Genomic DNA, 72,089 nt, shown 5'->3' on the forward strand with positions numbered 1-72,089 from the left:
CATCAGCCTCACATAATCTGAACTTGCCTCTCCTCTTCCTGTGCTGTTCTGTGCCTGGCTCACTCTGCTCAGATCACCAGCACTCTTTCAAGTGTTAGGATTCACCAAACTCCTTTCCCTTTCAGGGACTCTGCACTGCTGTTCTTCTCTCTCCCTGCCAGGAATTTTATACTCCCAGCTATTTGTGTGGCTGGCTCCTTCCCCTCTTAGCACTTATTACAACTAGTAATTATTTTGCTTATTTGTTTATTTATTTTATTGTTTATCTCCCACTAGACTATAATAATAGTAGATAACTTTTATAGAGTACTTGCTACGTGACAGGCAATACTGTTTAACATGAATTAGCTTGTTCATTATAACAACCCAATGACGTAGGTACTATATTATCACCCGTTTATGGGTGGGGAAACTGAGGCATAGAGTGGTTAAAGTATTATGCTGAAGTCACACAAGCTAGAAGATGTCAGGGCCAGGACGTAAACCCAGGTGGTATAGCTCCAGCAGCTTGCCTTTCACCTCTACGCTCTGTTGCCTCCACGATGGCGCTTCTGCCTTGTTGATCATTTGTACCCAGTGCCAGCACGGTGTCTGACGCATGGTGCAGCGAGGACAGGCGTCCCTGTTTGGTGTAGGTGCGAATCAGCCACATCCAGTGCAGCACAGGGACGGGGCAGAGGGAGAGAGGAACCAGGCAGATGAACTTCCTCTGTAAAGAATGCCATAAGCTTTGGAGAGGAAAAGTGACTGAGTCAGCCTCGTGTCCAATACTCAGATTTCTCTCAGACAACAACCCCTACCGATGCTTCCTGGGGCCCCATGAAGAGCAGGAGTGTGCAAATTAGTGATAAAAAGATTACACTCACAGGTGTGTCATAAAATCATAGCACAAACTGTTTTGTTTGGGGCGCCTTTAATGGAGGAGATAGGCTTTCTCCGCTTACTTCCTACTGTCCTTCTTCACCAAGGACCACCATCATGAAGGCTTTAGGGCACCCGTGGGGGTGCCAGAAAAGGGCATCTGTGACCGATGGAGACCATGGTGAGGTCAGGTGGAACGGGGAGTTCTTCCAGGCAGAAGGAATCATGTGTCAGCAGCTTCTGAGCACTTTTCACTGTGTGTACATGATGTGTGTATGCATGTGTATTTGCAGGATCTGAAATCTAACATGAAAAGATGGGACCTAAATTCACTGGACTTTGAGCTAGTATCATTACCATGACTTCATTGGCACCATAGCTGGTGAGGCCAGGGGAAAGCTTTGTAATGCTTTTACTCTACCAACATTCAATCAGCATATACTTATTGAATACCTACTAAGTCTTACTAAGTACCTGTGATAGGTACTATTGATGCTGAATATTAATGACTCCTGGCCTTGGCGAGCTTACAATATAGCTTAAAACATAGGGGGTATGGCTATGTAAATGTAAATTATAAATGTGTGATAAATTGTATTGCAGAGGGAAGTACAGAGTGCTTTGGGATTCCCCAGCAAGCAGCGTCTATTTCAGACTGGGGGTGTGAGGGGGAAGGACAGAGAAATATTCTGCAGGAGAGGACAGTTGATCTGAGTCTGGGCATGAGAACCAACCTGGGCAGAAAGGAAGAGGTGAAGAAGATCTGAGTGGAGGTACCCGTGTGTACAGCCGCGGAGGCATGAGAGAACAGGGGAAACCACAGACACTGAATATAAGTAGGAGAGTGGGTGTCAAGATGTGATTGGGGGCAGGTTGGTGGGAGCCAGATCACTGGCACTTTGATGGGTTTGGATTTTATACTGAGGCAGTGAGATCCATTGAATTTTTTTAGACAGAGAAATGCTATTATTAGATCATGTTTTAGAAAGGCCCGTGCGGTGAACGGCTTGACAGGGACTAAAACGAACATGGGAGGCCACTGAAGAGGCTGCTGCAGGATTCAGCTGAGAAAGGATGAAGTGTGAATGGAAGCCAGCCAGGGCACTGGAGACAGTGGGAGGGATTCTAGAGAATTTAGAAGATAGAATCCACAGGACCTGGTGACTTTTTTGATGTGGGGTGGGTGAAAAGCAATTTTAACATTATTACTAGTTTCTTACTGGACTGACTTGGTGGATGGGTGGTGTCATTTACTTAAGGAGAAAGGAGAGAATGAAGAATAATTGTGTGTGTGTGTGTGGTTCCTTCCAATGGAGATGTCCAGTGGGGAGGATTATAGAACTGGTGTATAGTAGGAACTCATTATGTGTTTGTCAAATGAATGGAAATGGTGACGTTTTTGTGGAATTTGATAGAGTCACCCAATAAGAGTATACAGCCAAGAGATGAAGACTAAAAGTGGTCCTAATTTAAGGCATAGAGGGGGTAGGATCCTGCAAAGGAGACATAAGGGGTAGTAGAGGTAGGAGAAACTCCAGGAGAGAGAAGAGACCTGGAAGTAAATACAGTCGATTTCAGAAGGGGAGGCATCACTGATGGAGAAAAGCCAAGTACGGGAAGAACTGGCAGGCTCCCATCTAGTTTACAAATCAGGGGGAGACTGGCCAGAGAAGTTCATTATTGAGCTTTCACCCTATGCCAGGCACTGTGTGATGCACCCCACATACACTCACACACGTACTTCAGTCAGAGCTCAGTTCAGTGGTGGAGACTGAATCCAGATTGCACTCAGTAGATGAAAGGGTAGTTCATGAGAGAATGGAGACTCAAGTAGAGAGCACCCTTTTATTTTTTAAAGATTTATTTATTTATTAGAGAGAGAGAGAGAGAACAAGCAGGGGGAGTGGCAGGCAGAAGGAGATGGAGAAGCAGGCTCCCCCACCAAGCACAGAGCCCGACATGGGGCTTGATCCCAGGGATGATGACCCAAGCTGAAGGCAAATGCCTAATTGACTGAACCGCCCAGGTGCCCAAAATAAGTATATCTTTTTTTTTAAAATAAGATTTTATTTATTTATTTATTTATTTATTTGAGAGAGAGAGGGAGGGAGGAAGGAGAGAGACAGAAAGCGGGAGCAGGGGGAGGGGGAGGGGCAGAGGGATAAGGAGGCTCCCTTCCTTCCGAGCAGGAAGCCTGACACGGGGCTTGATCCCAGGACCCCAGGATCATGACCTGAGCCAAAGGCAGATGCTTAACCAACTGAGCCACCCAGGTGCCACAAGAGCACACTCTTTTTTTTTTTTTTAAAGATTTTATTTATTTATTTGACAGAGAGAGAGACAGCCAGTGAGAGAGGGAACACAAGTAGGGGGAGTGGGAGAGGAAGAAGTAGGCTCATAGCGGAGGAGCCTGATGTGGGGCTCGATCCCATAACACCGGATCACGCCCTGAGCCGAAGGCAGATGCTTAACGACTGCGCCACCCAGGCGCCCCCACAAGAGCACACTCTTAAGGGTAGTTGGTCTGTGTGGGAAGGAAAGAGATTGAGTAAAAATCAGAGGGATGTTGTCTTGAGGGAATTTTTCCTTCCTTTCCCTTCCCTTCCCTTTGTCTTCTGTTCCTTTTCTTTTCACCTCCCTCCTCCTCCTCTCTCTCTTTTCCTCCCTCCCTCCCTTCTTTCCTTCCTTCCTTCCTTCCTTCCTTCCTTCCTTCCTTCCTTCCTTCCTTCCTTCTTAGGGTAAAGTCTCTGAGGGAAAGGTTGGAATGGAAGCTCAGGTGAAAAGACTAGTCCTGAACAAGAGGAGGCACATCTGACAGGGACAGAGGTGTGGTTAGGAGTGGAGACAAAGAGGTGGAGATGGGAGAGCGAGAAATGAAAGGAGTTCATTCCTTGTGTCCCCATTTTTCTCTGTGCAGAAGGAGGGGAGATGATGAGATAAGAGGACTTAGGAAGGGAGATAAAATTTAGAAATTGTGAATGTGAGAAATGAGAATGGAACACATAGAAGGATTGCAAGGCACCACGGAAAGTGGGAGGCTTTCGATTTTATGCTTCCTCATCACACAAAAGTGTGTGTGTGTGTGTGTGTGTGTGTGTGAGATTCTCTTTGTAATGGTCCTGATGTGGAATGGAAAGGTGCTCAGCAGCACCAAGCCAAACAGGATTTGCTGAATATGTGTGACAGACTCTTCAAAGTCTAATCCTAGGTAGAAGTCCCGAAGATGAGTTAAGAAAAGTTGCTTGCAGACTGCCAGTCCATAGTACTAAAACTTTGCTGAAATAATAGAGAGCACTTCACTCTGTTGGAAATCCATAAAACCCAGCCACTATGTCGTTGCACTCTAAGACAGCCAGATGGTAGAATGCAACACAGATGGCTGGAAATCCAACAAATGGATGAGGGAAAGTATGAGTGGTGAGGTGACTCCTGGCTGGGCAGGAAGAATGAAATACAAAGCAATTAAAGGTGTGGAATGTGGCATTCTTATCATGACTTACTGTATACAATAACTTTCTTTGCAGTGGTATGGAGGTATTTTTTCCTACACCCTGAGTTTTCAGTTCTATGAAAAAGAGGATATAATGAGAGAAGTAACACAGCCAGGGAAAAGGTATAGACGCAAGGGCACCGCTGTTGAAGAAGAAGCTCCTCCAGCCTTTTGGGTGATAGGGTAGAAATTCATGCAGTATTAATAAAGGCTGAGGGCGCTCTGCTTTTCTACCCCCCAGCTTTATTGAGGTATCATTGACAAATAAAATTGTAATACATTTAAAGCGTGCAATGATTTGGTGTATGTACACATTGTGAAAAGATTCCCATAACTGAGTTAACACATCTGTCATTCCACATTGTTATAGTTTTTTTCTTTTGGTGGAAATGCTGAAGATCAGCTCTCTTAGCCAATGTCAGGTATACAACACGGTGTTATTGACTATAATCACCATGCTGTACACTGGGTCTTCAGAACTTATTTCCCTCGTAACTGGAAGTTTGTACCCTTTGACCAACTTCTCCCCATCCCCCCCCCACCTCTCAGCCAACCATTCTGCTCCCTATTTCTAGGAGTTTGACTTCTTGTGTTTTTTTTTTTTGAAGAGCCCACGCATAAGTGATGCCATACTGTGTTTGTTTTTTTTCTGTCTGACTTACTTCGCTTGGCATAATGCCTTCCAGGTTCATCTGTGTTGGCACAAATAGCAGGACTTCGTTCTTTTTTAAAGGCTGAATAATATTCCACTGTGTATATATACCATATTTTAAATCTATTCCTCTGTCTACAGACACTTAGGTTGGTTTCATATCTTGGCTCTTGTGAATAATGCTGCATGAATATAGCAGGGCAGATATTTCTCTGAGATAGTGATTTCACTTCCTTTGGATATGTACCCAGAAGCGAGATTGCCAGATCCTATGCTAGTTCTATTTTTAATTTTCCGAGGAATCTCCATACTGTTTTCCATAGTGGCTGCACCCATTTGCATTCCCACCGCAGTGCACCAGGGTTTCCTTTTCTGTACATCCTTGCCAGCATTTGTTATCTTTTGTCTTCTTGATAATAGATACCCTAGCAGGTGCGAGGTGATATCTCATTGTGGTTTTGATTTGCATTTCAGGGAACTCTGGTTTTGATGCTGCTCTGAGCTGTGTTTTATCACATAGTTTAATGTGGGTGTAAGTTGCCATAGAATTTCAGAGCTGGAAGGAATATATGTGCATTTGCATGCCAATCAGGGTTTGACTCATAGCCCAAAGACAGCCGCATTTGCATTTCATCTCGGAAGAGACTGACTGCTAGTCCCTTGTGAAGCTTTCTGTCAATGGTTGGTGGAATATTCTGTGAGCCTGTCTGACCCACCAAGTCCCATTGCTTGCTGCTCTCTAAGCTAAAGCCTGTTATTCTGCCCCGCTTGAGATGTACAAAAGTCTACTTTTTGCAGAAAATAGTATGACCATAGGCGATTGCCGTTCCTCTTCCTGTCTCCTTCACCTGCACGTGAATTTCTGTACAGATAAAGGACAAAAGTAGGATTTAGGTATTCTCTTCAGGGGTGGAGGTAGGGGTGTCAGGAAGCAATGGCTCCTGTTAAGGACTGAAAGCCTTCTAGCTGGCTCTACTAGCTTTTATATCCTTCTGCCGTCCTCACGAGACAATTGTGCAGATGATGTCATTTCTCATATAAACTCCAAGAAATTGACACTTGTATCTGACTGCCTAGTAAAATGACTTCTATCAATCATTATCCTTGCCTAATAGCACTATGATGTTAAGAACAAATAGTTCTCGCCAAAGACTTGAGATTTCTAATATAGTTAAGTGTTGGTCTGTGGCCATAGGTTCTCTTTCCTTCAACCCCCAACTGAAATCTTGTTAATTCTCATGAGCTAGTCTGAGCTGGAACAATCAACCAGATGAGGGAAAGCACAGTGAACCATTAGGCTGAGTGGCGTTGCAGTAGATGGCGCTCTTACCTCTGAATCCAGCCCAGTTGACGCAGGCAGTTGGAGCAGGGATGTGTCCCTTTTCAGGTAGCAACATTCTGCTAATCCATCAAAAGCCAGATGTCACCCAAAGCCTCAGCGTATGGATATTTGAGTTTCAAGCAATGATTAGCTATGTGGGTAGACGAATAAAAAAAAATCTAGCAAGCATTATACATTATAACGTCAAGCTTCAGTTTTGGCCAAAGTGAAGTTTCACCTGTTTCTTGAAGCATTCTAGAAAGAAATGAGATTTCATTGTTGTCTTTTTAAATACGTCATTGCCTCAGTTTTCATAGGACTTCTTGTTGCCTTCCACAGGCCTGGATCTCAGCTCCACAACCTGGCCCTGCCCTCCCTGGGAGATTATGTTTTACTGAGCTTAAGCAAGTCTCAGTATAACCCTATCTATACAAATTTCACTATTAATGAAACCATTGTTCAATACCTGGTTTGAATCCTGCCTCTTTCTTTCCTCCTCCTCCTCCTCCTCCTCCTCCTCCTCCTCCTCCTCCTCCTTCTTCTTCTTCTTTTTTCCAGCTGCATCATTTGTTTCTGTCTCTCACTCTGATATCCGCCAGGGAGTCAGGGTTAGGAGTGATGTCAGTCTAGTGGGGAATGAATTGATTAAGAATCCATATTTTCTATCATCTTTTAGCATTATTAAAAGATTGATGTTTTGCATCAGTGTATTCCATGTTCACTGTAGAAAAATGAGAAAAAGGAGCAATTAAAAAAAAAAAAGAACCCAAATCACTAAAATGATAGCATAGTGGTATATTTACTTCTAGGCTTTCTCTGTATTTTTCTCCCTTCTCTCTCCCTTCCACTTACAATGCACGTGCACTCACCTACTTGTAAAGGATATCAGGGTCTTGGCAGGAAGCAGTAACACACTGCCTGGGGACTGTTTACAAAGGTGGGGCAGGATTTAGGAACACTGATTAAGTACCTGGGGCTACAGTGAGGAGCTGTTACTAGCCTTTACTTGAAGACCCTGAACCGAGAAGGTTAGTGGGTGGGTAGATTGCATCTTCTCTTGTCCTTTCGCTTCCAGTAGAGTTCCATCAGTGTGAGGCAGGAGCAGAGGCTCTAAGGGCCAAGGAGAGTGTGGTCAGTGTATTTATTCCGTGGGCTCCCCCCATGCCATTTTACTAGGGGTTGGCTGCATCCCTCCACCGAAGGCACTGCTACTGTTCTGGGCAACCTCCTTCATGCAGCTCTTTCTCTGCATGAAGAGTTCTGGTCGCCTTGTCCTTGCAGACTCCTGGCTCTTACTAACTCCTGGGTGTTCCTTCTCTCCTTGTTTTGTTTTGTTTTGTTTTGTTTGTTTGTTTTTTTATTATGTTCAGTTAGCCACTGTATAGTACCTCATTAGCTTTTGATGTAGTGTTCAGTGATTCATTAGTTATGTATAACACCCAGTGCTCATCACAGCATGTGCCCTCCTTATTACCCATCACCCTGTTACCCCCTCCCTCATCTGCCTCTCCTCTGAAACCCTCAGTTTGTTTCCTGGGGTCCACAGTCTCTCATGGTTCATCTTCCTCTCTGATTTCTCCCCCAACGGATTTCCCTCCCTTCCCCTATGGTCCTCCATGCTATTGCTTATGTTCCACATATGAATGAAACCATATAATTGTCTTTTGCTACTATACTTACTTTACTTAGCATAATCCCCTTCAGTTCTATCCATTTCGATGCGAATGGTGGGTATTCATCGTTTCTGATAGCTGAGTAATATTCCATTGTATATATGTACCACATCTTCTTTACCCATTCATCTGTTGAAAGGCATCCTGGCTCCTTCCACAGTTTGGCTATTATGGATATTGCTGCTATGAACATGGGGGTACATGTGCCCCTTCTTTTCACTACATCTGTATCTTTGGGGTAAATACCTGTTATTGCAATTGCTGGGTCATAGGGTAGCTCTATTCTTAATATCTTGAGGAAACTCCATACTATTTTCCAGAGTGGCTGTACATTCCCACCAACAGTGTAAGAGGGTTCCCCTTTCTCCACATCCTCACCAGCATTTGGTTTCCTGTTTTGTTAATTTCTGCCATTCTAACTGGTGTAAGGTGGTATCTCATTGTGGTTTTGATTTGTATTTCCCTGATGGCTAGTGATCTATAAAGAACCTCTCAAACTCAACACTCAAAAAAAAAACCCAAATAACCCAGTCAAAAAATGGGCAGAAGACATGAACAGACACTTCTCCAAAGAAGACATACAAATGGCTAACAGACACATGAAGAAATGCTCAACCTCCACTCCTTGTTAATTTCCCTGAACCCCCGCTCTCACTCTTGTAAGCAGTTGCTTTATTAAACTTTTCTCAATGACCTCATTTGAGAATGCTGTTTTCTGCCTAGAAGTTGATACTCATATCTTTCATCAATTCTCACAATTTCTCAGCCATTGTGTTTTAGTTATTACTTCTGTATCATTCTCTGTCTCTTGGAATTCTAATGAGATAGATTTTTAACTTTCTCATCTCTCTTAACCTCTCTCTCATATTTTCCATCTCTTTATCTTTTGTTGCTGTATTTTGGATGTTTTCCTCACATCTATGTTCTCATCAGCCATCTCCAATCTGCTCTTCTACCTGTTGAATTTTACATTTTCACTTCTAGAAGTTCTGTTTGGTCGTTTTCAGATCTGCCAGTTCTTTTTACACAATGCCTATTCCTTCCTTAAGTTTTCAAGTCTTTTTATTTTATCAGTTGAAATGTAATTATTGAAACAGTGGCTTTCAGGTTGTCGTATTATTGACCACCCAGATCTTTCTGTTTGCAGTGACTGTTGACTGTTCTTCATGGTGGCCCCTTTTCTCCTGTTCTTTGGAATTTTTAATTTTGAGCTCATTTTCAGCCAGAATGTATTTATTTGTGTGTGTGTTTGTGCGCCTTAGAGTGTTCTGTATGTTTTAGGGTTTAGAAGGTTTGTTTCTTAATTTTTATTTATTTATTTGAGAGAGAGTGAGCTCGTGTATGAGCAGGGGGAAGGGCAGAGGGAGAAGCAGACTCCTCGCTGAACAGGGAGTCCGACGTGGAGCTTGATTCTAGGACCCCAGGATCATGACCTGAGCCGAAGGCAGATGTTTAAGAAGGTTTGTTTCCAAACAGCTTTGTGTTTGCTTTTGCTAGAAGTCCCAGGAGTTTCACCTACGTGGGGCCCATATTTACATTAATTTCTTTGCTGGAGATTCCCATACTGTGTGGTTTTTATGAATTCAGACCTCCACATATATGTGTGGAACAGGCCTGGGGCTGCTGTTTCTAATGGGAGGTCTTTTCCCCATATACAGAGCACAGACCAACTTTCTTCAACCTTCCCTGAGTGAGTGAATGGAGTTTATGTCTCATCGCACTTCACTAAGGGATAGCCCTTCATGAGTCCTGGCTTTAAAAGGAGGTTTCAATTCCTACTCCCTGTGTTGAACATTCTGAGACTAAGCTTCTTGCTCCTTTATGGATGTTATCCCCTGCCCTTACTCATACACTTATTGCTTTGGTTTTGTGGTCCTTCTTTTCTGGCTACTGGGGATTTTATTTTCTTTTGAGCTCAGCTTTGATATTTATTTCTTTTAGTTCTTTACCCAGCCTTTCTATGAACTTTTACTAGGGTAAGTTTCCATGCTTGCTTACCAAAGTACCCCTGTATATAGTTCTGGGCCTTCCTTTTCTACATAATCACGTTTTGATATGGAAAGATGGCTACTCCAGGTAGCTATTATCTTTAATGACTGTATGGCAGAAAGAGTTTGAAATAGAGGTTATAAAAGGCTATTTTTAGAATCACACTTACTGGGTTAACATTTACTATTAAATTATTGATTAGTTCTGGAACTTGAGCAAGTTATTTGAACTCTCTACGGCTCTATTGCCCTGTCTAAAAAGTGGAAATGATAGTACATCTACTTTGCAGGTTTCCTAGGGAGGTTGTGACAAATTATCACACATTTCGTGGCTTAAAACAGATGAAATGCTTTTCTTTCACAGATCTGGAGGCTTGAAGTCTGAGGGCAAGGTGTGGGCAGGGCCATGCTCCCTCTGGAGGTTCTATGGGAGACTCTGTTCCTTGTCTTTTCTAGCTTGCGGTGGCTGCAGGCGTTTCTTGGCCTGTGGCTGGCTGCATGCTCCAATCTCTCCTTTATCTTTACTTTGCCTTCTCCTCTGTCTCTCCGTCTGGAATTCCCTCTATCTCTTATTGTGTGTCTTGATTCCCATATGATGCTAGGCTTAGGGGAACAGCTCTTACCTGTGGCTGTTGGTGTGTGTCTCAAGCAGGCACTGGTCCTTGATTCCAACATCATACATTTACTTATCTGTTCAATCCTATAACACATTTAAAGCAATTTCAGAATTGCTGTGCCAATACCTGTATAAAAAACAAAGGTATTAAAAAAGTTCAGGGGGGCACCTGGGTGGCTCAGTTGGTTAGTCAGCTGACTTCGGCTGACTTTGATTTCGGCTCAGTTCATGATCTCAGGGTCCTGGGATAGAGCCCCGTTTCGGGCTCTATGCTCAGTGGGGAGTCTGCTTGAGGATTCTCTCCCCCTCTTTCTCTGCCCCTCCTCCTGCTCGCTTTCTCTCTCTCTCTAAAATAAATAAATCTTAAAAAAAAAAAAAAGAGTTCAGGATTTGTTTGTAACTCTCGTCATCACTCAATCTTACCCAAGACTGGGGGCTTACAAATCTTCCTTGACTTATGATGCAATTATATCCCGATAAACCCATTGTAATTTGAAAATACCGTACGTTGAAAATGTGTGAAATACACCTAATCTACCAAACATTATAGCTTAGCCTAGCCTATCTTAAACATGCTCAGAACACTTACATTAGCCTACAGTTGGGCAAAATCATCCAGCACAAAGCCGATTGTATTGTATTGTATTGTATTGTATTGTATTGTATTGTATTGTATGTAGGCTCCATGCCCAGCATGGAGCCCAATGCAGGGCTTGAACTCATCACCTGAGATCAAGACCTGAGCTGAAATCAAGAGTCAGTCGCTTAACCAACTGAGCCACCCAGTGCCCCCACTAGTCTATAATAAAAGGCTAATATCTCATGTAATTGAATACTGTACTGAAAGTGAAAAACAGAATAATTGCGCAGATACAGAATGGTTGTAAGTTTATATCTGTGATCACGTGGCTGACTGGGAGCTGTGGCTCACTGGCCCTGTCCAGCATCATGAGAAAGTATTGTGCTGCATATAGCTATCCCAGGAAAAAAATCAAAATTCAAAATTTGAAGTATAGTTTCTACTGAATATATTTTTCTTTTGCACCATTGTAAAATTGAAAAATTGCCAGCTGAATGATCATAATTTGGGGACCATCTGTACAGTCAAATACTTTGCTCATAAGTTACTTGGACTAGTTCTTCGTTTCATTTTTATCTTCTTCGCTGTGGTTATAGAATTCACTTGAAATACAATTAGTTTATTTGTTTTAGTTTGGTTTTAGGTTTTTCTTTCTGTCACTGTTGGTTTCATTTAATTTAATTAATGTATTTTTTAAAGATTACTTGTTTGTCAGAGAGAGAGAGAAAGAGAGAGAACAACAAGCAGGGGGAGCGGCAGGCAGAGGGACAAGCAGACTCCTCGCTGTGCAAGGAGCCCAGTCTAGGACTCGATCCAGGACCCTGGGATCATGACCTGAGCCCAAAGCAGACACTTAATCAACTGAGCCACTCAGGCATCCCTCATTTTTTTTGAATATGCAGAATATTAACATGTTCCCATAAATCAGAACTATACCAAAAGGTATACTCGGAGAGGTGTCACTCTCTTATATCCCTTCTACCCTGTTCCCTTTCCTCACATCTTGTAAGTAACGAGATTGTTTTTGTTTTATCTGTCCTGTGTTTCTTTTTTTTTGTGAATATAAACAGATACATATATATATATGTATATGTGTATATATATATGTATGTACTTTCTATTTCTCTTTCCTTCTTGCACAAAATATGCTCTTTTGCACTTTGGGAAGCTTTTCTTAATGGGAGAGGCAAGGAGGAAAGGATGAGACACCACCTTCACTATTTTCAGATTTTTAAAAAAGATTTTAAGGGATCCCAGCACTGGGTTTGATCCCAGGACCCTGTGATCATGACTTGAACAGAAGGCAGACACTTAAATGACTGAGCCACCCAGGCACCCCATTTTTTTTTTTTTAATTTAAGTTCTCCTTTTTGGCCTCTCTCAATACATTTGGAGGGTGAAGACTGACCATCTGAGCTGGGGTGAATTTTAATGTGCACCGGGCGGACATATTAGGTCTTGTGGGGCTAAAATTCTGCATTTCTATGAGGCTGCCAGGTGAGGCCGAGGCTCCCAGTTTGGGGGTTTGGGGCCACACGTTAGTAGCTGGCCCCCAGGCAATATGTAGGTGTTTCTGCATCATGGTATTTTCCCTTGACACTCAGTGACTTCAGACCTTAGTTCCTGAAGTGGCTTTCTGGAACCAGTATACGTACTTGTCTGAACTGGTCTGTTTAGTTCTGAAAGGGAGCTAGTTTCCATATGACTGATGCTTCATTTTGGGGGTGGTGGTGATAGTGTGCTGGAGGAGATAAACATGAAATGTGATTTCATATTTTGATGAAGTGTAAAATATCTTTCTTACTTATTTCCTCTTCCTGTTCCCCTGTTCCCTTTCTTCTCCCCTATCCAATGGCTTAATAAACTGCTTGTTTTGTTTTTACAGAGATTCAAGTTCTTTGGGCAGGGATGTTAATTACTGAGCAATATGCCAACTTTGCTCTAAAAGGATAAAGGTAGGGCATGACCCATGTTGTGCTGCACTATGACAAAGGGAATGCTGTTTAAACCCGGGTCCTTAGGGTACTCTGTATCCTCCAGCTTCCAGTCTTTGGGAACAAATATGGTAGTTTTTTAAAATGCACAGTTTTCAGACATTACACTTCTACTTTCTCATACAGGCACTTGGTTTCTCCTCATTTTGGGGAGTCCTTAGGGCCCATCTCAATTGTATCAGGTTCAAGTCTGTTCTTGCTCATCTGTTCCATTTCCTTGGGGTTCGACATCTGCATCCTTTCCATCGCTTTCCTCTCTCCTGGTCATCCTCCTACAAATCCCACCCTCCTACTTTATACAGGCAAAATAAAACAGAAAATCATGTGTATCAGTAAATAGCAGGAGCAGGTCATAGTCCACTAGTTCTAGCAAAGAGTCAAACTCCAAATGCCAATTTGGGCTAATTATACTCTAATTTGCTATTATGACATTGAAAAATTGAACATTTCATTTTTTCCTAGCTTTAAATTAGAGTAGAGTTGTGGTCAGAAATGTACCGAGCATGGCTACATTTCATTCTAGGAAAGCGTGGCAATGGCTGTTCTGGGCTTATAGCTTCTAATTAGTGAAACTACTCTGGTACTTACCACCTCCCTCGACAAACAGAAAGTCCAATTTATAATAAGAACCTCTGCCTTTTTCCTCTGGAATGAAGCTTAAGAAGATAACCAAACCGAGTCTCCTCTCACCGCATGGGGGTTCTTCAGTCCTTACTGGACAATAGTCATCATCTACAATCTATTACATGTAATTTCAACATCATTTAGCACAGCTGTCAATCTGTCAAGGCAGAGCCCACACGCTGAGCTTCCATGGAGACCAAATCGTCTTCCTTCTAAACAGGTCATCAGCACAGTCGGCTAGAGGTCACTCGGAAGACAGCACAGGGGAGCTTCGGTTTGTGTCCCTTTGTTCCCGGCTACTTACCTTCTCATAAAACTATGTATTCAATTTACAGACGTATCAGCATAAGCTCCTGCAGCAAGTGCAAATATTTACTTGGGAGAGGAAAACAAAATAATGTCTGAACCAGGGCTTTCATTTTCTGTTAGACTTTGATGTTACTTTTTTTATTTGAAGTCCACGGAGAATAAGAAATTGAATTCCTTTTGTAAAAGGGAGGCATGGGAAAGGTTGGATTAAAATTCAACTCAATTTGTAAATTATTCGCGGAGAAAACTGAAACCGTTCACTAACAGAATGTGTATGGTCTATACATTGTTTCTAAAGCATCATCTTTAAGGTTTTTTTTTTTTAGGCAGGGTATGAAAGAATTTTATGTATGTATGACTGAGTTGCTGATGGACAGAGCTCATGGATGGCGTTTTTGAAGTGAGAGCAATCTAATCCTGGAGCCACAGAGCCACTCACAGATGTCATACTAGATCTCAGCTGTCAATACGCCACCTTATTTTATTGCCGTTTTCTTTTGCTCCTGGCTTTCATCAGCCAGTGTTCTTCAAATAGCTAGACGAAGCCGTAGCATGTTGTGAACACATTTTTTTCTATGGGCACCACTGAGGACTGATGTTACATGTCCGTGAAGGTTACTTTTAGGGAACTGTCATTTAAGATTATATCTGGGGAAACTTTGTGTGCGCTGAAGTTACTCATACCATGTGGATCTTGGAGGGTAGGTCACGTGGAAGTACCTTTGTCGACCAAAAACCCATTTTTCTTTAAAGTGAAGTGATGTGAGGGAATGCCAGGAAAAAAAAAGCTCTTTAGGATATCTGGTGAGATTTCATTTTGTAGCTATAGGAAAAAAACAAACAAACCCACAAACCCCTTGGGAGTTTTTGGTGCCAAACTGTTTGCATCCATGGGACTCTAAGCCCCAGTGCACATAAGCACCGGTGTACAGAAGATATCAGAGAGTTGCCGTGATAGGGAGAGACGGCCTGGGCCGAGGCTGTGAACGCTGCTGGCATGCGGGCCTGCTGGGCATGTCCAGAGGACTGCAGCGGTGCGCTGCGAGCTGCTGGCTTTTTTTGAGTTTATTTGCATGAGGATGTGTATTTGTGTCTGAAGGAGGAAGGAGGTCATTCTCCGTGAGCTGTGTTGGTCGTGGTGGTGGAGTGTGGGGAAAGCGAGGATGAGGGAGAGAGGAGGATCAACCCTTGGACTAGAGCCGAAGCCGAGGGGGCTGCCTTCAGTGACTGAGCCTCTGGGTCCGAAGCAGCCTTGCTGGTAGCCTCCTGGCTCAAAGTACGACCTGGGGTCGAGAAAGATCTTCCCATTTCTGTATGAGCCATGACATGGCTCTGGCACAAGGACAGTGGGAAGAAATGTGTCATTTTGACATCTGGAGGAATTGGCAACATTGGGAACAAGAAAGGTTACACTCTCAATGGGGTCTCAATGTGACCATGGCAGCAGAGGTGGCAAGGAGCTGCTTGGGAAAGGCTCTACAGAAGGGTTCTCGAGCAGGAGGGTAAGAACATGGCCGATGTCACAGGGTGACCACAGCTGACAGATTGATCTCTAAGTATGTATCAAGCACCCTCAGCAGGCTCAGAGAAATAACTGGGGGAAGCTTGCAATAGCGGGAGAACTAGAGCTAGAAGCTAGAGCTGGTTAGAAGCTAGAAGGTTGGAGCCATTGAAATTTGGGTCTTTATCATGACTCTGTACCCACTGCCTGGGGAAGCTTGGGGAAATTCTAGCTATATCATGCAATGCTTATTTCTGCTAACAACTTAATAATGACTAATGCTAGGATTAGTGAGACTTATTCTCCAAGATGGATAGAACTCACAAAGGCCCAATAAGAATCATCACAACGCGTGTGTCTGATACTCCTTGTGGCCGCCTCACATCCTCTTAGCTCACATTTCACTCTAGTTGTTGTGGCAACCAGCTCTTCTCAGGTGTCATCTGACAGCACCTCGCCTCAAATGAACCATGTATCACTTGCTTTCCGTCCTGGGCCATCTCTGCTACCATCACCTGGGCCTCCTTCAAATATTTGCTCATTCTGACATAGCCACACACTCAAATTATGAGGTAGGTAAGATCCCATAGATAATCCTTGATCAATGGGTAAGGGGAGCATATGGATGTATCCTCCCATCCTCTTGGCCTTGGTGGGGTGCAGTTCTGAGGTACTTTCTACATAGCTCTTCAGAGTGTCCCAGTGGAAGGAAACCCCAGTCGCTCAAGAGGGGATTAGACTGATAACATCCCTTATTTTGACTTTTCCTCCTACCTTTTTTCATTCTTCCTGGCCCCTCTGTACCTACTTCTGTTCCCAGAAGTCCTTGCCTCAGGCTCCACTTTTTGTGGGAACCCAGGTGAAAGTCAGCTCTACCCGCATTGGAGGTTTCCTTACTTTCCCACCAAAGGCATAGCTGGAAAAAGATGAGAGTGAGGTGGGGGAAGGGAGGCTGTCCAATTTCTAATCGATAGCAAAAGTCTGTCATTGTCAAACTCACTGAACACTTAATATTCTTCCACTACCATCTAGGGACCGTTTTTATTCAGAAATCACTAAGACAGATCCTGCCATTAGCAAGCTCACAAATCATTTGGGGGAGGCAAACATGTTCATATCTTACAAAGTAAAAAATGCTAAAGAAAGGATTAGCATGCCTTAAGAATGTAGAGAAAAGAACAGTTAATTTTGACTGGGAGTGGGCGGGGTTGGGGTCAGGGAAGCCTCCACAAAAGAAAAGGCATTTGATCTGGACCTTGAGATATGAAAAGACTATTGAAGATAGTGAATTGAAGGGTTGGAGAAGCTTAAAAATAGTCTTACTAAAATGGAATTGGGGTGAGCATCACTGTCTTCCTAGCTTAAGGGGCAGAGGCCTGCAGCCCTCCTTGGCCCTAATTCCTCTCCCTTTTGTTCCCCTAAATAGTGTTGTGATTGCTCTCTCACAACCTGCCTTCTCAGAGAAATCCTGCATTACCTTTTTCCTTTGTATACTTTATCATCTTTTCCATAGCAGAGAGTCAGAGCTGTGCTTGCTATGGAGGCCAATCTCTGGATGATGGACACTGGCTTAGTGGTTCTGAGGGGTGTGTCTCCTACCAAGAACTGGGATCACCTTAGTCCACATGGGGATTTTCAGGTATGACTTCCTGTCAGTGTAGGTGAATCAGTGTGTGATTCACAAAATTGTTGGATGCAATATTCAGGGACAGCACCTTTCCCTTGAGGGTGGAGAGTTCACATGTGCGGTTTCACCTTCACTGTCCTGATTCTCTCTGCATTGCTGGTCATGAAATGTTGGTCCTTAGGTAGCTGAAGGGTGGGGAACAGGGACCTATTAGTTTCTTCTTTTTCTTTTTTTTGAATAAGGATCAGAGATACATTTATTTCTTCAAATGTAGAGCCCTAGAAAGAATTCCACAGCTTGGCCTCAGAAAGGGCAGGCTGGTGGGAAAGGCCGGTGACTAGCAGGCCAGGACCACATTGTCCTCCTCAGTCAGATTCACTGCTGATGACCTGACTCAGGCTCCCTCTATACGTCTGTACCTCTCCATCTCATTGGCAACCGGATGATGAATTTTTGAGTTTTAATTTTCCTCAAGGGAAACACAGTAGTCTAGGACATCTTGTGCCATCAGGTCAAATTAGAGATTGTTAATGGTAGGACTTAATTCTGCTCAGTCAGTTGACGCTTCTGTGCAAAGAAAGGTCCAGATCATTGGTGGGCAGTTTAAGGTAGGTGGAGAAGCGGGTATGGTAGGCGTCTGTATTGCTATCTCCAGTCTATCTCTGGCCACAGGACACATACCCTTTTTCTTAGATGTATAAGGATCCCCTACCTGGCATATTCTATCATATGCGTGTCTCTGCAGATCCTCACTTCACTTCCAACATAGAGGCAACCCAAAGGTGTAGTCTATCAGTCAGAGTTCCAAGGGAAGTGGGTGACCTTTTCAAAGTAATATAGTTTGATAGTATTCATTTATAAAGGGACTATTTAAAATAGTATAGGTGAGGAGAACCGTCAAGGATAGTGCAGTACCCTAGAGCTTGTAGCATTGAAGCCGTTATCACCTTTTGTTTTAAAGGGATGTGAAGAGGAGATGTTTTTTGAGACCTTAAAGCGTAAGAATCACATAAGAGTCACCTGCACTGAGAGGATCAATGACTTCATATTGGGGGACCATAGCTAGCCCGAAGCAGCCCTGCAGGCAAATCCAGGGAAATAATGACCTTGCTCTCTCTGTTTTCTCACACATATCTCCTGTTGGGGCTTTCCATTGGCCAGACCAACCAGAGCCAGTGGGCATACAACCCTGTTTATATACTGCATATAGGTCAGCTTCCAGGCAGGGAGCCAGCTGGAGGAGGGTGCAGAGTGGGTGTGGAGGGGAAATTAGCACACACACACAAAGTGACTATATCAAAAGATGTCTCAAGGTCAGTGTAAGAGTGTTCATCAGTCTCTCCACCTACAGTCTACCATCGCTGTCCATTCCCTCTGGTTTCATGGTGACCGTACCTAGCTGTAGTTATTCACTATTCTGCTACCTCTGGATTAAGATGAGGTGTGACAAGCCCTCACATGCTTGAGTGAGTGATTGTGACACCTCCTTGCAGATACTGCTAATCAATCATAGCTCTCTTTTTCACTAAGCTTCGGTTTGGCATCAACATCCCTCTTAATACAGTGGTCCTGGCAGCCAACCCCAAATAGGTGGCAGTGATTTGAGATGAAAAAAATTACCATTTCTTGTCTATTCAGTGTATCTACCTACTTCCTATATGATAGTAGAGGAAAAAATGGAAATATGGTTAAAACAAAATGAAATAATATATCTCATTTTTTAAAAAGGGAAAAGAAAAAAGAATAAAAAGACACTTTTTCAGTCCTGTGTATTCTGGCAAGAAATACAAATGGTGACCACAACTCTTGATTCTAGAATTAGTCATGCAGCCACGATTGGCATGAAGCCTTTCTCCATTGGTACTGTTGCTAAACTATGATTATTTAACATTTACAGCATCCAAGACACTGTGTTAAGTACACAATTATCTCATTTAATACTTACAGCAATACGTGTAGGAAGTTACTTATTTTCTCCATTTTATAGATGAGGAAGCTGAGGCTTAGTTGGTTAAGGAACTTGTGCCAAGTGATGAGTGACCAGTAGAAATGACATTCACACTCAGACTTCTCTGGCTCTAAAGCCCGTGCTCTTCACCTTTAGGTAATATGACTTATCCTTCAATGATTCTCTTGTCTTTGACCAACAGTTCTGCTCCCTGGAAAACCAGTGAGGTCACCGCCCCTCCATCCCTCACCCCACAACTTAATAAAAGCAGTTCACTTCTGCCTGGTTCTCCAGGAAGAATAAACACTACTGTGTTTATGCCTCTAATCCTTGTATCTTCGATAAACATGTGTGAAGGGCCTGGGGAAACTCGTTCTGTATCCTACTTCCACCAGATCCTGCTTCCACCCAGAAACTTGTGGAATTCTCTAGAGGGGAAAGTCAGGTACCAGGCTGGTATCATCTTACCCTACAGGATGGAGACTGGCAACAACATAGATAGATACAGTATTATTAAAGAAGCCAAGACTGTTTCTGGTTAGGCTTTATTCAACAGATATCCAGTGAATTCTTTGTGTCAAACACTGTGCTAGATGCTGGGAGCATTACAATGGATAAGGCATTCCTGCTGCTGTCAAGATACTTAAAGACATTGGAATAGTCTGGAGTTTCACAGTGCACATTTTCCAAGGTCATTTGCCATTGGACAAGGTTAAGTTCATTTAGGAACATGTTCGGTACCTTTGGGCTCAAGTGACCAGTTTCCCTATTGCCCTTTTCATCAGCGGTTTTGGTCTGGAATCTCTTTTGAACGAACTGCTCTAGCCACCTCTGTATCAAAGTGTTTAGCTGGGTCCTGCTAATGTTGATCGTGTCCTGCTTGATTGCTACTTCCCTAGTGTGATGGAGTCTTCAACGTCTCTTCCAGGCACTTAATCCACCGAATGGTCTAAGGCTGGGGAATCAAGTGTTCTGAGTTTAGAGCTCTGTCCTGCTGTTTGCTCTCTGTGATATTCTGGGCAAGTCACTTTCACTGTCTGGGCTTTACACCTTTAGGTGACAATAGCTTCTACAACCTTGCAGTTATCACAGATACTCATAAATTTTTCTAGAACCAGGCTATGTCAGGTGTTTTAGCAACATCTGTTTTCCTTGACAGGGAAAGTCTTTCTGTGGTTGCTTTGTCTACTTACAGCTTTATTGCCTCCGGATGGTCTGGCCAATGTCAAGAGTTTTTTCAGATCCTTACTACTCCAAGTGTGGTCTGTGGAACAATAGCATTGACATCACTTGAGAGTTTATTAACAATGTAGCATCTCAGACCCTAGCCAGACCTGCTGAATCAGAATCTTCATTTTTAAAAGCTCCCCAGGTGAGTGTTCCTTACATTAAAGTTTGAGAAGCATGAAGCCCAGTGCACATGGGAATCATATTGATTCCAAGAGCAATTAAATCAGAATCACAGTGGTTGAGTTCTGGGCACTCAGGTACTCCGGTGAATTTTAGCATGTAGCTAGAGTTGAGAATCTCTGAATTGCCTCACGAGAATGGAAACTTTTTGTGTAAAATGGGAAACAGAAGATGGCGTCTAAGGATTAGGATGGAGAAAACCCTTTGAAGGCTGTGCTTGAACTGCTTGGAGAATGTGTAAGGTGAGCTAGGCCCCTGGTGCCCTGACCACAGGGGAGGGAGCTGCCAGTCAGCATGGCTGGAGCGGGGTGGGGGATGGGGAGGCTAGGGGTGCTGCAGGAGATGGGGCAGGGGCCTCCTCTGCCATGTTTGGGAGTTTGAACTTATCTCAGGGACAATGGGTAGGGTGACGTGGAGTGTGTGGGGTGATGGCTGAAAAGGTGATTTTAAGCAGCATGATATGATTAGATTTGCATTTTAGGAAGCTCTCTTTCAGCAGATGTGGCAGATTGTTTGAAGGTGGAGGAAACTGAAAGCAGAGAGAACACTCTGGGGACTATTTCAAATAAGAAGCAATGTGAATGTCAGGAAGAATGGAAAGGAAGAGAGAGATTGAGAAATACTTGGTTGGTGGCTAATGAGGGAGTGGTTTAGAATGATCCAAGATTTCTGGTGTGGTATAGGGGAGGGTGGACAGTTCACCAAGAAAAGATCTAAAAACCAGGAGACAGTACAGGCTTGAGGTGGGAGTAAAGAAAAGGTTAAAGGAGAAGATGACCAAGGCTCTTACAGATGTTAAGTTGCCTATAAGATGAACCAATGTAGATACCAAGGCTCAGAAGAATGGTGTGACCTAGATTTGAGAATTCCTAGTAAATAAAAAAAATAGTCAAATATATGTAGCATTTTGTCTATTAGTGGTCTGAATTATCCTCTATTTGTTTCTAACATGTTTGTTTATGACTCCAGAAGCTCAGCTCTTTGTTCTCACAACCCATTATTGGTGCTGCTCTGTTTTTCTTGAGGACTTTGCTTAGAATTGTACTAATGTCATGTTGAAGCCAAAGACCACCAGGAACACACCTGGAGTAAAACCAAAAAGTTAAGTTTATTGAGCCTGCCACAGCAAGGGAAAAGGCACTGGAAAGGAACTGTGGGAGTCCCTTCTATAGGATTTGGGTTTCTGTTGGATGATTTGAGGGAGAATCAGGAAGACAGGGGCCAGTTCTGGAGTGGATGATGTCAAGAAGTAGGGGTGTTCAGTGGCTAAGTATCTTCTTCTTCTTCTTCTTTTTTTTTTTGAAAATTTTTAAATTTAAATTCAATTAGCCAACTTATAGTACATCATTACTTTCAGATGTAGTTATCTTCTTAATACATTTTATCAAAGAGCCTGGTTGATTGCAGGTAGGCCAGGAGTTCTTACTGGAAGAGAAATTGCAGTCTCTCATATGAGGTTAATCAGAAGAGGGGCTGTTTTGTCATTGTTGAAATTGTGGAGTGGCCTTGTCTCTGTCTTGTTCCAAACAAAGCAGCAGCGTGGCCTTGTCTGAGCACTGTTTATATTCATTGCTTATGTTCAGTTAGGAACAGCATTGTCTGGCTGCTTGCAGGGCCATTTTTCACTTTTTCAGTAGCTTCCTCATTTGTAAAATGAGATGATTGCACAAGATCAGTGGTTTCTGGCTGTGCTCACCAAAGATCTAAGGTTCTGGGGAAGACCCCTGGGGACAAAAACGGGTGCCTTGCGAAGGCTGAATGGGCAGGGCTCCTGGTGCTCTGACTTTTCTTTAACAAAGCAGCTGTACTTCTTCAGCTTTACATTTGGGGGTTATGTGTTAAGCCACATTTTAAACAAAAATTCCTTTGCTAAAGAAGAGCTTGAAAACCAGGACTAGATAAGCTGGAAGGTCTCTCAATTGTTTCATGGCATAGAGGAGTAAAACAATTTGTCCCAAATTTATAGAGCGAATTAGACTCAGCAGCCTAGGTTTAAACCTCAGCTGTGCCACTGATTTCAGGATTTTCTTATTTAACTTATATTTTCCCCACTTTGTTAGGATTCCAGTATTCCATGTCTGAATAGCTGGTCGGAAAGACACACTGGACATTTGTTTGCGTGAGAATCCCCAAAGTCTCATGAAGAAGAGTGCATTTAAAGAAAATGAGACTCTTAAAAGTTTGGCTCGACAGTGTTGGAGGACAAGCATGAGATTAAATTAGTAATGAAACTCAGTTTTACCATCTAGTAGGTGAGGTCTGGGGAATCATGGGCTTCATAGTATTCCATGATTGATCAACTGTGTAATAGGACAAATTTGGCACAGATTAAACTAGGTTCTTATTTACTGTACAATTCTTTTGGGATATGTATGCTTCCATTAATTTTATGAGACTCATATATTTATATTATTAGCTACTTGCTTATTAGAAGTGTATTTTCCACTCTATCTCTCCCATGGCAATGTGGCTGTTGGAATTTCCCCTTTGTCTTATAGGTACACTCTTGGCACATTTTGACTCTGTGTGCATATGAGATGTTTGAGATCCTAAAGTTTTATGGTTATAATTTATGTCTTTATAATCATCACTAATCAGACTAGCAATTGATTCAACTCATAACTTGTCTTCATTTGGACTCCCTTTGAGTTGCCAGTGATGTATTAGAATTTACAATAAAGATGTTGAGTGATTCTGCCTTGTCTGGGAATTTAATAGCTGCTGTTTACTTTCATATTACACTCTTTGCTCCTTTAATATGAGATCTGGAACTTTGAATGGTTGTGTAAACTTAGGGGAACAAAGGACAATTTATAAGACTAACTCAAATCTGGAAACCAACTTATTAACGCATCAGGAAAGAAAGCTCTGCTCCTAGAATCCCTTCTTTAGTTCTCTGACTGAACCATTTCACCAGAAGGAAGTACCACGTACAAACTGATCAGATTGCCAGTCAGGAGAAGGGTGCACAGTAAACAGAGCAAGGGTAGTTGGACACTTTTTTTTTTTTTTTGAGAGTTGAGTGTTACTAAGCTGTGTTTCTCATTGAGGCACTTTGAGAATCACTTCAGTTATTAGAAATGCTAGCCTGTTTCAGGGATTGGCAAACTATGGCACATAGGCCAAATCCAACCTGTTGCCTGTTTTGTATGTCCTCTGAGCTAAAAATAGTTTTTAGATTTTTACATCATTGACCTCATTGATAAAAATCAAAAGAAGAAAAACCTTTCATGGGATATTAAAATGATATAAAATTCAAATTCCAATGTCTATAGATAAAGTTTTATTAGAACACAGCCACACTTATTCATTTTCATATCATCTATGGCTTTTGTGCTACAATGACAAAGCTGAGTAGTTGGAAAAGAAACATTATGACCTGCAAAGGCTAAAATATGTATTATCTGGCCCTTTATAAAAATGGTTTGGTTACCCTTGGTCCATATGATAGTGTAACATGAAGAAACGGTTAAGAACTGCTGTTAATAAATAACCTCATTGAATGATGAATGCTTGCTGGTGAAAACTTATTCTAATTTTTTGAAGGGGTATTTTTTGGAATCAGCATATTTTGTCTTATACATAGGCCTCGGGAGGGTTTTTATTATTTATTTATTTATTTATTTTCAGTGTAAATATGTAATTTTATATTTCTTTTTTTTAAGGTTCTACAAATGTTTATTTTTATTTTTATTTATTTATTTAAATGATTCTTTTATTATATTATGTTAGTCACCATACAGTACATCCCCGGTTTCCGATGTAAGGCTCGATGATTCATTAGTTGTGTATAACACCCAGTGCACCATGCAGTACATGCCCTCCTTACTACCCATCTCTGGTCTATCCCATTCGCCCACCCCCCTCCCCTCTGAAGCCCTCAGTTTGTTTCTCAGAGTCCATAGTCTCTCATGTTTCATTCCCCCTTCTGATTACCCCCCTTTCTTTTTTTTTTTTTTAAATGATTTTTTATTATATTATGTTAGTCACCATACAGTACATCCCCGGTTTCCGATGTAAGGCTCAATGATTCATTAGTTGTGTATAACACCCAGTGCACCATGCAATGCGTGCCCTCCTTACTACCCATCACCGGTCTATCCCATTCCCCCACCCCCCTCCCCTCTGAAGTCCTCAGTTTGTTTCTCATAGTCCATAGTCTCTCATGTTTCATTCCCCCTTCTGATTACCCCCCCTTTCTTTATCCCTTTCTTCCCCTACCGATCATCCTAGTTCTTATGTTCCATAGATGAGAGAAATCATATGATAGTTGTCTTTCTCTGCTTGACTTATTTCACTTAGCATTATCTCCTCCAGTGCTGTCCATGTTGTAGCAAATGTTGAGAACTCGTTCTTTCTGATAGCTGAGTAATATTCCATTGTATATATGGACCACAACTTCTTAATCCAGTCATCTGTTGAAGGGCATCTCGGCTCCTTCCACAATTTAGCTATTGTGGACATTGCTGCTATGAACATTGGGGTGCATATGGCCCTTCTCTTCACTACGTCTGTATCTTTGGGGTAAATACCCAGTAGTGCAATGGCTGGGTCATAGGGTAGCTCAATTTTTAACTTTTTAAGGGACCTCCACACTGTTTTCCAGAGTGGCTGTACCAACTTGCATTCCCACCAACAATGTAGGAGGGATCCCCTTTCTCCACATCCTCTCCAACAATTGTTGTTTCTTGCCTTGTCTATTTTTGCCATTCTAACTGGCGTAAGGTGGTATCTCAGTGTGGTTTTGATTTGAATTTCCTTGATGGCTAATGATTTTGAACATTTTTTCATGTGTCTGTTAGCCATTTGTATGTCTTCATTGGAAAAGTGTCTGTTCATATCTTCTGCCCATTTTTTGATTTGTTTATTTGTTTCTCGTGTATTGAGTTTGAGAAGTTCTTTGTAGATCTTGGATACCAGTCCTTTATCTGTAGTGTCATTTGCAAATATATTCTCCCATTCCGTGGGCTGCCTCTTAGTTTTTCTGACTGTTTCCTTGGCTGTGCAGAAACTTTTAATCTTGATGAAGTCCCATAAATTCATTTTATCTTTTGTTTCTCTTGCCTTTGGGGATGTGTCATGAAAAAGATTACCCCCCTTTCTTTATCCCTTTCTTCCCCTACCGATCATCCTAGTTCTTATTGTCCATAGATGAGAGAAATCATATGATAATTGTCTTTCTCTGCTTGACTTATTTCACTTAGCATTATCTCCTCCAGTGCCGTCCATGTTGCAGCAAATGCTGAGAATTCATTCTTTCTGATAGCTGAGTAATATTCCATTGTATATATGGACCACAACTTCTTAATCCAGTCATCTGTTGAAGGGCATCTCGGCTCCTTCCACGATTTAGCTATTGTGGACATTGCTGCTATGAACATTGGGGTGCCTATGGCCCTTCTCTTCACTACGTCTGTATCTTTGGGGTAAACACCCAGTAGTGCAATGGCTGGGTCATAGGGTAGCTCAATTTTTAACTTTTTAAGGGACCTCCACACTGTTTTCCAGAGTGGCTGTACCAACTTGCATTCCCACCAACAATGTAGGAGGGATCCCCTTTCTCTACATCCTCTCCAACATTTGTTGTTTCTTGCCTTGTCTATTTTTGCCATTCTAACTGGCGTAAGGTGGTATCTCAGTGTGGTTTTGATTTGAATTTCCCTGATGGCTAATGATTTTGAACATTTTTTCATGTGTCTGTTAGCCATTTGTATGTCATCATTGGAAAAGTGTCTGTTCATATCTTCTGCCCATTTTTTAATTTGTTTATTTGTTTCTCATGTATTGAGTTTGAGAAGTTCTTTGTAGATCATGGATACTAGTCCTTTATCTGTAGTGTAATTTGCAAATATATTCTCCCATTCCGTGGGCTGCCTCTTAGTTCTTTTGACTGTTTCCTTGGCTGTGCGGAAGCTTTTTATCTTGATGAAGTCCCATAAGTTCATTTTATCTTTTGTTTCTCTTGCCTTTGGAGATGTGTCATGAAAAAGGTTGCTTTGGCCGATGTCGTAGAGGTTGCTTGCCTATGTTCTCCTCTAGAATTTTGATGGATTCCTGTCTCACATTGAGGTCTTTCATCCATTTGGAGTTTACTTTTGTGTATGGTGTGAGAGATTGGTCAAGTTTCATTCTTTTGCATGTAGCTGTCCAATTTTCCTAGCACCATTTATTGAAGAGACTTTTTTCCACCGGATGTTTTTTCCTGCTTTATCAAAGATTAGTTGCCTAAAGAGGCGAGGGTCCATTTCTGGGTTCTCTATTCTGTTCCATTGGTCTATGTGTCTGTTTTTGTGCCAGTACCATGCTGTCTTTGTGATCACAGCTTTGTAGTACAGCTCGAAATCCGGCATTGTGATGCTCCCAGCTTTGTTTTTCCTTTTCAACATTTCCTTGGAGATTCGGGGCCTTTTCTGTTTCCATACAAATTTAAGGACTATTTGTTCCAGTTCTTTGAAAAATGTCCTCGGTATTTTGATCGGGATAGCATTGAAAGTGTAGATTGCTCTGGGTAGCATGGACATTTTAACTATGTTAATTCTTCCGATCCATGAGCATGGAATATTTTTCCATCTCTTTATGTCTTCCTCAATGTCTTTCAAGAGTGATTTATAGTTTCTAGAATATAGGTCCTTTATGTCTCTGGTTAATTCCAAGGTAACGTATGGTTTTTGGTGCTATTGTAAATGGAATGGATTCCCTAATTTCTCTTTCTTCAGTCTCGTTGTTCATGTATAGAAATGCAACTGATTTCTGAGCATTGGTTTTGTATCCCTCCACGTTACTGAATTGCTCTATAACTTCTAATAGTTTGGGAGTGGATTCTTTTGGGTTTTCTATATAGAGTATCATGTCATCTGCAAAGAGAGACATTTTGACTTCTTCTTTGCCAATTTGAATACCTTTGATCCCTTTTTGTCGTCTGATTGCTGTTGCAAGGACTTCTAGTACTATGTTGAATAATAGTGGCGAGGGTGGGCATCCTTGTCGAGTTCCTGATCTTAAGGGAAAGGCTTCCAGCTTTTCCCCATTGAGTATAATATTTGCTGTAGGCTTTTCATAGATGGCTTTTATGAGATTGAGAAATGTACCCTCTATCGCTACACTCTGAAGGGTTTTAATCAGGAAAGGATGCTGTATTTTGTCAATGCTTTTTCTGCATCAATTGAGAGGATCATATGGTTCCTGAGTCTTTTCTTGTTGATATGATGTATCACGTTGATCGATTTGCGAATGTTGAACCATGCTTGCATCCCAGGTATGAATCCCACTTGGTCATGATGGATAATCCTTTTAATGTACTGTTGGATTCTATTAGCAAGGATCTTGTCGAGGATTTTGGCGTCCATATTCATTAGGGAAATCGGTCTGTAATTCTCCTTTTTGAGGGGGTCTTTGCCTGGTTTGGGGATCAAGGTAATATTGGCCTCATAGAATGAGTTTGGTAGCTTTCCTTCTGTTTCTATTTTTTGAAATAGCTTTAGGAGAGTAGGTATTATTTCTTCTTTGAATGTTTGGTAGAATTCCCCAGGAAAACCGTCCGGGCCTGGAGTTTTGTTATTTCGAAGGTTGTTTATCACGGACTCAATCTCTTCATAATTAATTGCCCTGTTTAAGAAATCAGTTTCTTCCTGTTTCAGTCTTGGTAGTTTATAGGTTTCCAGGAAGGCCTCCATCTCTTCCAGATTGCTTAGTTTATTGGCATATAGCTGTTGATAAAAGTTTCTAATAGTCCTTCCAATTTCATTGGTGTTGGTTGTGACCTCTCCTTTTTCATTCATAATTTTAATAATTTGGGTCCTTTCTCTTTTCTTTTGGATAAGTCTTGCCAGTGGTCTGTCAATTTTATTGATTTTCTCAAAGAACCAGCTTCTAGTCCTGTTGATTTGCTCTACTGTACTTCTGGTTTCTAATTCATTGATTTCTGCTCTAATTTTGGTCAACTGCTTCCTCATGAGTGGATTAGGCCTGTCCCTCTGTTGCTGTTCCAGCTTCTTGAGGTGAGAATATAAAAACTGCATTTTAGATTTTTCTATTCTTTTGAGTGAGGCTTGGATGGCTATGTATTTCCCCCTTAGGACTGCCTTTGCAATATCCCATAGGTTTTGGACTGTTGTATTTTCATTCTTGTTGGTCTCCATAAATTGTTTAAATTGATTTTTGATTTCCTGGTTTATCGAGTCATTCCTGAGCAGGATGGTTCTTAGTCTCCAAGTGTTTGAGTTTCTTCCAAATTTTTCCTTGTGGTTGAGTTCCAATTTCAGAGCGTTGTGGTCTGAGAATATGCAGGGGATAATTTCAATCTTTTGGTATCGGTTGAGACCTGTTTTGTGTCCCAGAACATGGTCTATTCTTGAGAATGTTCCATGGGCATTAGAATCGAATGAGTATTCTTTGGTTCTGGGGTGTAGTGTTCTATATATATCTATGAGGTCCAACTCATCGAGTATGGCATTCAAAGCCTTTGATTCTTTGCTTAGTTTTTGCCAGGGTGTTCTGTCTATTTCTGATAGTGGGGTATTGAGGTCCCCTACTATTAATGTATTTTTATCTATATGTCTCTTTATTCTGGTTAAGAGTTGGCTTGTGTATCTTGCTGCTCCCCTGTTGGGGGCATATATATTTATAATTGTCATATCCACTTGTTGGATACATCCTTTAAGAATAATATAGTGCCCTTCTGTGTCTCTAACTATAGTCTTTAGTTTAAAATCCAATCTATCTGATTTGAGAATTGCTACCCCAGCTTTCTTTTGAGGTCCATTTGCGTGAAAGATGCTACTCCATCCCTTTACTGACAGTCTGAATGTATCTTTGGGTTCAAAATGAGTCTCTTGTAGACAGCAAATGGATGGGTCATTTCTTTTTATTCAATCTGCAACCCTGTGGCTTTATGGGAGAATTTAAGCCATTCACATTAAGACTGAATACTGAGAGATATGTTTTTAATGATGCCATATTGCCAGTAAAGTCTTTGTTTGTATCGTTTGTGACTTTCTGTTCTGTATCCCTCCTGGGGCTTTTTTACCTTTATAGAACCCACCTTAATATCTCCTGTAGGGCTGGTTTCGTGGTTACGAAATTGGTTAATGACTGGCGATTCTGGAAGGTCTTTATTTCTCCATCAATTCTGAATGACAGCCTTGCTGGATAAAGGATCCTTGGATGCATGTTTTTCTCTGAAAGAGCTTTAAAAATGCCCCCCCCCAACCCTTTCTCTCATTCCAGGTCTGTGTAGACAGGTCTGATGTAATTCTGATACCTTTGCCTTGGTACATGAGAAATTTTTTTGCCCTGGCCACTTTCAATACTGTATCCTTGGATCTAATATTTGCGAAATGCACTATGACGTGGCGTGGCGTAGGTTTGTCGTGGTTGAGCTTGGGAGGGGTCCTCTCTGCCTCTTGGACACGAATGTTTGTTTCCCTCACTAGATTAGGGAAGTTATTCAGGTACAATTTGTTCAAATATCTCTTCTAGACCTCTGTTTTTCTCCACCCCCTCGGGGATGCCGATGATTCTGACATTGGATCGTGTCATTGAGTCAGTAATCTCCCGTAACCTACATTCGTGGGCGTGGATTTTTTTAAGTCCAGCTTCTATTTTCCTTTTTTCTTCTACTAACCCATCCTCCAATTCACTAATACTTTCCTCTGCCTCGGTGACCCTGGCTGTCAGAGGCTCTAGTTTTGCCTGCATTTGGCTCATAGAATTTTTAATTTCTGTCAGATTCGCTCTCATTTCCGCCCTTAGGGATTCTATATTCTCAGTAACATTTTCATTAATACTTTTTTCAAGTCTACTCATCATCTTGACCATTGTTACTCTGAATTCCATTTCTGATAATTTGGTTACATCCATATCCATTATTTCTGTGGCAGAGGCCACAGACTCATTATCTTTTCTTTGCTGGGGGGGATTTCTCCTTCTCATCATTCTGATGAGGAGAGGTTGTGGGGTTGTCCAGAGCCCAAATTATTGACTGGGACCCAGGCCATGTGCCCTTGTTTACAGGGATCTTAGGGATGTGGGCTTCTTCTTTAAAGATTTTATTTGTTTATGTGGCAGAGAGACAGCCAGCGAGAGAGGGAACACAAGCAGGAGAGTGGGAGAGGAAGAAGCAGGATCCCAGTGGAGGAGCCCGATGAGGGACTCCTTTCCGGAACGCCGGGATCACGCCCTAAGCCGGAGACAGGCGCTCAATGACTGCACCACCCAGGCGCCCGGGTTGTGGGCTTCTTGATTTTTCAGCCTGTCTTCTGGGGGATGGGCCTGCCGCGCCGATACTCAGGCAACCCTGTTTGGGTAGAGTCTCCATGTCCCCTGCGAGGGGTGATGGGGATGGGCACCCTGTGAGCCGGTATTTCCAGGCTTTTGTTCTCTGGAGGCTTTCCCTGGCGGTTTGCTGTGCCTCTTCTGAGAGTCAGAGCAGCAGCGGCCGAATTTCAGCCTCTGTCACAGAACAGAGGGATTGCGGCCCGTTCTCTACTAATGTTCTGGCCACTTTAACTCTGTTTCTGTTGGTGCTGCTCAACCCTGCAGCGTCCCGGGATGTGCGCCCCACACCCGGCGTCCCTGCCCTCACTTCCAGGGCCGGCGTGTCTCTGTCCTTTGTGTTTCTAATGCCGCCAGCCGCCAGCCGCCCCGCGCGCGCTCCCGGTCTCAGTCTGGTTCCAGTGAGCACACCGGAGCTCCGTTTCAGTCTGGTGGCACACTCCCAGCTCACGGTCTCAGTCTGCTCTCTCGCCAGGTGCCGCAAGTCCGCCCGCTCCCCGTGCAGGTGGCTACCGCTTCCCGGCGCCTAAATGCGGCGGCTCCCTCCCCTTTCCATTTATCTTCCGATATCTGTGAGCAGTTTCACGGCTCCCCACTTCGTACCTCAATACTCAGCGCTGGAGATGTTCATTTGTAGAGATCCAGGTGTATCTTCCTGTGTCTCAGGCTGATTCCATGGATGTTCAGGCTGGTCTGGTACTTCTCCAACTCGACTCAGGGGACCGGCTGAGAAAGGGGTCCCCTACTCCTCCGCCATCTTAACTCCACAAATGTTTAATTTTAATATTTTTCTTTTTTCTTTTTTTTTTAATGATTTTTTATTATATTATGTTAGTCACCATACAGTACATCCCCAGTTTCCAATGTAAAGTTCGATGATTCATTAGTTGTGTATAACACCCAGTGCACCATGCAATACGTGCCCTCCTTACTACCCATCCGGTCTATCCCATTCCCCCACCGCCCTCCCCTCTGAGGTCCTCAGTTTGTTTCTCAGAGTCCATAGTCTCTCATGTTTCATTCCCCCTTCTGATTACCCCCCTTTCTTTATCCCTTTCTTCCCCTACCGATCATCCTAGTTCTTATTGTCCATAGATGAGAGAAATCATATGATAATTGTCTTTCTCTGCTTGACTTATTTCACTTAGCATTATCTCCTCCAGTGCCGTCCATGTTGCAGCAAATGCTGAGAATTCATTCTTTCTGATAGCTGAGTAATATTCCATTGTATATATGGACCACAACTTCTTACTCCAGTCATCTGTTGAAGGGCATCTCGGCTCCTTCCACGATTTAGCTATTGTGGACAATGCTGCTATGAACATTGGGGTGCCTATGGCCCTTCTCTTCACTATGTCTGTATCTTTGGGGTAAACACCCAGTAGTGCAATGGCTGGGTCATAGGGTAGCTCAATTTTTAACTTTTTAAGGGACCTCCACACTGTTTTCCAAAGTGGTTGTACCAACTTGCATTCCCACCAACAATGTAGGAGGGATCCCCTTTCTCTACATCCTCTCCAGCAATTGTTGTTTCTTGCCTTGTCTATTTTTGCCATTCTAACTGGCGTAAGGTGGTATCTCAGTGTGGTTTTGATTTGAATTTCCCTGATGGCTAATGATTTTGAACATTTTTTCATGTGTCTGTTAGCCATTTGTATGTCATCATTGGAAAAGTGTCTGTTCATATCTTCTGCCTGTTTTATGATTTATTTATTTGTTTCTCATGTATTGAGTTTGAGAAGTTCTTTGTAGATCTTGGATACCAGTCCTTCGTCTGTAGTGTCATTTGCAAATATATTCTCCCATTCCGTGGGCTGCCTCTTAGTTTTTTTGACTGTTTCCTTGGCTGTGCAGAAGCTTTTTATCTTGATGAAGTCCCATAAGTTCATTTTATCTTTTGTTTCTCTTGCCTTTGGAGATGTGTCATGAAAAAGGTTGCTTTGGCCGATGTCGTAGAGGTTGCTTGCCTATGTTCTCCTCTAGAATTTTGATGGATTCCTGTCTCACATTGAGGTCTTTCATCCATTTGGAGTTTATTTTTGTGTATGGTGTGAGAGATTGGTCAAGTTTCATTCTTTTGCATGTAGCTGTCCAATTTTCCCAGCACCATTTATTGAAGAGACTGTCTTTTTTCCACCGGATGTTTTTTCCTGCTTTATCAAAGATTAGTTGCCTAAAGAGGCGAGGGTCCATTTCTGGGTTCTCTATTCTGTTCCATTGGTCTATGTGTCTGTTTTTGTGCCAGTACCATGCTGTCTTTGTGATCACAGCTTTGTAGTACAGCTCAAAATCCGGCATTGTGATGCTCCCAGCATGTTTTTCCTTTTCAACATTTCCTTGGAGATTCGGGGCCTTTTCTGTTTCCATGCAAATTTAAGGACTCTTTGTTCCAGTCCGGTTCGGAAGGGTTTTTAATCTCTTTCTCTATATATCTTTTTTTTTTAGAGGCATATTTTCCAATCATGGTATTGGACTTTACTGTTTTTATGGAAAAAAGTCATATTTTGTATCCCAGTTATTAATTTTTCTCCATGTTTCTGTTTGTGGATGTTTTGCACATTGCCAGATGTATGTTTATTAACTTAGCTCATAAGTGCTGGGAAGATAAGTGTGCTTAGGTTTTTTTTTTTTTTTTTAGAGATTTTATTAATCTGTGAGAGAGAAAATGCAAGCCGGGAGGAGGGGCAGAGGGAGAGGGAAAAGCAGGCTCCCTGCTGAGCAGGGAGCCCGGTGTGGGGCTCGATCCCAGGACCCTGGGATCATGACCTGAGCCGAAGGCAGATGCTTAACTGACTGAGCCACCCAGGCACCCCAAGTGTGCTTAGGTTTAAAGGTATTGGTGTCCAAGTAAGGAATGCATGGAAGACATGAAGATTCAATACAAGAATTCAAGTTTTAAGGGGCAGGGGAGAGAAAATAGAAGTCCTTAATGGAGTCACGGTGATAATTTGTGAGCAAGTGTAGACCAGCAAAATGCTGCTATTTGAAATTTCAGGGAGCTGCTTGGGTTGCAGTTTGTATTATACTGGGGATAGAATCTGCAGTAACTGGGCAGAAAAAGCTTTTTATTTTTTTCCCCCTGCTTCTCAAGTCACTGAAGAATAGAATGAATTAATCTTTGGTTCAGGATAGATGCAGGGAAAAGAATCTGAGTTCTTGAGGAGAAGTCTAATGTGTGAGTGCTGTTTGTTATGAGCTACCAAGAGTTCACAAGAAGACAACTAAATTTCCAGATGAGAACCCCTCCCCAGGGACACAGAATTCTAAATTGAGGGGCATATTTTGCATTTGCAGGCTCATTCCATCTGTCTTTCCTAATCATGCTTGTTACTTACTGTGAAATATGGGTTGTTATGGTGATGTGCGGACAGAAACCATCTGCCTTGCAGAAACTTAGAGAACTTTATGGCCCCCATAATGTTGGCAAAAAGAAGGGAGGACAGGATGTGACGTCTGAAAACTGGCTGAAATGTGTAAACTTTCACTGAAGTTTATGTAAGTCATATTTCACTCTTCATAGCATAAGTTTTCACCATAGCAACCTGGTTCCACCCTCTCATGTCACCTCTAAAAACCTCTAAAAACTCCACCTTGTAAGTAAGAGACTTTTGCCCCGTGTGCCCAATGGCCAGTATACTGACACCATTCCTTGAGTACCACTTTCTTAAGTCTTCCCCAATCTGGTAATTTGAACATCTGGTTGTCAAGTGAATATAATATCCTGTATGTCATCAACTTTGTGGTAAGTAGACTGTATATTTTCGGTACAATTGCTGAGGGAATTTATTAGCATTTGCCTCTTCACTGCGAGGAATACAGATTTTCACACTAGCCAGTTCACCTTCACAGAAGAGGAGACTCAAATCAAGAAAGTTGTGAGAGTCTTCGCCACATTCTGTTCTAGTGGTGTGTGGTAATCACAGGCACGAAGACATTTTGACCCACTATATGTTTAGTCAGTTTCCTGACTTCCTGGCCATTAACGTGGCTTTTTTGTTACTAGAAATTTCTAAGAGTAAGAAAGTATAAAATGAGTTCATAGAAATAGAATAACCTATAGGACAATATTTGTTTTCATCACAGAATAAGGAAGAAGTTCCTAAACACAGATGCAAAGAGGAAACCATAAAAAATCTGAGTGGTTCTAGAGTAGGGTTTCTCAACTTCAGTATTATTCGCATTCTGGGTTAGATAATTCTTTGGTATGGGAGGCTGAGCATTGTAGGACATTTAGCAGCATCCTTGGCCTGTACTCATCAGATGTTAGTAATACCCCTCCAGTCATGATAAGAAAAAGTAGTACCCTTCCAGTCATGATAATAAAAATGTCTTCAGATGTTGCCAAATATTCCCTATGGGGCAAAAATTACCACTGGTTGGGAACCACTTATTCCTTTTGGATGCAAAAGGGGAAAAATGCTCTCGCAAAGTCAAGTCGTGGGGGGCTTATCATATGTCTACGTGAAGCCTTGTCTTGGAAATGTAGAATGTCAAGGAAATAAAGCAGATAATGGGACTGGCTCTGTTCTCTCTATCTCTCTGGTAGGTTTGGGGGTTTTCTTTCAGGGCAGCACCTCCTCTGCTCTCCTACCTGTCCTTTGTCTTCTCTCTCTTCACTGGCTTCCTCCGTTTATTCTGTTTCTGATCCTGTTTCCCTTCTGCCTGCATGTTCCTTTAGCTTTCCAACTCTTTTTCTGGAATGTTCTTTCCAGATCCTGCCCCACTGTTTTCCTTGAGAAATAAAAATTTAGTTCTAATAACCACATCTCTGCCACTGTGTCAGACTGCACTATAAGCAGAGGCTGCTGGTCAACCTACAGAGAAGCTGTTCTTGGGTCAGGTGCCTACCTCTCATCCCCCAGCTATGACTGGAAGGAAGGGGTCACTTAGAATAAAGCAAGGCTGCCAGGCAATAGGAGCCATAGGCTGCTGACTCAGTCAAAAGGAGGTGTGGACAGGTAGGTGCTGATTGAGATCTCTAAAGAGAAATTTAAAAAAATTCCATCTATCAAAAAAAGGAAAGAGACAATCCACAAACATAACTAATCTTTAGGAGATAAACTGGATGGAAAGTTTAATATGTTACATGGGATTACTATAAAAATGATTTTACAAATCAGTGTGTAAAGAAGATGAACAAAGGGCAAGAACAAGCAAAATCACCAAATGAGTACAACGATAGCCATAGATATTCGAAAAATATTCACACAAAGTATAAGAAAGTGCAAATTATTCCAAAGCAAATATAAAGTTAGTTTTTCAAATTAATAAAAAATTGAAGATAATAAGCTTTCATCCAATATTGGTGAAATATTAACAAAATTGTCATTATGGCACCAAAAGCAAAATTGCTGATGTTAGTGAAAATCAGCTCAGCAAGTTTTTGGGTATAATCTAGCAGAGATCAAAGCACCAAAACTGTTCATACCTCTTGAGTCAGTATTTTTTCCTTTTATGAATTTACCCTAAGTAAATATTCAGAAATGTGAAGATGAAATGTTCATCAGAGCATGTTTTATTTTAACAAAATACTGGAATTAACTTAAATATCCAAAAGGGATTGATTAAAGATATTTTCAAAACATATTTAATAATATGAGAAATGCTTAAAATATTATATTTAGTGAAATTAATGGGTTACAAAGTGATTTCTAGTAGCATTTAATTTTTGCATGCATGTTTAGAGATACAAACACAGAACTGAAGCTGGGAGGAAAGATTTCAAGTATTTAACAATGGCGATTTATGGTTGTTAGGATGAGTGATTTTTACTTTCTTTCAACTTCTCTGTATGTTTTAAACTTTCTACAACAAGAATCCATTACTTATATAGTCAAACAAATATTATGGTTAAGAAAATGCACCCTTTGCAAATGGTAACTTTAAGATGGCTTTTGGCTGTCTTCCAAGAGGCCTTCCAAAGTGAGAATTCACTGTAGTCCAGGGTCCAGAAATCCATTTTTTTGACTTACTAAATATAGGAAAATTTCTCAGGGGAAGACTCACATTAAGCTTATAGAGACTGCTATCTAAAACCAGTATGTCAATGAGCTAAGTTGGAATAAGAAAGAACTGTGGAGAAAACTAGACACCTGTTTTCTCTGGTTAACTTATTTTCTCTCTGTAGCTCGTTGTATGGGAAACCCAATTATGAGCATAATATTATCTTGTGTGCAGGAGATCAGAGCTAGGGGTGTTAGTAACATTTGCATCAAGTTTTAATTGTATGAGTAACTCTGGTACACAGCAGGACCAGAGAAGTTGAGTCCTCCTATGTAGATGGAGATTACACAGGTATTGCTGAATTTTGCCTTGACCTTTTTAAAATCATGGTCACCTCCTTTCTTTAATTATGTGCAGTGATTTGGGTGGGCTTCATATTGGCACACACACACACACACACACACATGCACATACCTGTATACAGTCTAAAAATTCAGGTCTCAATTTATTTAATAAGGGGTTCAGGACTTAGGTGCAGGGAGGGGGCCACACTGAACCAGAGAACACACTCTGTGAATCAACCCAACTTCCCAAGACCTCAGAGCCCCCAGTGAGAGGTTGCAACGCTAACAGTGATGTTGTCCACAGAAAGTAGGTTTTGCCAAATATTAGAGGCTTAATTTTGAATTGCAACAGTTTCCCCTTTGTCCTTGAGGCTTATATATCAGCAATCTTTATGTGTGTGTGTGTGTGTGTGTGTGCGCATATAAACACACATTATGTTTAGGTTTCACTGTTCATGATATATAACATTTAAGAACATGTTTTTGCACAGAAGGCTCTGCTGGTCCTATACCTCCGCTCGCTCACTCCTAGCTGAGCCAATCCCTATGGGAAGATGAAGCAGGTCGTGCCGAGGTGTCCTGACTTCAACTTTCCAGTGCTCCAGCCCTGTTAGGTCAATGAATGTTATGAAATGGGATGAAAACTAACAACTCAGTTGTGTCTCAGCCTTCTCCTTCCCTGCCTTCCCAAAAAGGTTTCTAGGTTGGTCCATTCAGTCTCTTCCCCTACCTGCCTTGTGAGTGAGGTCCTGTGTCCATAGTCAAGCTCTTGGGGGCTTATTAGGCATAATTTGGAGAAAAGAGAAAGGGGTAAAAGATAGAAGATGCAGGAGTCTTGGTTTGGAGGTGGAGTTTATAAGGACTTTGGAGAGAAAGGGAGAGAAACGTTCTGGAGCTGATGGTGTAAGGGAAAGTGGAACAGAGAAACACGCTTCCTCCATGGTGTTCAAGAGATGTAAATAAAACACTTCACTTTTCCTGAAATACCTTGTTGTCTGCTGACTGGGTTTCTCTGAAGATGAGACTGTTCTGAGAACTAGGCCACGTGAATCATTGTTTTATTTTTATTTATATTTTATTAATTTCTGATTAATGTATGTGCACATAGTAAAAATTCATATAGAACAAAATGAAAACTAAAGCTTCCTCTTCTCTCGGACCATGAGTCTGCCAGTTCTCTTTCCTTGATACAATCATGTTATCAGTTTATACTCCCAGAGAGAGTCTAAACATAGAGATGTATATGTGTATAAGTACGTCCTTGCCTTAAAAAAAAAAAAAGCAAAATACTCACTGTTCAGGTCCCTACTTTTTAATTTAGAAATATATCTAAAAGTCTCCCATATATATGTGTGTGTCTGTATATCTATCATCTATCTATCTATCTATCTATCTATCTATCTATCTATCTATCTATCTCTATCTATCTCTATCTATCTATCTATCTATCTATCTATCTCTATCTATCTATCTCTATCTATCTATCTATCTATCTCTATCTATCTCTATCTATCTATCTATCTATCTATCCATCTATCTATATCTATCTATCTATCTATCTATCTCTATCTATCTCTATCTATCTATCTATCTATCTATCCATCTATCTATATCTATCTATCTATCTATCTATCTATCTATCATCTATCTATATATCTATCCATCTATCTATATCTATCTATATCTATCTATCTATCTATCTATCTATCATCTATCTATCTATCTATCTATATCTGCTTCATTTAAAAATAGTAATCGTGCCTTATAGGCATCACAGTCAAATGAATGAAAAGGGGCTGCATCATTATTGTAAGCAGTGGCTGCGTGTCAGTGTGGTGTCTTACTAGAGATTTCTGCCAGGCGATCCCTGCCTGCTCGCGCGCTGTCCTGGGGTCCTCACTGCTTCTGCTCGTTGTAGGTAGATGCAGTCCAGTGGGTAGGCAAAGGTAGTGAGGAAAGCGAGATATGCTCCATTCTTTGATCAGAGAAATGCAATAGGAGGAAGAACTCTCTGCTAATTTCAAGTTTGGTGGATTTTCACTCAAATCTCATATTAGGTCTCTCCCAGACCCCAGACGACACAGCCCAGAGAGTCTCTGGATTACATACAACTCTTCACTGTCAAGAAGCCCAGAGCACATCACATAGTACAAGTTTTGTATATTACCTCAGTAACCCTCAGAATAGCTATTTTTCTTTCAAGTGCCTTATCTTGGACTTGTTCATACGCTATACACATAATAGAGGGCTGAGAAAGCTGTTTTTCATATTCTCCCAGGTAAAGTGAAAATAGTTTTCTCGAGTGTGTCTCAGTAACACGGAGATGAAACTCAGTTTTCGCTGTTCCCAGTCTCCTCACTGGACACTGCCCATTATGCAGCTGCTGTTGGAACTTCAGGCCTATGAGACCCACGTAACAAAAATCAGCAACGTTTCTTTTAATATCCGTAGTTGGATGGGAGCATTTTTTTTCAATTATAGTTGGGGGCGGGGAAAGAAAATTGCAAGACCAGAGAGATGAAACAGATTCCCCATAAGAGACTTTTATTTATTTATTCAGGCTTTTTTCATCTTCTTTCTCAGTCTAGATCTCCCTCCTTCCCGCTGCCTCAGCTGAGAAAGTAATTATAGACAACACTAAAGAGCATACAAATACTTCCAAAGCCAATTCATGTTATAAATGAGCCTTTAGGAAGTAAAGAGTTTTGCAGCAGTTTTAAAAATCTCTGAACCTGGCTGGGATGTCAGGACCAAGTATTTGATCCATAAAAATTTCCTAAACAGCTCTACAGAAATTGTAACCATATGTTTACAACTTTAAAATGCATATCTGAATTGAGATCAACCTGGCGTCTGATACAGATGCCATTGATGCAAGTTAAGCATTTTCTCACAAATACAATCTACTTAAATGAGGAAGCAAGTTAGATATGGTGGGGTCTCAATGTTTCATTTTAGCAAATTGCCTTGAAGTGATGCTATGATTTTAAATTATGCTTGCAACTCATTCTGCACCAAGTTTGCATGGGTAGGCTGTCTCCGTGATTGTCACCACTGGGATGACTTTCCCTCTTTGGGCTTGGCTGTACTGATTCTTCAGATTACAAGGAGATGGATATTTTAGGACACATAGAGTCAGGTAGGAGTAGCCAATGGGTTTTATTCACCTTTTGTTTCCTTTCAAATAACATGTCACATTATCTTCGGATGTTATCTGTTCTGTCAGATGATGCCTCCTATTGCTAGTTCCTCTGAACTCAGAACATGGTTTAAGTACTTCTGGCATTTGGACTGACTTCTTGGCTGGTGTTCACACTGGGCGTTTTGTCTGTAGCCCATTGTGAGGACCTACACCCTTGTGCGGTTGGTGAGACAGCTCTTCCAGCAAAAAGTAGAGCAACGTTCTAACCCCATTTATTACCTTCCTTAGGCCTGTCATACATCCAATTGTAACTTTCCTTTGCCTTATGTAGGATACCAAAGAATAAGTTTTCATCTATTGTTTTAGACATTTCTACCTATCCATGTAAATTGAAGCAAGCAGAATTTCTAGTCAAAATATGCCCAGTAGGGGATTTGCACGTTTTAATATTTTCTTTTCTTAGAGTAGAGATATATCATATATATTGTTACATATTTTATATCTCTATAGATTTTAAATATGTACAGGAACCTTGGCAGTGCTGTGCTTAAGGACAGGGCTCCCACCTAGGCCTGTGAGAAGGAAACATCATTACAATATGGGGCCAAGGATCAGAGACATAATTTAGGGCTCTCCTCATACGCAGATGAATTCTTTGAAATTCCATGCTGTAATGGTAGAAAGCAAGAAAGCCTTCAGAGAGGAATTGAACTGAGTACAGAGCAGGCATTCTTGGTCTGATTCACAGGGATGAATTTGCTGGGTATGGCATAGTGGTGTATATTAGAATATAGTGTAATAATAGAACATTTGTGGTATACTAAGTCCACCAGGTCAGGGGATGATTGACATTGGAAAAGATAGTTCCTAAGAGGAGGGGGCATATCCTATCACAGGAAGCCACACGGGGAGGCACAGGGGCTGGCCAGGCAGCCGAGGAAGAAGGGGAAACAGGGCAAGAGCTTTTATTGTAGTTTCCATGGAAGGACCAGGTGAGGCAGGATATTGGCTAGTTTGAATACTTTTGGTGGCTCTGGGGCATGGGTGCTGTCCCTTGTTGTCTGCTATCTGGCCATAGGGTAATTAGGCAGGTGGATAGTGGCCTGGAATGTGAGAGCCTGATAGAGGAGATAGTTGGGGGCCTGAGCTTTGTATTAGTTGGTTTGTATTGGCAAAGCATGCTTCTGGGAGGAGGACTCCTCCTGAGGAAGGGGGTGTCAGGTGACAAGGGGGGCAGGAAGCCAAGGCAAGGTGACTCAAACATGTTGTTGTGTGACATATGCATGTAGGATTAAAGCATGTTAAAACATCAAGTTTATAGAAGCTAGAAACATGGTTAATACAAAGGGTGAAAAGCACAGGTTCCAGAATCAGACTGCTTAAATGTGAATCTTGGCTCCCCACTATATATTGGTCATATGGCTCTGAGAACATTTCATAACTCACTTAATCTTTGTAATTCAAGGGTACAGATACTATTATTAGCCCCATTTTGTATATGGGATAACTGAGGCTCAGAGAGAGAGAAATATATGAAAATGCTTAGAATAGTGCCTTGTACCTAGTAAGTACCAAATAAGTATTCACTACTATTATTAGTCCCATTATCATTATTGCTATTTTCTGAAGAACTGAGCCAGCTGTGGTCAGTCTGCTTACACACATTTGATGGGTAAAGTTGGTGCTACCGCAATCTGGAAGATTGGGATCACTGAGTCAAGTTAATAATTTATTTTTGGCATGCAGTGTCCTACTATATACAACAAAGAACCACCAAACCTTTCTCTAGAACAAATAAATGGCATGGCGGACAGACCTATCTCAAACCACCCATGTGCAGAAGATGACTGGTTCACTGGCCCTGGCTTCTTCAGCCCATGATATTAATTCACTGTGTGAGCCTCTTCTGAGAGGCTCTTCTCTGTGGCCTTGGCCTGGGAACCAAATGCACTTCCCTTTACCTTGTCCACCCTCCAAAGGCAAGTCGTTTTTTTTTTTTTAAAGATTTTGTTTATTTATTTGACAGGGAGAGAGACAGCCAGCGAGAGAGGGAACACAGGCAGGGGGAGTGGGAGAGGAAGAAGCAGGCTCCCAGCGGAAGAGCCTGATGTGGGGCTCGATCCTAGGACTCCGGGATCATGCCCTGAGCTGAAGGCAGACGCTTAATGACTGAGCCACCCAGGTGCCCCTCCAAAGGCAAGTCTTAACTAAAGGAACAGTTTAGTCTCAAGTCAGGTTTCTAGAGCACAATAAAATCTTCGAACTGTAGACATGAGGTGTAAGGAATGGAGCAGATGGGCCTCCAAAGTGATGTGGTGGGCGATGAGCTGTGCACCGAGACAGGTATGCTTCAAGCACGCACAGAATCTAAGTGTAGAATTTCGGACGTGGATCTTAATTCTGCGTGCTTGACCTAGCCTATCCTTGGTCTTTGTTCTTATATGGCTCCCTGGGAAGCCTTGGAAGCATTTTCATTCAGGTTCTAAGTTCTGAGATGTTTCTCCTTGTTTCAGCTGAGATTCACATAGAGAATCTTGAGCTACTCAGGAAACAGCCTTTCTGAACAACTCATGACTTAATGATTACTTTTTTCCTTCTCCAATCATCCTCTTTTCTACCATTATTGGTGGGGGGATAAGGAGGGTGAAAGATATGTTTCTGGACATATTGTTTGCTCCTCTAACCAAACATGTATATATCAGCCTGACTGCATTTAACTATTGTTCAGTTGGGCTGTTGGCTTTGATGGAAGGAGAAAGTGGGTGTGAAGATGGCATTTTCAGCAGGAACGGCTGAAGTAATTTGGAAAACTTGCATCCCTGTGTTTCAGCAGTACAGGCTAAATCCTCCTCTGCACAAACCAGATAGCTGTGTGAGTGCCCCTGTAGGGACTGCTCTGGGGTAACAATATTTCACTGATCTGATTACAAGGAATTCTTGACAATGAATAATCAGGACAATAGATACTGTTCCCAGTAACTGCTGATGTGGTAATCACTCTTCTTGATGAAAATACCAGATTGTTCTGCAAGCCAGTGAGCTGGGTCTGTGGAAACAGAACACACATTTATTTTGGAGAAACAAAAGCTTAGAGCAGTCTGTAAAACCCCCAATTTCATTTCCTCCATAGCAGTGTTTTAAACAAGAGTCCCCCTGCTCCTAGTTCCTTGGGAGGAGTTCTTCAGCTTAGTTCTTCAGAAGGTGTAAAAAAAAGCAAAGAGCCACAAATAGACCTACCACCATCTCTTTAAGGAGAGCAGAAATTGGTCTTTGTACCTAACATACTAATTTATTCTTGACTTACTGAGGCCATTAGTTTTGGGACTTAATATGTAAAGATTCCTTAGGGTGTAGTAAGGATGCCTTCTTGTTTTGCTGGAACAGAAATATTCGAAACCCTTGTCCAGGACTTCAGACCAAATCTCTTTTTAGATTTACAACCTGAGTTGAAGTCGAAGTTCTACTCTAGCTAGACTGGATAGACTTAAGCAAATCATTGATTTTTTCTGGAGGTGCAACTCCTTCTTCAGCATCAATTTAACTTAAAAAAATTTTTTTTAAAGATTCTATTTATTTATTTGACCGAGAGACAGCCAGCGAGAGAGGGAACACAAGCAGGGGGAGTGAGGGAGGAAGAAGCAGGCTCCCAGTGGAGCAGGGAGCCTGATGCGGGGCTCGATCCCAGGACTCTGGGATCACACCCTGAGCCGAAGGCAGATGCCTAACGACTAAGCCACCCAGGCACCCCTAACTTAAAAATTTTTAAAAAAAATTAATCATGTTGATTGTAGAAAAATCAAAAATGTCAAGGAACAAAAAGAAGGAACAGAAAGGTTATCATAGTCCCACTACTCAGAAAAACGACTCTTAGAATGTGGTAACTATCTTTTCATTCTTTTCTTCCTCTTCCCTTTGTTCTCGTTCTCCCTTTCTTCCTTTTATTTACCTGCCCGTCTATCCATCCATTTGTCTATCCACCCACCCACCCAGCAGCCACTCACACATTCAGGGGAATCATACTATGTACAGGGTTGTATAATTTGCTTTCTCTTCTCAACAGTGCTTGTGAATGTCTGTCTTCGTCACTATTGTTGGTTGCCTTTTTGCTGTCTTCAGAAAGGAAGACCTGGACAGTCTAGTGTCACTAAGTTATCAACCAATTTTTAAAAAATATTTTATTTATTTATTTGAGAGAGAGAGAGTGGGAGAAGGAGAGAGAATCTGAAGCAGACTCCATGCCGAGCACAGAGCCCGATGTGGGGCTTGATCCCATGACCCATGAGATGATGACCTGAGCCCAAACCAAGAGTAGGACGCTTAACTAACTGAGCCACCCAGATGCCCCATCATCCAATTTTTTTTTTTTTAAGATTTTATTTATATGTGACAGAGAGACAGCCAGCGAGAGAGGGAACACAAGCAGGGGGAGTGGGAGAGGAAGAAGCAGGCTCATAGCGGAGGAGCCTGATGTGGGGCTAGATCCTAGGGCTCTGGGATCATGCCCTGAGCTGAAAGCAGACGCTTAACGACTGAGCCACCCAGGCATCCCTGTACAGTTACTTTTAAATGAAAATGTTATAATAAAAAATTCAGATAGTATGATAATGAGAAGTAAGGTTTTTCCTACCCTACACTTTCAGACTTCCTCCACAGGGGTGACCACTGTCAAAATGTTTATGTATACTTTCATATATTTTCCTATTTAATTACACATTTTTCAAAGACAGTGCTAATGGCTTCATGTTATTCCTGTGTGGATGATGACAACTTTCTTCTAATATTATCTGATTGATGGACATTTAGTTTGTTTCTAAAGTTTATTATAGTGTATGCTAAAAATATACGAGAGCCAAATCCTAAGGCCTTTGCAAATCCCAATTCTTCAAGTACCTCCAGGTTGAAAATCAAAGCACAAAAAAGGCTTTGCTTTACTTTTTTTTTTGTAGTCTTATTATGATGGTTTTAACTTGAAAAGGAAAAAGGTTATGAATATATTGGCCTGATAGTTGGTGGTCATGGAACATAATCCAGAGTTGGCAATCAACCTGTTTTTTCTTTTATGTTCAAAAGAAAATAGTCCACTATCCTTTTTATTCAAATTTCAAAAACCATGCACTCTATAAATTTACTCAAGAACCAGGCTACCTTATGTAGCCTGCAATTCAGTATTTGAAATTAGGGCTGAAATGGAAAATTACAGCAATTGCTCCAAAAGTTTCAGGTTACTATTATTATTCCTGTAAACTGTCTTCAGACAGTTCAGCCAACGTTGGGTCTTGTCTTTATCTTTATTTGAGCTCATAAAATGTGACATTATAAATTCAGAAATTAAACAGCATTGCTAATACAGAACTACTTCTGGAGGTGGTACATGAATGCTAATTATCATCCTTAAAATAATTCCCCAGACACCAAACATTTTCTGAAATAGCTCTGTTATAATAAATATGTCTGCAAATCATCCTTTTATGGGCCTGATTCATGTGTTCACGTATTTCCGACTGTGTGATAAGAGGTAGGGGGTAAGAACAATCATTTCCACTCTTCCTTAAACCTTCCTGGTCACCAGAAAGGACTCAGGTAGTCCTGGTGAATGTAGAATACCTTGTATCTTTGGTATTTTATTATAGGGGTGGATTTGTGATTTAGTGACTATTTCTCTAAGACATACAAGGTCATCATCTGAACACACATTTTAACTTATACACTGGGCTTATCTTGGGCACAGGTGGAATTGGGGTCACCCACCTAACTCCGTTTGAAGCTGCAAGAGGGCCTATTTTATCCATCTCCTTGAACTCCTGAAATTCTACAGTTAGGGATATACTCCTTGGATGAAGGTACTATTCACACAGGTGTCTTTCTTAAAAAATGGATTTACTATTCAGGATGAGATTTAAAATACAGATATCTTGGGATACAGATATCTAGATAAAAGAAAACTGTATGGGGGTACTACATTAACCTATTGGACTGTGAAATCTTAGTATAATAAGTTTACAAAACTTAGAACAAATGAATACTTGACAATGACTCAGCCTTGGTTCTGTTGTTTTGAGGATTCTGGGGTGGAATGAGACCTCAGTGGCAAGGAGTTCTGCATTCCACTAACATTTTCTACCATGGGTTTGGAGGGAGGAAGTTGTGGAATTCAGGCTGATTTTTGGCCATGCAAGGCCCAGATCCTTTGGTGGTAGATGAATAGTCTAATTTTTAATAAAAATCGGGATAAAAAATATGGCAAGAGGAATTTTATGCCTTTCTTTTCTGGGTACAAGAGGACATAAGTTAGATGTGAACATAATGGAACTTCCAGTATACTTTTATGATTTATGGGAACTACCAAATATTTAAAATGAAGGCTGTCCTGGAAAGCCCACCGTTAACAAAGTATGCTAGGTGAGCTTGACCCATAACATTGAAGATGTGTGCATGCTGCCAGAGGGGTGGTGAGAGGGAAGGACAGGGGCTTTTGGAAGATGTGATAGTGCTAGGGAGCTCAGGCTTGGACATATCCCAGTATAGCTCCTAAATAGAGTGTTCATAAGCTGACTTCTCTCCCTCTATGGGCAAAATTTCTGCTACTCAGGCCTTGAAGATAGGTGTCTCCTCCAGACTGACCTTGGCCTTTGAAAGAGCACAAATGATTTTTACCATGGTTAACCAAGTGATTAACCATGATACACAGCTACCCACATCTGAGGAAACCCAATCAAGGCAGGAGAGGTCATTTAAAATGATTGTCTTGTCATTAGCCTAGCATCCATTGGGTCATTTAGAAACTGGCAAAATTTTGAGCTACTTAAGTCTTCCCTTGACTCTACTAGGCTGTCACTAAATTCCCCTCCTTCACCCTCCACTACTTCCAGTCATCCAGGGGGGTCATTTTAGTGCAGAGGGGAAAGAAAGACCAAGAAAGACCCTATACACGAAACATTTTGAAAACAGCCCCCAGGAGTTGTCACAAACGTCTTCCCAGGTTTGTGGCTTTGGGAGGCAAAGAAATAAAGAGGCTATCTTCACTTTAGCCTTCCTCTTTCATATTTTCTATCTTTACTATTTCCTCCTGGGCTGCTGACCACAGTAGCCCATCATAGCCTGGGTGCAATGTTACTTAACATTCCTCTAGTCCTTTTCCCACTGAGGCTTGGGCCCGCAGTTGGCACTCTGCCCAAACCACTTAGCTTTGTCCCACCTATTCTGAGGCCATGTACATAGCTGATGTTATATGAGTGAATTTTTAGGGAATCAAGGTTCTGCTGGTTGGCTAGCCCTTGGCCTCAGAAGTCTTGAAGAACTCTCTGCTTGACCTCTTGCCATCCTGATTAGGGAATTGGCACCTTCCTTTCTCAGATGGTTTCTAGCTCTGGGTCGAACGGTGAACTAATCTCAAACTTTTATGATTATTTACTCCTTGAGATTATGACTTAAAGAACTTAACTTGGAGGTGGTGGGTGTTGATCAGGGACCATCTCCTTTTCTTTCCTTTTCTCTTTCTTTTTCTTTCTTTCTTTCTTTCTTTTTTTCTTTCTTTCTTTCTTTCTTTCTTTCTTTCTTTCTTTCTTTCTTTCTCTCTCTTTCTTTTCTTTTCTTTCTCTCTTTCTTTTCTTTTCTTTCTTTCTTTTCTTTCTTTCTTTCTTCTTTCTTTCTTCTTTCTTTCTTCTTTCTTTCTTTCTTTCTTTCTTTCTTTCTTTCTTTCAATATTTTTATTTATTTATTAGAGAGAGAGACAGAGTGAGAGAGAGCCTGAGAGGGGAGCGGGTCAGAGGAGAAGCAGACTCCCCGCAGAGCTGGGAGCTTGATGTGGCACTCAATCCCAGGACTCCAGGAACATGACCTGAGCTGAAGGCAGCCACTTAACCAACTGAGCCACCCAGGCGCCCCAGGGACCATCTCCTTTTCCAGCTCTCCTGGGTAGAAGACATTAGACATCTGATCCTCTTCAAGGAGGGTAGTGGGAAAAATTAACACAGCCTTCTGCATGGCTTTGTGATTCAGTGGTGCTAGCTCTTGGTTATACTTATAATGTCTAATTTCTCAAAAACTTCTACCTTCTATTAAAAATTCCATCCCTCACATTATTGAAATTAGCTCCCACTTCTCATTTATGATGCTCTAGTTTTCCTTATCCTCATGTTACACTCCCCAACGTCTTTTTTTTTTCAGACCTGAACTTTGTTATTGTCATGGACCAATGGATTCCTTTTATTGTTTAAGCCAGTCTAAGCTGTGTTTTCTGTTGCAGTTAAGACCATCGATTCTCCTGATACATTATAGCACTTTAGACTCTGTGCTGCAGGATCAAGAACAGGGAGGCACAGTGTGGTCTGAGAAGATTCTGTCCAACACAGGTGATACGTCACTGAGTCACTGGGTTTTAACTCTCTTTCTTGGGGAGCAAGGAAAGGTCAGTCAGGTTCATTTTGCAGCTTGTGGTAAGGGTAACTGTTAGTCATTCAGCAAAGGCATGGCTAAAAAGATACCTCATGTGCTTTAACACGACCCTCTAGGAGCCCAGAGGACTTGGGCTGCTAGAGCCATGTGGGGCAGGTGTTCTTTACAGGGAGTTCCATGGATTCCTAGAGAGTCCATAGAAAGATGCCAGGCAGTCCATGAACCCTGAAACAGGAAGGTGGCTGTGTCTCTCTTGGTGGTGTTTTCTAGACTTCTGGAGCAAGGAATAGGGAGGGTCTTAGGATCATTTTCACATCTGGGAGAAGGAGTCTTTTCTGAAGGGCCCAGCTTTATATTTCCTTGATAAAGACACCATGGGAAATGAAGGGGATGGAAGAGTTTCATTGATGAGTGAGGTCAGGAACACAAAGCCCTGCATGTTTATAGTTATAGAAGTTCTTCATGCTGGAAGCATGCTGGGGAATGTATTTTCAGTTCTCCAAGTTGGAAACTGTAGGTATTCCTGATTGCTTTGTGTGATCCGACATGGCTGTCTGTAGAGTTGGCTGTTCCTCTCCTTCCCACAGAGCTGGGGGGAAGGAAGAGGTCCTGTCTTTTCCTTTGAGGCTGGTGACTTCACCTCCTTTCCCTTCCTCTTTCTCAGTTGGTATCTCTACCCCTTCCGCATCTGCTCCCTGGGTCTGAAATCTCCACCCCCTCTCACTCTCCAACTTTTTATTTTTTTCTAAGATTTATTTATTTATTTTAAAGAGAGTGAATACACAGGATGGGGGGAGGGGCAGAGGGAGAAGGAGAGAGAGAATCTCAAGCAGACTCCATGCTGAATGTAGAGCCCTATGTGGGGCTCAATGTTATGGCCCTGAGATCACGACCTGAACTGAAACCAAGAGTCGGACACTTAACCGACTGTGCCACCCAGGTGCCCCTCACTCCCCAGCTGCTGCTTTTTTTTTTTTTAAAGATTTTATTTATTTATTTGACAGAGATAGAGACAGCCAGTGAGAGAGGGAACACAAGCAGGGGGAGTGGGAGAGGAAGAAGCAGGCTCATAGCGGAGGAGCCTGATGTGGGGCTCAATTCCACAACGCCGGGATCATGCCCTGAGCCGAAGGCAGACGCTTAACCGCTGTGCCACCCAGACGCCCCCACTCCCCAGCTTCTTATGTCCATTTCCCTAAGTCACTGCTGGAGGTACTAGCATATTGGCTTTAGAATAGTTTAAAATTCTTGAATTATTTTTCATTTTAAAAGAGTATTAGGAGAACTTATAGGACTCACTCTGTCACAACTTGGTTCAGCTTGTTCCAGGCTCACATGGCACTGTGGAGTCCTTTCTGGCTCTTCTAAGTCATTAGATCTCTCCTATCGTCTTGTCTGAACCTCTGGGCTGCCCTCATTACCAAGTCAATGCCTCCTCTTTCCAGGGTCCGGGTTGTAGATTATGCCTTAACTCAAGTATGATGTGAAGACGGTATCCCCATTAAGCAAAAAAAATCACTTGAGAAAGGAAGAATGGAAGAAGGTGAGAAGATACCACTGCTGGAGTGGGGAGAAGAGAAAGAAGAATAAAGAAATGTACATGGAAGAAGAGAAATTTGCCTATTTTACTACTCTTTTTTAGAGTTGCTTTTCGTAGTAAGTAGCTTCATGCAACAAGTTCATTTGAAATCCTACTACCTTGGTTCAAATTTTGAATTATTACTTACTACTGTGTCACTGTGGATGAATCACTTAACTTCTCTGGCTTCTGGTTTTTCATCTGTAAAACAAGGATAACGATCATATCTACTTTTTGGGTGGTCATGAGCACAGTGTTGGCGCATCAGGACAGGAGCTCCTCACCTGGGTGCCCCAGGCTCGCCAATGCAGAGGGCAATTCGGGGAACAGGAGCACTGGATTGAATCAGTTAGTCTGGGGCTCAGAGAACTGAAGTTTTTTCCGTGTGGAGATGTAATGGGAAGGAAAACTACAACGTACTGTTCAAACGTTAGTAGGAGTTGTTATCTGCTCTGCTGATAGAGGGACCAGAGTACCTGTGGGTGTCTGTGCAAGTGTTCCCGTGTGCTCATGCAGAAAAGGGATTCGCTTTAAGCACATGGATGTTGTTACTACTTCTTTATTTTTGAATCTTTAAGAAAAAGGGTTTGCAAAATCATATTTTGCTTACAGCAAAATTTTTGTTCCCCGGAGGCAACCACTGTCAGCTTGGTGTTAGTCTAGGTACTTCTACCAGATGTCAACCTGGGATTGGACGTACTAAAGATTTACTAGGGAAGACACCTATGAGGGACAATGAAGAGTGAGTCAGACTGCAATGCAGGAAGGAAGTAAGCAAGGTCTTAAATTGTAATCCATTTCCAAGAAAGTGTAGGCTGGGCCAATGGGGAGTCTTTGAGACAGTCCTCTGTCTGGAGTCATGCATCTTCCAGAAATGGGCCTGCCTTAGTGTCTCTGCTGCGTTTAGTCATTGGCTGGGGAATGTGGCTTTCGGGCTAACATGGCAATGGATTTCAGAGCACAGCAGCTGGGATCCACTGGTCAGCTGTGCTCCCTACAGTAGACAACCTATGACGTACATTGTCATGGCCTCTGTGGGGCCTTGTCTTTCAGCCTGCGTAAGCTCCTATATTATCACGCACACATATATATGCATGAATATGTATGCATATCTACACAAATGTTTACGGTTTTGTGAATGGGGTCATACATTTGTTTTACAACTTGCGTTTTTCACTGAATAATAATTTCATGTGAATATCATATCAGTACAGATAGATCTTCATTCTTTTTCATGGCTGAGTGGAATTTCATTGTTTGGTCGTCCTTCATTTTATTCAGCCAATCCTCAGTTGATTAGCATTTGAGTGCTTTCTAGTTTTTCACTATCACAAATAAGGCCATAAAACCTACTATCACATGTATATGTTTATGTATATATAGCTTTTGAAATGGGATGAATTCTTACAGTTGAAATTGCTGAGGCAAAGGATATGAAATGTAAATGTTGGGAGATCCTGTCAAATTGACATTCAGAACGTTACCACTTTGCTTTTCCATGAACAGTATACGATTACGGTGCATTTTCCCCCACTGCTGTACCAACCCTGGGTATTGTGATTCTTTTAAATTTTGTCAATTTGGTGAGTGAAAAATGAGCATGTAGCCTTTAAATAAGTCAGTGTAAAAAGTCCCCTTCCCCCTCCACTGTACCCATGATTTCCCACGGGTGGGTCTAAGTCAGGACCATCCTCTGTCAGGAGCCTGGGGTTGGACTTAGCCGGGCTTGGAACACTCAACTCAGAAGCAGAGAAGCAAAGTCTGTATGGTCTCTTGCACCAAATCTCAATCACAAACCTTGAAAAGGTGTCCAAAATGACACCATTAGAGACTTGTTCCCTTTGAAATCTGAGAAACCTGCAAAGCCCTCTATTGAAGTGAAAACACTCTATTTGACCCTCAGATATAATCCAATATCTATGTTCTACAGATAGGAAAACTAAAGTCGTTCCCAGAGGGTGCTCTGAGCAGGGTCACAGAGCTAGTTAATCACAGAGTTCAGACTAAAACCAAATTTTCTGACTTCCAGTCTAGTACTCTACACTGTGAGAATACAAATAGCTGTTATTTTATCATAATTACAGCTGGAAATGCTGGTGTTAGCAAACTTCATGAAAATCATCAAGGTACTTAAGTAAAATAGAATGAAAGCTAAAAGCACTGAATGTTCTATATTGGAAGATTCACACTTTATATATTCATGTCACCGTGTAATTTGTATTGAATCAAATACTGTGGCTACAATAATTTAAAAAATAAAAATGTTTGCTATCATGTTTTAGGGAAAATGCCTATGATGCTTTAGCACTCTGACAAGTAATCTTTACATATAGTTACCAGGCATGTATAAATACGTATTAATAGAGAACTTGGTGGCATAGATAGTTTAAGTAGCTGTCAGAAGACCTTCATAATTTCCAATTTAACCTAATTATGTGGAGTCTAAACAAAGCACTGCAAACTTCTCTTCATGATTCCTCAGAGCTGGCTGAGAACATTCCTTTGATCACAGAATTCTTTTTTTTTTTAAATTTTATTTATTTATTAGAAAGCAAGAGAGAGCACAAGCAGGGGGGAAAGGGAGAGGGAGAAGCAGGCTGCCCACTGAGTAGGGAGCCTGATGCGGGACTCCATCCCAGGACCCTGGGATCATGACCTGAGCCGAAGGCAGACGCTTAACTGACTGAGGCACCCATGTGTCCCTGATCACAGAATTATTATACCCTGGGATGTGATTTATTTTAATCTGGAAATCTGAGTTCTTAGGGAATAACTAGGGTCTCTGAGTATTTTTTTTTTTTCATTATCAATCTTGGACTTTGGACCAAAGAGACAAGAACAGATCTTGTAAAGAAGGACTGAAGGTCCCACTCCTTAATTGGAGATAGAAGGTCTGGCCTCTCATTTCTGCCATTGTAAGAACCTGTTAACATTAATCCTTTTGCCATGGGTAGGAAGTCTACTTTTTCTTGTGTATCTTTTTTGCTTTGACTTTATTCTTCACTATCTTGAGGGATTTTAGTCATTCTTTAGGATCTATCGTTTAGCCCCCATTTTTTAACTTTTATATAACATCAGTTCTGAGGCCTGAGATCATGCTGCTTTTTTCCTTAACCTTTTATTGTAGAAAACAGATAATGAAAGACACATAAAGCAAGTGTGTGGCTTAATGAGTTATTATGAGGCAAGCACTCTTGTAACTATCACCCAGGTTAAGAAGCAGAACGGTGCCACCCAGCTTGAAACTCCTCCACATGCCCTGTTAAAATTTCCATCCTCTCCCTCCCTTCAAAGTGCCACTCACCAGGCTTTTATAGTAATCCCTTCTAGACAGTGTACTTTAATCTTGCCCGTTTTTATTTGCTCTTAATTTTTTTTAAGTTTACAGTGTCTCTCACCTCTTTATTTTCCTTATAAGTTATCTGTTGAAGAACCTGGGGGCTTTTGACCTGTAGCATTACCCACAGTCCGGATTTTTGTCGATTGTGTGTTTCTGGTGCAATTTACTGTGCTCCTTTGTCCTGTGAATTTCCTGTAATTTAGCAGCCAATGTAGAGTATCAGATTTACCATCAATGCCTTAGGCAAGACTATACCTTCAGTCCTGCATGGACCTCAAATTCCTCCAGCATCTGGCTACTGGTATGTTGAGCTCTATGTGGGCCCTGAGGCTGCCACAGGATTTTTGTCAGAATTCCGGTCTAGGATTTTATTTATTTATTTGACAGAGATAGAGACAGCCAGCGAGAGAGGGAACACAGCAGGGGGAGTGGGAGAGGAAGAAGCAGGCTCATAGTGGAGGAGCCTGATGTGGGGCTCGATCCCATAACGCCGGGATCACGCCCTGAGCCGAAGGCAGGCGCTTAACCACTGTGCCACCCAGGCGCCCCTGTACACCACATCTTCTTTATTCATTCATCTGTTGGTGGATATCTGGGCTCTTTCCATAGTTTGGCTATTGTGGACATTGCTGCTCTGAACATTGGGGTGCAGGTGCCCCTTCCGATCACTACATTTGTATCTTTGTATCTTTGTAAATACCTAATCCTGCAATTGCTGGGTCATAGGGTAGTTCTATTTTTAACATCTTGAGGAACCTCCATACTATTTTCCAGAGTGGTTGCATGGGCTTGCATTCCCACCAATAGTGTAGGAGGGCTCCCTTTCTCCACATCCTTGCCAACATCTGTCATTTCCTGACTTATTAATTTTAGCCATTCTGACTGGTGTGAAGTGGTATCTCATTGTGGTTTTGATTTCTATTTCCCTGATGCTAAGTGATGTTGAGCATTTTTTCATGAGTCTGTTGGCCATTTGTATGTCTTTTTTGGAGAAATGTCTGTTCGTGTCTTCTGCCCAATTCTTGACTATATTCTTTGTTTTTTGGGTGTTGAGGTTGATAAGTTCTTTATAGATCTTGGATACTAGCCTTTATCTGATAAGTCATTTTGGTTGTCTTTTGGTTTTGTCAAATGTTTCCTTTGCTGTGCAAAAGCTTTTTATTTTGATGATGTCCCAATAGTTCATTTTTGCTTTTGTTTCCCTTGCCTTGGAGACTGTCTAGCAAGAAATTGCTGTGGCCGAGGTCACAGAGATTTCTGTCTGTGTTCTCCTCTAGGATTTTGATGGATTCCTGTCTTACATTTAGGTCTTTCATCCGCTTTGAGTTTATCTTTGCGTGTGGTGTCAGGAAATGGTCCAGTTTCATTCTTCTGCGTGTGGCTGTCCAATTTTCCTAACACCATTTGTTGAAGAGACTGTCTTTTTTCCATTGGATATTCTTCCCTGATTTGGAAATTTAGAATGGTAGAATTTTCTTTCTGAGAATCTCTAATCTTGGAAAGGTATCTTCCCTTTTAAATGATCTAGCCCTGGGATTTCATTTACATTCAGGAAGTGTCTAGGTTACATGCCCAGTGATAGACGCTATTCTCATCATTTGTTATGGCACATAAAATGGTTTCTTCTATTACAACTGTTTCATGGCCTACTACTTTCTTACTGATCGAAATATGGAGTATTGGTTTCTTTAACTTTTTGAAAGATGAAATAAATAGTGAGACAAGTCACACACTAGATTCTTCCAATTCTTTTTGGAGATGTGCAGTTTAAATAGTAAATGGAGTCAGAAATTTTTTGGAAGTTCTTTTTTTTTTTTTTTTAAAGATTTTATTTATTTATTCGATAGAGATAGAGACAGCCAGCAAGAGAGGGAACACAAGCAGGGGGAGTGGGAGAGGAAGAAGCAGACTCACAGCAGAGGAGCCTGATGTGGGGCTCGATCCCATAACGCCGGGATCATGCCCTGAGCCGAAGGCAAACGCTTAACCGCTGTGCCACCCAGGCGCCCCTGGAAGTTCTGCTTTTAGTAGAAAATGACTTCTGAGGGAGGTCAGCTTTGATGATGTCAGACAGGCTGGATTTAACATCTTGTGGTACTTTCAGCAATTTAATTACTTTATCTGAACCTCAGTTTTACCACCTGAGAAATGGAGACAATTATATTTGTTCAGTTTTTGCAGCAAATATTTATTGAGTGCTTTTTAAGTTGTAGGAATTGTTTTAAGTTCTAGGGATACAGCAATCAGGAAACGAAAACTCAGCCCCCAAGGAGCTTATATTCTATACTGCTAGGGTTTCTGAAGATTAAATGAGACCTGATGTCACTTTCCTGGTTCAGAGCTTGCACGTGGTAGATGCCCTATAAATGTCAGCTCCCTTCTGCCTCCTTTTAATAGATGTTTTCCATCACTTCTAAAATTGATACTTTTAATCTGTTTAGCTCTTATTATTATTTCAGTAGTCAATGGTTTCCCAAGCAACAACAGCCTAGGCAATATAATATAATTAAGGCATAAATCAGTGTTACATTTTTGTCTGACTCACAGCAGTACTAGCAAATTCTCTGCTGTCTTTGTTCCCAAATACCCCCCAAATCATCTAGAGAGTCACTGTGATTGCTCCTAAATGCCAGTCTCCTCTAGCTAGTTCATGGCATTCCTGCCACCTGTGGCTCCCTTTCCATGGCTGGGTATCATCCTTCCCTACCCTAAATGCTTCTCACTTGATATTACCCATATTGGGATGGCATAGCATTGCTTTACTTGTGGTCAGACCCAGAGGGTATGGCATACTCTCCCTGCACCTTGCTTAGCTTTTCGAAGCTAGGGCATGGGATGCACTGATCTTATATTTTCTGTTCACTTCAATGACCTCAGCTTTTTACTTTGAACTCTCTTCTCTTCTCTTCTCTTCTCTTCTCTTCTCTTCTCTTCTCTTCTTTTTTTTTTCCTGAAAAGTACAACTATTGGAGGTTTTCTTGGCCCACAGTTCCTTCCCTCTTCTCAGGTATGTAGCTCTCTTTGATGAAATTTGGAAGTTTTTGGGTTCGTGAGCAAATGGCCAAGAAATAACTCTTGAGACGTTTTTGGTGCAAAAAGGTGATTTTATTATAGCGTCGGGATAGGACACCCATGGGCAGAAAGGGCTGCCCTGGGATTGTGAGAAGGACTGATTATATATTTTTTAATTAGTGGGCATTAGGGATAGTGTAAGTCTCTAAGGAATTGGGAAGCAAGGCTTTCAGGACCCTGAGGGGCTAGCTGCTGTTAAGATAAGGTACTTTTAGTCTTTAATAAAACATAAATATTAAGGCACTAAGGCTGCCATGAGTTCCTTGAGGAAGGTCACACTCTGCATGTTTCAAGTATCTATCAGTGGCCTGCAAGCTGTAAGGACATTTAATTTAAGCCACATTTCTCTTGCCTTTGTTTCCCTCATCATCTTCCTTTGGAAATGCCTATTTTTCTTTTTTAAAAATATTTTATTTATTTATTTGAGAGAGAGAGTGCACACAGAGGGAGAGGGTGAGGGAGAAGCAGACTCCCCAGTGAACAGGGAGCCTGTTGCAGGGCTCAATCCCAGGACCCCGGCATCATAACCTACACTTAACCGACTGAGCCACCAAGGTGCCCCCGGAAATGCCTATTTTTCTAGTCCCATAATTCTAATCTATATGATGTGTGGGGCTGCCATGTTTTTACATGTCCGTTTCCTGGGCTCCAAATGATCTAGGGTGGCTACCTTTTAAATCACAGCACCGTGCCTGCCGGGTCACAGTTACTAAGTCCAGGTATGGCTTTATAATTCAAGAGTTCTAAGATTTAAGATCCTCAGTTCTACCCCCAAGATTTTTCCAGGTGAAAGTGAAACTGACAAAGAAGATTTAAGTTCCTTGACAATTGTGAAGCTGTGGATTGTTTGGAAGATTTCCCTTCTCTTATTCAGTGCACTGCTTGAAGAGTTTATTGATAGGTATTTTTTTCCTGATTGCTTGGGAGGTCTTAACCTTGTTTGATCTGCTAACAAATTACCACAGATTGAGTGGTTTACAGGCAAAAGAAACTTATTTCTCACAGTTCTGGAGACTGGAAGTCTGAGATCTGGGTGCCAGCATGATCAGGTTCTTGTGAGAGTCCTCTTTAAGGTTGCAGACTGCTGTTTTCTCATTATATCCTCCCATGACAGAGAGGGCTAGCTAGCTGTCTGGCCTCTTTTTATAAGGGCACTAATTCCATTCATGAGGGCTCCACCTTCATGACCCAGTTATCTCCGAAAGGCCCCACCTCCAAATACCATCACACTGAGATTAGGGTTTCAGCATATGAATTTGGGGGGACACAAACCTTCAGTCCATTGCATCCCCTGAGGTACAGATTTTTTCCAACATGCCTAGAAAAACATTTCTGGACCTCTGATTCATTGTAGATACGTGGCTTCCTACATATTATTTGCTCCTTAGAACTTCCTGTGAGAAAATTAGGGGAGGTACAATTTCATACAATCTCAGTCTCTCCCTTTCTCTCTCTCTCTCTCTCTCTCAGACAGTGAGATTAGAAGTGGCAAATGTCCAGTCCAATATCACACAAGTAAATGTTGCAAAGCCAAAATTACAGTGCAAGATTTAGTGTTCTTTCCACTATACTATTTTGCAACTTTTATAATATTTGGTTAGCAAAATATTATCCAAATATGTTGCTTGATGTTGCCTCAAAATTGTTTCACTTTTGTATCTCATCATTTTAAAAAACGTTACTTAAGGGGCGCTTGGGTGGCACAGTGGTTAGGCGTCTGCCTTCGGCTCAGGGCGTGATCCCGGCGTTACGGGATCGAGCCCCACATCAGGCTTTTCCGCTATGAGCCTGCTTCTTCCTCTTCCACTCCCCCTGCTTGTGTTCCCTCTCTCGCTGGCTGTCTCTATCTCTGTCAAATAAATAAAATCTTAAAACAAAAAACAAAAAACAAAAACGTTACTTAAGTACTTCCTTCAGGTTTTCTTCCCTGGGCTTGTAGATGTCCGATTTCTTGATTCATTGTGCTGCTCCCCAACGGTCTCTCACCAATCCTTGGTGATTTCTTGGAGGTTCTATCTTCTATTTGTATTTATGTTACTGGTTCTTACTGACTACAAATCTGGATATATAGGTGCCTGAGGTTCAGGTTATTTTTGGATTGCTTCAAGCTCGTGTTTCCCCACATCAGAGAATAATACTGGGGAAAAGAACCTTCCACCCTGTGGAAGAGAGAAAGTACAGAAAGAGGAGTAGGAAGGATGACAAAGAAACCCCCCCCCTGCCGCAGGCATGCTTCTCTTTGCATAAGGCTGGCTTCATGTGGCCTTAAGCAGCAGTCACCCCCTGTTCTTACTCTGCTTATCGGCCTTTTCTGCTAGGTTTGTGGTGTTCATGAAGTCAGATTGCAGATAATATACCCACATAACCATCTTCCCTCTGTTTCAGGGTCACAGGCACTACCCCAACCCAAGACAGACCCAGGCTAGTTTAAGCAGATCTAATGGTATCAATAGTGAAAGCGGAAATGGCTTTTTAAACTCAGAGAATGTCAGGGAGCTCTTTCTTGTCACCATTCAGGTGCGTTAAGATCCTTCTTGGGTCACTGCTTTTTCTACTATTGCTTTTTTTTTGCAACTATGAATAGTATTCTTATATGAGAGTATTTTTGAGTGAAAGAACACTGTATAAGTACTGAATTGGTCAGTTTGGTGACTTAAAATAGGTCCTGGGGCGCCTGGGTGGCACAGCGGTTAGGCGTCTGCCTTCGGCTCAGGGCGTGATCCCGGCGTTCTGGGATCGAGCCCCACATCAGGCTCTTCCTCTATGAGCCTGCTTCTTCCTCTCCCACTCCCCCTGCTTGTGTTCCCTCTCTCGCTGGCTGTCTCTATCTCTGTCGAATAAATAAATAAAATCTTAAAAAATAAAATAAATAAAATGATTAAAATAGGTCCTAAAATTCTTAGCTGTCACTCCCTCATTTTCATCCATATGTGAACTTAATTATCCTTCCTTTGAGTAGGAACTGGACTCAGTGGCTTGTTCCTTACAAATACAATATGGCGGAAGTGATGGTGTGTGATGTCTGAAATCGGGACACAAAAGGCATTGCAACTTCCTCTTGTTCTCTTTTTTGGATCATATACTTTGGGGAGAGCCTGTTTGCCTCCTCAAGCAGCCCTATGGAAAGACTCATGTGGCTAAAAATTGAGGCCTCCTGCCGGCCACTAGTCGTGTGAGTGAGTCATCCAGAAGTGGACTGTCAGGCCTTCAGATGACTGCAGCCCTCATTGACATCTTGGCTATAAGGCCATGAGAGTTCCTGAGCCAGACCGCCCAGTGAAGCTGCTCCTGAATTCCTGACCACACAAACTGTAATAACTATGATAGGAAATGTTTATCGCTTTAATTCACTAAATTTTGGGGCAATTTGTTATGTAGCAATAGATAAACAGATTTTTGGTCATGCTCATTTGGACTTGATTCAGATGCCAATGTCCTGGGCAGGGACTCAACTCAGTGATTTTGAGTTGATGACATAAAAGGATGAGGCTTCGGAGGGATCTTGGGAGGTTGAGTCTGTTTTGCATGTGGGAGGAATGTAGATAATTTCTGACCAGAAGGCAGCTGTGGAAGTTTTAAAATATGTCCCCAATTTTTTTTTTTTTTTGATGCTCCTTTCTTCAAAGGTAGGGTCCGTCCCCAGCAGTAAATAAGTAATACAACTAAGCTCTTCAGGGTGGATTTATGGGTTTGCAACTTGTGCAGTTGCAGGGACCCCTTTCTCAGAGGGCCCTGCACTTGGCTTCATGCTCAGTTGTTGCATTTTGAAATCCTTACTAATTTTTGAGCAAGGGGACCCACATTCTTATTTTGATTCTGTGGAACCCACAAATTATGTGGCTATTCCTGAGCTCCTGCTTCTGCTCTGACCTTGAGGTCACTGGCTTTTCTTGATAATTGGCCTTATTTCCATCCTTAAAGCCCTCATGAGCTCACTTTCCATGGTCTTGGGAATATGGAAAATGGCTTTTCATTCCACTTTACCTATAGGAAGTAACTGATTTTCTCCTGGTCCCTTGAGCCATCAGCCCCATTGGTGATTCCACAATTTTGAAGTAAAGATAGTGAAATATCCGTGGTCAGTGTCCTGTGGTTCCGTGTGATCCTTCCTGAGCTCAGGTGGCACTTCACTTAGCCATTCCTGATTCTCCCCATCTCTTCTCAGCCTCTGTTCCTCTATGGGACCACAGAGCATCCAAAAACTGGTTGTTTCACCCTTTCATCTGGGCTGCCCACATGCCATCCAGACTGAGGAAGACCCGGAAACTTTGGTGCCGTGTGAGCCATGACTGTGGCCACATTGGCCAGCACTGGAAGCACCCAGGAGGCTGGGGGTAATGCTGGGGGCATGTATCACCGCAGGATCAACTTTGACAAATATCACCCAGGTTACCAGAGCTTCTGCCCAACTGTCAACCTTTATAAACTGTGGACCTTACTCAGTGAGTAGACACGAGTAAATGCTGCAAAAACAAGACTGGAGCTGCTCCTATCATTGATGTGGTGTGATGGGGCTACTACAAAGTTTTGGGAAAAGGAAATCTCCCAAAACAGCCTCTCGTCCTGAAGGCCAAATTCTTCAGTAAAGAGCTGAGAAGATTATTAAGGGTGTTTTGGGCTGGGGATGGGTGCATTCTTAAATCCATAACATTTCTCCTTGGGAGAAGAAGAGACTTGAGTTCTTACGGGCCTGCAATTCACTCTATTTGAGAATATTCAGAGCTTCTCTACAGTGTCAACAGATGGGGTGGCTCCTGAAAGTGGTATTGTTTTTGCTCCTGAGTTGCTACTCCTTTGACTAATAGCTCTCAAGCAGGGATTTGTAGTGTGAATGTCTTCCCCACTCTAGTCTCAGTGTTGTAGAATTTCCTACACATGCTCAGAAATACTGCAAACATCAAAAAGTCAGAGCTTAGGCTGTTACTTTATCTCCAGCACTTTTTATTATGACCAATGTAGTTTAACCTGCAAAATGGTAACGTGGGAGCTGTTCAACACTCAGAGTCTGATTGGAGAATTGCAGCCATGAGTAGTTTTTTTGGTTGACCCAACTATAAGCCATTGACTTCCTCTTCAGAGCAAGTTAGTTAGAAAATAGGACATAGTTTCCGAGGTGAAGGTACTGTTTAAACTTGCCACTCTCTCTTAGGGTTATTTCCAATCTCCTTTGACATGGAGATGTCAAGAAGATACCTGGGTACACACTAAGAGAACACTCAGAAGAACTTAAAGGCTTTTGGAGATGATAGAGGGTTGACGGACTCATTAAAACCTGTAGAATTTGTTCAAATTTCCACGAGGGGCAGTCTGGCCTTAATTAGGTCAATATATTTTCAGGCCCACATACAGGATAAAACCTTATTATTTTAGCTAGCATAGTGGCAGACACAGAGCATTGCTCAGATCCTTTTTCAAGAAAGGATTTGCTGCTCAGTTGTAAGAAGTGTGGTTCACTGGCAGCCTCCTGCTGTTTACTTCTTCAGGTCCACTTTAGCCTTTGAGCTGGGACTCCCCTAATGGGCAATCTTTGCTTCAAAGGTTCTTACTGGGCAGGCAGAGAATTTGTCCAATATGCATTATGGTCTCCTCTTCCCCCTGCCCAATCCTACGTCCTCCCTCTTCTTTTCATGAGTATTACTCTTCAATCTGCACTCTTAATTCTGTCTCAACACCTGCTTCCCAAAGGACTCCACTGACACAGTGGTTCCAGGAGTGCTAGAACTAAACAGGTGGTAAGATGAGGTTTTGGGCTGGGATCACTCAGTGCCTCATTGGCAATGAGAATCCTATCCCAGGTGGTATGTGGGGGGCACAGATTAGTGTCTGGCATAAGATGTTGGCCCAATTACAAAAACTTTCTCTGGTGAATTGAGAGAATTTTCCATTGCAATAGTTTAGGCATTTGAGAAGGACAAGGGGAAAAAATTCATACAAGGAAAATGCATTGGCTGATTGTTATTAAGTAACATTGATGCTTGTTAGAGGGATAACAAAAAACTGAAGGCAGTTAAAAATTGATAACTAAGATTAGAAATCCTTTTTGGTACTTTATCTTCGGCATTGGGAGAGAAGGAACAGACTGAACTCAGGGTTAAATAGAGTCAAGAGCTTCAAACACAACTAGTTATGTGGCTGAGGCAGGTCTGTTATGCCAAAGTCAGGATCCTGGTTGAGAAAACTGTCCCCATCCTGACACATGGGATGGGGGTAATCTGTTGCCTGTCTCCCACATGTTGGCTCTCCAAACTCCTCTGAATTCTCAGAGCTTTCAGGTTGTCTATTCCCCTACTAAGAGCTAACATATACCCCTTTCATATCAGAAGCCATTGCTGGTAACAGGCTTCTCACCAGCCTCATGAAGAAATGGCCAGAACGTCTTGTCTTGGATGCTTGGCCTATAACTAGGGTCAAATCACAGCATGTCCCAGACGGGGATGTCCTGGGTCTGGTAAGGGGAGTTACAGGATCTAGTCAGCATGTACCAACAGAAGCTAGGGGACTACCATGGTCCTGGATTTTGAGTGTTCTTGAGGGGCCAGAACATAACATTGGATAAGAAAGAGTTTACTGGCTTGGAGGCACTTTATTAGGACAGATAATTTACTACCTTGGCAAAGACTCACTGCTAGGATGGCTTCTAGGAGCAAGAGAAAATGATGAGCCATGCTGAGTGAAGTGGAAATGCCAGAATTGCCATTGCAGATACCAGAAGAAGAAAACCAAAGTCTTAGGGAAGTGGACTTGCTGGAGTAGAGATATTATATGAAGCCAGAAGATCTACTAGAGGATTATATGCCATGGGAAGGGGCTGAGGGCACACACGGTTTTCCAAGACTAAGGAAAGCACTTTCAAAAAATTTTTTAAAAAATATTTTATTTATTCATTTGAGAGCGAGAGAGAGCATGATCGGGGGGAGGGGCAGAGGGAGAGGGAGAAGCAGGTCCCCTGCTGAGCAGAGAGGACCCAGGACCCCTGGATCATGACCTGAGCTAAAGGCAGACCCTTGATGGACTGAACCACCCAGGCGCCCGAGGAAGGCACTTGTAAAACGTACTAGCACCATTAAGAATTTCAGTGTTGGCTCTCCTTTGCAGATTAGGCCTGGTAGTAAGAGAAACTTTCACAGAAGTTAACTCATTGATCACAATGAGGTTTTGAAGGTACCATATTACAACTTTAGGAATGGTGCTTAAGCCCATATATCTGGTGTATATCCTTGAATATACAGACTCCAAAACAAGAGAGGCATTGCAACCTGTCCAGTTGCAGCACAAGCAGCCCTGTTTCTTGGGCTATTTGATCCAACAAACCCTTTCAGTATGAGAATAAAAATGCAGATCCCTGTGTTTCTGGGACAAGTCCATAGCACCTTTGGCAAAACAGCTCTTGGCACCTCAGTAGTGCCTTGTAAAGACAGAAAACTTGGTCATGGGACCACTAAGTAACCATAAGTTCAGAATCTCCAATCATCTGTAAGGTCTTGTTGAACCACCAAGTCATAAAATCAGGTGTACCCAGCAGCATTCCACTGTAAGTTGGAGGTGGTACATCTAGGATCTAGAACAAGTAGGACCATGGGGCACAAGCAACTTACATGAGTTAAGTAGCCCAGAGCCCCATGGTCCTCACCAGAGTTGCACCAGCAGCCCTTTCCTTACTATACATTTGCAGCGTTTGACATACTGTACCACCCAGAAGCGGTGGCTGAGTAGAGTGTTGGAGCAATCTGCTGACGGCGCAGCTGCCGTACAGGTCAGAGGTAACGCTCTGAGGCTATGGTGCCATCCTCCAGAGTGCAGTACACACACAGATTAGTAGAGCCCTCTGTGTGGGGCTTGTCCCCCAGAGAAAGAATATGTGGATCCAGGAACCAATTAAAGAAGATGGATTGAAATATATTTTTATAAGTACTTATTTTTAAAAAGGGAGGCTTATTAAGCAAATTAGTGGTTAAAAAAGAAATGTTTATCCAATGATAATGAAGGACAGTTCCCTGGTATCACTAGTGCTAAATTTATATATGTGACTTTTGTTCCTGGATTATTTACATGTTGCATTCACTTACGAGAGTGTCTAATGTATCCAAAGTAATGGAAAAGGATTATAAGTATAATCTCTGAAAGAAATAAAATTTTATTTCTCAAAATATGTTATATAAGTGAGATTTCATTGATACAAAGAATACATCCCTGTGAATTTCTGAATTAGTTGGAAAATGAGGACTTTGGGGACTCCCTCTCTGGTAACCTCTGCTTATGCTTTCCCCCTTCTTCTTCCCTCCACTGCCCAATCAGAAACCCCATCTTAAGACCCATTTTTTTTTAAGGTTTACTTATTTATTTATTTCAGAGAGAGAAAGAGAGAGAGAGAGAGCGAGAGCATACAGGCAGGGAGTGGCAGGCAGAAGGAGAGGGAGAAGCAGGGAGCTGAGCAAGGAGCCTGATGTGGGGCTCGATCCTGGAGTCCTAGGATCATGACCTGAACTGAAGGCAGATGCCAAAGCAACTAAGCCACCCAGATGCCCCACCAAGACCCATTCTTATCAAGAAGCTTTCTCTGATTGCTCCAGGGAAGTGACATGTGTCACCTCTTCATTCTTAGCAAACCTGTTCCACATATTTGGCATTTAGTTAGAAAATAGCTTATTAATTAATTAGGATTATCTTCCATATCTTCAAATCAATTTTAAGTGATTCGAAGCCAGGACTATGTTTCATTTGTGTTTTTATTTACCACTTTGTATCTGGTCAGTGTCTGAGAGAGAAAACACTCCGTGTATGTAATTTACTTTTCTTGTTTGGAGCGTCCGTTCATTTGCCTACAACAAGAACCAGAAAGGAGCTTTGTTTTTTAAAGGAAAGATTTCATTCCATATTGTTCACTTGTTTAAGACCTACCTTTATTAGTATGCAGATATACAACCTTAGCTAGTTCGCTTTACCTCTCCAGCCTGTAGCTCCTCATTTATAGATTAAGGAAAATAGATTATATAATTAAAATCAACTAACATTTCCTGAACACTTCCTATGACCCAGGCACCTGGTTAAGTAATTTATATGTACTGTTTTATTCAAGTCTCACCTTCTAGAAGAGAATTCCCTAGTTTAAAAAATTTTAATTAATTGCCCACAACCATCATGTAGTAAGTAGTAATGCTGGGCTTGAATCCAGTTCTGAATAACTTTTAAACCCATGCTTTTAACTGCTACACCATCTTGTCTCAGTTTTAAAAGCGAGAACTACCAAGGTTTTTTCCAACTCTAGAATTTCATAAGTCTAGGAGTTCTGAGGTGGAGCAAGTCAACATCATCTTTCTGTATCTAGTGGCTTCTTGAACATAAAGAGAGAGAAGAGAGATCTACTGTTTTATGAATACATCACTTCTGGGTCTTCTTTTAGGCCTTTGGGAAACATTAGACAACTGGCACACATAGGAAGGCCAAATATTAGCAGAACTACAAAGACCCAGAATTGCCTAAAGGTATTATTAAAGTAGTTTGATTCAGGGTTACACATGGACTCTTATTTCAACCTATCCTGAATCTTCTTTTCTCATGTAGTAAAGGATTAACCTATGAATTCTTTCCAGAAACTTCTAGTGCCTTAATGTTGTTATTGGGAAATGAATGATTGCACAGCCTCAAATCTTGGTGGGACAAGTTGTTGTATAAATTGTGATACAGAATTAGAGGATATAGAAGACCTAGGGAGATTTGGTCGAATGGACAACCTATTTTTGTTTGTTGTTTTAACTAGGTTTCTGAGGAAGCCAATAATCTAATATTACTGTGTAAGTTCAACCATGTGCCAGGTGCTATGGAAAACACAGTGCTCTAAAACAATGGCCTCTGCCTTCCTGTAGCTTATATACTAGCTCAGAGTAAAAGATATGAATACATGAGAAAAATTAGTGAACAACATAGCATTATGCATGATTAAGTGCTAAGTTCTATCTAAAGGAGTGTAAGGGCTGAGGTTCCCAAATTAGCCATTGTGACTGCCACACTGAGATTCCCTCCTTGGTTCAATGGTCTGCTCAAGGCAATATGATAGTCTTTGTGTGGTGTGACTGTAGACTGGATCAGAGGTGGTCATTTGACCTCAAAGCAGCCAGTCTACAGGCCAGCCAGCTACCTATAATATGGCCTGGTAGAAACAACAAAACAACAACAAATCAAAGGAGCTGAATCAGACTCAACTGAGAGTTTGCACCAGGAAATAGTGAGAGACTCAACTATTGCAAGCTGAGAACAGAGTCTCATGTTCCTTCCTTCTTTCTCCTTTTGGGAGATAGGGGAAATGAGGGAAAAATTCTAAGTCAGGAAAAGCTTTGAGATTGGGGAGAGAAAGAAGGAAAGCAGAGGGTGAGGAAGGAAGTTGGTAGAAAGACATGGACACATGGGAAGTTGCGAAGTGATGTTGACAGATCATCTTATATGTCCTAATGAGGATCCATGAAATTCTTCTCCCTAGAATTACTATGGATGCATAATTACCTGCACCAAGTTCTAGATTTTGCTTGTTCTCGGATTCCTATGATTGCACATCCTTTCAGTGAGCCCAGAATTATTTAAAGTAATTAGAGTGAGTTTCTATCTCTTGGAACCAGGTAAATCTAACTAGAACAGTGTATAGGAGATTGGGGGCAAAGTGAAAGCTGTCCATAGAGAAAGAGGTGTTTGATTTGTGGAGAGAGAGTCTATAGAGATGACATATTTCTTTGTGATTTTCTTTTTCCTTCTGAAAAAGCTTATGGATTCCAAAAATTCTGGTGCATTTAGAGTTCCAGTGAATCCAGAATTTGCTACCATTCATTCACAACTGACAACGCACTGATTGTCCTCATGTGCAGAAAGATAGGCTTGTTAGATTTGCACTAAAAGGCAGAACTTCCTTCTGTTAGATGTGGAACATTTTTGTACATTGTGCCTTTAACCCTTAATAGTATGACTCCAATTGTATCTATTATCAAAGCATCAAAACAACATTTCTGAAAATTACCATTTTTTAGAGCAGTAAAGCTGAAGGTCTTTAAACTCTTTCCCCCAAGGTTTAAAATTTCTGATGTCCAAAGAAATCCAGGAGAGTGATTGTTATTTACAGACCCTCAAGGAGAAGACCCTCCTTAGGTGAGGAATCTCTCATCTAAATGTAAGTGAGCCCCAAAGGTAACAAAGTTGGCAAGGAGCCCTGCAGCTCAGGCGGAGCCCCACGGGTCTCATCTTGCCTAGAGTTTGATATATGCACAGAAAGCCCTATTAACAACTGCTATCCCCTCTGGTTGACAAAGAGGAAAAGCTTAACAATACTGAGGGTGGAGAAAGTGAGTTTTGTTCCCTTTTAACAGATTATATTCCAGGCAATCTGGTGAGAGGTGGAAGGAGGGTCTGAAATAAAAATAGAGTCCCTTTAATTTTGAAAATGGTGAAAGAAAATTAAAATAGCAAGAGCAAGATCCAGTCCCAGAGGCAGTTTGTGACACGAACACTGATGAAACAGACAAGGTAAAATGATTACAGGAAAATGTGGGGGTAATGTGGAAGGACCTTATCTGCTGCCCCACATCATTCACTTGTAAACTCCTTACCCTCAGCCCAGGCACTAAGTGTGGACCACACAAAGTCTGGGATTGAAGGGATCTATAGTGAAGATAGGGTGCCCAGCCTAGCCGGAGTGACCACGATGGCTGTAGGAGGGAGCAGAGTATCCCATGAAGACTTAGGAGCCCTCAGGACTCTTTTGTACTTCTTCCATAAAACAGTAGATTTCTCTGCCTAAGAAAAGTCTTAGTTAATTGGAGAAGCAGCAGCCATGGAATTGTGAAAAAAGAAATGCTAGATACAAGTAGTTCATGCTTTGTTGTGAATCTGGGTAGGTGAGATGGACAACTGAGGGTGGAAAGAAAAGGTGTCGTGGGGGAACAATGAGAAGAAATCCCGTTCAGCCTGCCCAGCAGTAAAGAAATAAAGTTTAATCAAACACCAGAATCTGCTTAGCCTGAATCAGGACCTAGGAGGAGTATTTAAGTAGGTTCTTCGGTCAAGATAGAAAGACAACACATACTTGTGTATGTGTGCATGTGCATATGTGTATACATGTGTATGTATAGATTTTGTAGAATACCATGAAATCAAAAGTAGCCTTGCTTGGTTTAGATAACTAGTGAAACAAGAGTTTGGAAGGGAGGGATATTAGCAAGGTTTAGAATAGTCTGGACAATTTGGGGACCACCTCATCATGGTCCCAAGCTACCCTCTCTTGCCACTTCCAGCACTCTTTCTCCATCCCTATCCCCCTGAAATCAGTGCAAGAAGGGGCGCCTTGGAACATATCCTCTCATTTATGGACAAGTTCAATTTTTATAGAATATAGTTTGAGGAAGGCAGAGGCCAGGGCAGGAAATGTGGCTGAGAGGTAACAATAATGATAAAGGTTAATGTTGATGATGATAGCCAGTGTTTAGGCACTGTTTCTAAGTAGTTTAAATGTGTTAATTGGATTTTCAACAAATCTATTAGGGGGTCATTATAACAACAACAACAACAGCAACAACAATAACAACAAAATCAACAATAGTAAGTGTCTTAGCCTTTCTGAGTTCCCAAGAAAACAGAAGCTCAGGCAGAAGGTTTCTCTGCTATGACTTTATTAAGAAGTGAAATCTCAGGTAGCAGGAGTGAGGGACCAAGGTGAGTAATGCAGGCAAGGAGGGAGAGTCCGTATGAAGATGCTATCCCACTGGCCACCAGTGTAATTAATTCCTCAAATCAGGGGACCACATCTTCGAGAAGTTATATAAATTGTGTCTCAGAACAGTTCTTGGGTGGGAAAAGGGAGATGGGGAAGAATTTATCTGCTGACCCTTGCTTCCCATTGTCAAGGGTGTTAACTTTCCTTCATTTCCTGATGGCCTCTCTTGCCTGTGAGCACCATTTAGGGTTCTGCAGCAGCTTCAACAAGACAGCACTTGGGAGAGAAGAAAGAAAAGAGGCAAGGTGCAGGGAGAAGGCGAGGCACTGTCGAGATGCCGCTGCTTAAGCTGGATAAGCTAGCTCGCAGAGCTGGAAGAGATGGTGGAGTGTCAAGGACCTGGGTGGTACATGGGCAGGGTCTGATAGTTTCTGACTTGTAGTGGAGCACTTTTTCATGTGTCTGTTGGCCATTTGGACACCTTCTTTGCAGAAATATCTGTTCATGTCTCCTGCCCATTTCTTGATTGGATTATTTGTTCTTTGGGTGTTGAGTCTGATCAGTTCTTTATAGATTTTGAATACTAGCCCTTTATCTGATATGTCGTTTGCAAATATTTTCTCCCATTCTGCCAGTTGTCTTTTGGTTTTGTTGACTGTTTCCTTTGCTGTGCAAAAGCTTTTTATCTTGATGAAGTCCCAGTCATTCATTTTTGCCTTTGTTTCCCTTGCCTTTGGAAACATGTCCAGCAAGAAGTTGCTGCAGCTGAGGTCACAGAGGTTGCTGTCTGCGTTCTCCTCAAGAATTTTGATGGATTCCTGTCTCACATTTAGGTCTTTCATCCATTTTGAGTTTATCTTTGTGTATGGTGTCAGGAAATGGTCCAGTTTCATTCTTCTGCATATGGCTGTCCAGTTTTTCCAGCACCATTTGTTGAAGACACTGTCTTTTTCCCATTGGATATTCTTAACTGCTTTGTCGAAGATTAGTTGACCATAGAGTTGAGGGTCCATTTCTAGGCTCTCTGTTCTGTTCCATTGATCTATGTGTCTGTTTTTGTGCCAGGACCATACTGTCTTGATAATTACAGCTTTGTAATACAGTTTGAAGTCCAGAATTCTGATGCCACTAGCTTTGGTTTTCTTTTTCAACCTTCCTTAGGCTCTTTGGGGTCTTTTCTCTTTCCATACAAAATTTAGGACTTAGGATTCCAGCTCTGTGAAAAAAGTCGATGGTATTTCGATAGGGGTTGCATTGAATGTATAGATTGCTCTAGGTAGCATAGACATTTTCACAATATTTGTTCTTCTGGTCCATGAGCATGGAACGTTTTTTCATTTCTTTGTCTTCCTCAATTTCTTTCATGAGTATTCCGTAGTTTTCTGAGTACAGATTCTTTGCCTCTTTGGTTAGATTTATTTCTTGGTATCTTATAGTTTTGGGTGCAATTGTAAATGAGATTGACTCCTTAATTTCTCTTTCTTCTGTCTTGTTGATGTATAGAAATGCAACTGATTTCTGTGCATTGATTTTTACATGTTGCCACTTTACTGAATTCCTGTATGAGTTCTAGCAGTTTTGGGGTGGAACCTTTTGGGTTTTCCACATAAAATATCATATCATCTGCAAAGAGCGAGAGTTTGCCTTCTTTGCCGATTCAGATGCCTTTTATTTCTTTTTGTTGTCTGATTGCTGAGGCTAGGACTTCTAGTACTATGTTGAATAGCAGTTGTGATAGTGGACATTCCCACTGTGTTCCTGACCTTAGGGGAAAAGCTCTCCATTTTTCCCCATTGAGAATGATATTCGCTGTGGGTTTTTTATAGATGGCTTTTATGATATTGAGGTATGTACCTCTAGCCCTCTATCCCGGATATCGAACCAATCTTGCAGTCCAGGAATAAATCCCGCTTGGTTGTGGTGAATAGTCCTTTTAATGCACTGTTGGATCCTATTGGCTAGTATTTTGGTGAGAATTTTGGCATCCATGTTCATCATGGATATTGGTCTGTAATTCTCCTTTTTGATGGGGTCTTTGTCTGGTTTTGGGATCAAGGTCATGCTGGCCTCATAAAATGAGTTTAGAAGTTTTCCTTCCATTTCTATTTTTTGGAACCGTTTCTGAAGAATAGGTATTAATTCTTCTTTAAATGTTTGGTAGAATTCCCCTGGGAAGCCATCTGGCCCTGGGTGCTTGTTCGTTGGGAGATTTTTTATTACTGCTGGTTATGGGTCTGTTCAGGTTTTCTATTTATTCCTGGTTCAGTTTTGGTAGTTGATACATCTCTAGGAATGTATCCATTTCTTCCAGATTGTCTAATTTGTTGGCATATAGTTGCTCATAATATGTTCTTATAATTGTTTTTATTTCTTTGGTGTTGGTTGTGATCTCTCCTCTTTCATTCATGATTTTATTTATTTGGGCCCTTTCTCTTTTCTTTTTGATAAGTCTGTCTAGGGATTTATCAATCTTATTAATTCTTTCAAAGAACCATTTCCTACTTTCGTTGATCTGTTCTACTATTCTTTTGGTTTCTATTTCATTGATTTCAGCTCTGATCTTTATTATTTCTCTTCTACTGGGTTTAGTCTTTATTTGCTGTTCTTTCTCCAGCTCCTTTAGGTGTAGGGTTAGGTTGTGTATTTGAGACCCTTTTGTTTCTTTAGAAAGTCTTGTATCGCTATATACTTTCTTTAGGACCACTCTTGAGGAGGGGT

The sequence above is a fragment of the Ursus arctos genome, unplaced genomic scaffold (genome assembly GCF_023065955.2).
Source record: "Ursus arctos isolate Adak ecotype North America unplaced genomic scaffold, UrsArc2.0 scaffold_36, whole genome shotgun sequence".
Lineage (NCBI taxonomy): Eukaryota > Metazoa > Chordata > Mammalia > Carnivora > Ursidae > Ursus > Ursus arctos.